Consider the following 72,089-nt stretch of genomic DNA (forward strand, 5'->3'; position numbering starts at 1 on the left):
GAGGCAGGTGGAGCAGTGCTCTGCCCTCCCAGCCTGCAGGACAGCAGCGCACTGGGCCCTCCCTCCTGGAGGCTGCTGCTCTGCCCACTTGCTTCCGCTGCTGCTGGCAGGGGTGCAGCAGGGAAGAAACAGGCTGCGCTGGCATCCAGGCTTCCAGCAAGCATCCTGGGCTGGCAGCCAGCACAGGAGGGCGTGGCTGCAGGGGGTCCCTGCCCAGAAGAGCTGTTGAAAATGAGAGGCACCTGGAGGAGTTTTTTGCCCCCACCCCCACCTTCCCACTGGAGTGCTAGGGCTAAGCACTTCTGCCACCACGCTTTGCCACTCCTCCTCCTGGTCCTCCTCTTCCTGCTCCTCCTCCTCCTGATTCTCTCTTCCACCTCCTTCTCCTCCTCCTCCTCCTAGTGCTCTTCTCCTGGTCCTCCTAGTCCTGCTCCTCCTCCTCCTAGTCCTCTCTTTCACATCCTCCTCTTCCTCCTCGTCCTGATCCTCCTTTTGATCCTCCTCCTGCTCCTTCTCCTGCTCCTCCTCCTCCTGTTCCTCCACCTCCTCCTCCTAGTCCTGTCTTCCTCCTGCTGCTCCTCCTCCTCATCTTGCTCCTCCTCCTAGTCCTCCTCCTCCTGTTCCTCCTCCCCTTCCTCCTAGTGCTACTCCTGCTCCTCCTCCTCCTAGTCCTCTCCCTCCTAGTCCTGCTCCTCCTCTACCTGCTCTGCCTACCTAGTCCTCTCCTCCTCCTCCTGGTCCTCTCTCCCTCCTCCTGTTCCTCCTCCTCCTCCTCCTATCCCTCTCGTCCTCCTCCTCCTCCTCCTCCTCCTCCTCCTTCTTCTCCTCTGCCTCCTCCTCCTCCTGGTCCTCTCTTCCTCCTCCTGCTCCAACCCCTCTACCTTCTCCTCCTCCTCGTCGTCGTCCTCCTCCTCCTAGTCCTCTCTTCCTCCTCCCGCTCCTCCTCCTCCTCCATCTCCGTCTTCAACTCCCCAGTGGTCCTGTCAACCCCTGAGCACAGTGAGGATCTGGGACTCTTTGCATCCACCCTGGAAGGGGCCCAGCGCTCTGCAGAGCCCAAGGCAGGAGGAGCCCAGCCCTGCCTGCTGAGGGTTAGAGGCAGTCAGATGCAGGCCAGGTCAAGGCACCTGAGCAAGGAGGCAGCGGCTGTTGAGGCAAGGCAAGGCAAGGGAACCCAGAGAGGAGCTTTCTACCTTCCACTTGGGCTTCCTCTCACAAGGGGACATTCTCAAGCCTGCCGCAGACATTCAGTGTCATGGCTCGGGGACCTCTACTTTAACAAACTTTTGTTTTCTTACCCCTGGTTTTATTTTGGTGCAGTTTGCTTTGGCTTTTTGCCCGTGGAGGGTATGTTGAGTGAAATAGACCAGACACTAAAGGAGTATGGCTTTGTCCCCAGGCAAGAAAATGCAGTAAGTCTCTGACATGGGAACATAGGAGACTTCCACAGGAGTACTGGAAAGGCTTACTCGGTCAGCTTACAAAGGAATCTGACCTGGGAACCTTTCCCTTGGCAGCCTACTTGTCCATTCAGGGACTCAGAGCATCCAAAAGCCCCAGAGAGCTAGGCAGTATAAATACCCTGCAGTGCAGTGAGGCTGGAGGCTAAAGAACACTGCCACAGGCTTGGCACCAGAGTCAGCCTGCAAACACCAGCAGCCTTAGGGTGGGTCAGTGCTACCCGGAAGCCAAGCAGCAGAGACAATGGGCCTGAAGGAGGAATTGGACTGGTGGGGAGGGGATCCTCTGCCTTGGTGGCCCTCAGTCCTCTCAGGCCCTGGAGAGCACCCCCCAGCTCCCTCCTGCCTCCTGGGCTGCCCTTTGACATGCTCATAGGGAGTTGGCCTGCTCTCCCCTCTGGGAGCCCTGCTCCTCCTCCCTCCTCCTCCTTTCCCTCCAGGGCTGGGACTGCCCTCCCTACCTTGTGGCTCCATCCCCAGCTCCCTCCTCTTAGCTTAGATTCCCTGCCTGACTGAGGCTGGTGGGGTGGCTAAAGTTCTACACCTGTTCTTTAGGAAAACTTTGATTCAGCTCCGCTCCCCCTCCCACACACCAACTCTGTACAAGGCTCTCTAAGCCAGGCTAGCCCCAGGAAAACTTTTCTGGACCTGTCCAGCAGTGCAAACACCCAGGCACCCTGTTTTCACACCACCAACACAGAGGCTGTACGTTCATACAGTTTTTTCAGTTCTACCTTTCTTTTTCTGGTTTTGTGTTTGTTTTTTTGTTTGTTTGTTTGTTTTGTTTTTTTGGGTTTTTTTTTTTTTTTGGTCTTTCTGAGAGGGGATTTTACTAGGTGGTCCAGGTTGGCCTTGAACTCACTTTGTGTCCCAGGCTGACTTTGAAATTTCAGCAAACCTCCTGCCTCAACCTCCCCAGTGCTGGGATAATAGGCGTGGGCTACCAACCTCCCTCCGCCCTGCATTTATTCTTAAAAATCAGACCCAGCATGGCAAAAGTCATTTCCCCTGTAAGCATTGTCCTTGTGTCCCACAACAACCTCAGAAATACCCTAAAAGTCCCCTAATACCTAGGGGAAGGTAGACCACAAAGACACTGGGTAACCCTTCAGGAATTACTTTAGCAAATACATACTCACGTTCAAGCACTCTCAAGGGAGGTGCTTCTGGTTATTTACTGAAAAATAGACTAGAGAAATCTCTAAACATTCATGAGCCTAAAGACTCGTTTCCAGTGCTGTGTATGCATAGCAGTAAATTTATGGATGCAGGAGGCGCTGTGACTGATGTGCGAAAGAATCAGGGCAATCTGTTGAAAGCAGCAGAAAACACACAACACATCTTTCAGGTAATTCAGAACATTCGAATCAGCAACACCTTTGTGGACCCAAAAACATTCAGACCAACTGGGATTCCCATAGGAACACAAGATTCCGTGATGATTCTTATTCCAAGACAATAAACTTTACCGAAACACTTGAGTACCGGGGACATGCACTACACACTCCGTACACTTCTATCACAGTGAGCCAGTGAAATGCTTCTAAGAGTACACCACATAGAACTGGAATTGATTTTCACACTGCATATGCGCTACAGGACGAATTAATTCTCAGCACAGACGCCCAAAGACTGTTAGAATATGTCCAAAATTAAAGGTATATATTGTCTGTCACAAAAACTCGATAAATCAATAACTGAAACGTTTCTGTTCTCGTAGCAGTAAGAAGAAAACAGAAAAGGAATACAGTTGTAGGGCAATGGCAGTATCTCTTCCAGACAGAATATGTGAATGGGTCAGGACGGAGGGTCACTGAGGATTAACCTAAACTGTCTGTTCAGTTAATTATGTGAGGTGTCCACACCACCTCCTCTCCAGGAAAGCAATGGTTAACGTGCTGCGGACGTGCACTGGTGAAAAAATACGGCATTAAACACTAACGCCAGATGTTTGTATGGAAATTCAGACAGATGGTGTCAGGAAGGAGAAGAAAGATTGAAACTCAACTTTTGATTTGATCAAAGATCTCCATCTCTCCGAAGCCCACTGGCAGGGTGTTCCACCTGAAAGACAAAAGACACAGTGAAGACTCACAAATGCAGCCTGGAGAGGGAAAGTTAGACTGAACTGAAAAGGAAATGAAGGTACTTGGAGGAGGAGGCAGCTGTCCTTAGCTCCAGAGGCCTGCATAGCTCCCACGCAGTTCTGAGGCCAGAGGCCCTCCTCCCATGAACAGCTTCATTTCAGGCCAGTTGTAGCAGTGGGTGTAGATCCCGTAAGGGATGTCCTGGATACTGGGGTAATAATTCATCCAGTGGTCATCCTGGTCGGCCCAGTGTTTGCTACAGGAGAGTCTGAGCTTCCTGCCTGTGGGCTCAAAAAGGGACTCTGGGCTGGTCGCAGACATCTCTTCCAGGAACCTGCGTTTGCGGATGTCAAAGAATATCAGGCAGCTGTGGCCCGTGCCCATGGTAATGATATGCTGATGGAAGCTCATGGAGCACACACCAATGCCATCCTCTATGTTGCACACGGGCCTGACCCCGATATTGGGGTGGCCTTTGCGCAGATCCAATAAGCAGACGTGTGACTGGGAGCCCACGGCATAAAGGGACAATTCCTCCGAGTAGCTGAGGCACGTGTTTTCTTGGTCAAAGGGCAGGCTAAAAGACTGCAGCCTGGTCAGGGTGCTCTGGGCTTTCCACAGGTGGAAGTAGCCATCCAGGGACACTGCTGCCAGCTCCTGTCTCTTACCACCGAAAGCCACGGCTTGCACCTTGGAGTTGCCATAGTGGATGCTGGATCCAGGGATGAGCTCTTTGTTCCTTGGACGGATATGGGCATATGGTGGGACCTTCGCTTCACTGCTGCAAGCCGTGCTGCCAGTCAGCCTGTCAGGATCCACTTCCCATACTGCCAAGGAGCCGTCCCAAGAGCCACTCACGACCGCGGCGTCACTGATCCACGCCATGGAGGTGATGGAGTCCCTGTGGCCACGGCGGTCGCCCACGCACACGGGGTCTAGCATGGGCAGCTGATAGACTGCGAGGCTGTTGGAATTTTCGCCCCCCGTGGCCAGTAGCGTCTTGGAGGGATTCAGCTCGATGGCGCGGATGCCAGAGGCAGGGTGTACCCGGTACCATCTGGGCCGCCTGTCCTGCAGCAGGGGGATGGGAGTGACGTGGTCGGAGTGCACATCCACCATGAAGAGGGTGTTGCACTTGGTGCCACACACCACTTGGCGGTCATTCAGCCACTGCGACGAGAACACCTTGTCCACTGCGCCCAGGTGCAGCCGGCGTTCGGTCAGCAGCTCTGGCAGTTGGGACGCTAACCTGCAGCCCATTTGGCCCCTGACGCCCTGGAGACTGGGGCGGCCCCGCATGCCCAGGGCGCGGTGCTGCAGATAGTGCACCAACGAGCGACTCCCCGCCTGCTCCTGCTCCTGGAGGCGCAAGGTGTGTGAGGACCTGCCCGAGGGGCCCGCCTGGGTCCAGCTCCGGGGGACCCCTCTCTCCGTCCTGAAACCTTCTTGCTGTGGCACCGTGACACTCCTGAAGCTCGAGTCTCTGCTGCCTCTGCCGAGGCTGGGTTGATCGCTGGCGCCAAGACAGGTGGCCATGGTGACTGTCCGCACACCTGGCGCACCAAGCAAGGGACAGTGGTGTCTCCTCCTCAGTCAGGAGAGCCGGGTCCCAAGGGCCAAGAGGCTGGGCAGCGGATGGTCCCTCTGCCAACGGCGTCCTGTGTACCTGGACGGCGAGCGAGCGAGCGAGGGTGGCAGCTGGGTGAGGAAGGTGCTGCTGGAGAAAGCGGAGTGTGGCGCCCGGCGGGTGAGGTAGGTAAGGGTGGTGATGCCACCTGCGGGTGGTCAAGACATAAGGAAGACCCAAGGACACTGAGGGAGGTGTCGCAGGGAGTGGGGAGGGAAGAAGTCCCTTAGGGCAGTTGTGGGAAGAACCAGCGCAGCAAGAGAGGAGGCTAGGGGCGGGCCGAGGGAAGGTTCTGGAAGCAGAGGCCAAGGAAGACAATCCTTTGGGGAGGGGCTAGGAAGAAAGTTAGTGATTGGGCAGAAGTCCATCAAGGGGGTGGAGACCACGGCAGGGCAGGGGGCGTGGCTGAATGTATTTGCCGGGGGTGAGGGGTGGGGGGTTGGGGGATGGGTGTGGGTCGAAAGTCCGTTTCATTGACTGCAGGAAGGAAGCCTGCGAATATGCCCTGGGTGCGAGAGTGGAGGGAGAGAGTGGGGTAGGGGCGGGGTGAGTGAGAGGAAGAAAGTCCATTGGGTCTGGGCCAGGAGGTAAGTCAGTGATTGGACAGAAGTCTGTGAGAGGGGTGTCACCATGGTTGTGCAGGAGGCTGGACCGAGTGTAGTGGAGGGAGAGGCGGGCGAGCGATAGAAAGTCAGGTGGGTTGGCTGCAAGAAAGAAGTCAACCAGAGACAGTGAATCAATAAACATGGCGGGTTGGAGGAGTGGCTTAGTGTAGGAGTGGGCGGGTCCAGCCAGGAAAAGCAAGCCCATTGAGCAGGGGTGGGCAGGAAATCACGGATTGGACAGAAGCCCGGGACAGGGGTGTGGATCACCGGGGGGGGAGGGGCGTGGGAGGGGCTCGGGGTTGGTGAGAACTCAGTGGGCGGGGTCAGAATTCGGAAGTCAGGGTGAGGACCTCAAAGCCTACCTGGCTAAGTGTAGGTGGGGTTGGAAGGGGTACAGTGGGAGCGAAAAGAAGTCCATTGGGTGGGCGGCAGGAAGGAGGTCCCTGATTGGCAGGAAGCGGGTGAAGGATTTAGAGCTCCTTGTGGGCAGAGCTGAATGTAGGTGGCAGTACTTTGGGAGGGAAAGGAGTTGTTCAGCTGCTGGAGAGAAACCAGTGGTTGGCAGAAAGTCAGTGATAACGTGTGGACCACACATGGGGCAGGTCTGAGTGTAGCTGGGGATCGGTAGGAGGGCCAGAAAGTGGGTGACATGGCTGCAGGAGGGAAGTCAATGATTGGCAGTGACGTGGAAGGCGTTGGGGATCCCGCTGAGTTTAGGTTAGGGATCGCGGGAGGTGGAGAGAACGTCCACTGGGTTGGGGGCAGCAAGGCAGTCAGTGAGGGGTGGCTCAGGAGGAGCGCAGCTTGGGGCTGGGTGTTGGTGGGCAGCAGTGAGAAGGGAAGAAGCCTGTTGGGTTGGCGACAGGAAGTCAGTGAAGGGGCAGAACTCAGTGACTGGTGTGCAGATACTGGGTGCAGAGGGTGGGTGGTGAATAGGTGGGAAGCTTGGGGGAGCCAGGCATGCAGGGTATTCTGGGTAGAGCACAGGTACCAGAAGTCTGCGGGAGACAGCGGTGACATGTAAAATGGGGAAAAGACCTAAAGGGTGTTGGGAGAAATGTGCTCTCTTGTCCAGACCCAAAGAATGGGTTTCAGGGGCAGGAGAAGCAGCAAAACAAGGCTGCTAATTCACTCCAGGCTGGGTGTTCCTACGACCCACAGGCACTTCCGGGGCCGTCACAGCGGGCAGCAATTTTACCTCCTGGCATGCGGGTCGCTTCCTCTTCTCCACATGGGCTGGGTGCTGGGTACTAGGTCGGGGCACAGTGTTCCCCAGCGATGCTCAGGTAAGCGGGGCCCCAGCCACCCGCCCTCTTATGTGAGTTTGGATCTCTTTTAGTTGCACCTACTCTTTAATTCTGCAACTTGTGGAGAAGCACAGTTGCTGTTTACAGATTCCATGGATAGGAGCTTGCAGCGCCGCAGTTTCCGCTGTTGCTCCTTAGCCCTAGCTAAGACAATATGCTTTTCTCCTCCCGCCCTCTGCTCATGCCCACATTCGGTGGTGGCCTCCTTTGTAGTTTCTCTCTTCCCATGGCCCTTTGCTTGGAGACCCACTTACTGCATAAACTTTTCCCTCTAACTTTCCACTCTGACTTACCGGTTTCATCTTGAACGTGCACCACTTTAACTTTCTATTTCTTACAGGTGGCAGCTGTTGGAAGAGATTCCTGGAAAGCTGTGTGTCAAGTCCTCCAATGCCCAACTTGGTGTTTCTCTCCCTTCGCCACAGCAGCCAACAAGCTGCTTCAACAAAATCCGGAACCTTAAATCCATACAGTCAAGGGAGCATCTCAAAGGAGCCTTGATCGTGCTGTCCCTGTAGGAACCACCACTGTGCACATAAAGTCACCCTGGGAGAACCGTGACTAGAACGAGACACTGAAAATGGCAGGGAGTAAGGCTAGTGGAAAGTGGCAGGGGGATCCCCCTTTCTGTGCGCCTCTTCCTGGGGTGCCTCTAGTACTGACAGTAGAGTGGGGGCTGGGAGCTCACTCCCTTCCAGCCACTTGAGTTTGGGGAACACCTCAGGGCCAGTCTTCCTGCCATTGCTCTGAAAGAGGCAGAAAACAACACAGCAGAGGACAAGGAAGTCCTTGAGGCTCCAGGCCAGAGCACCAGTCACCTTAGATCTCCTGGCCTGACCTTCAGTAACCTTCGCCCCCTCTACCCTTGTTAACGTTTGATGTGCATGGGCCACATCTCCTACATGTGATTTAATCACAGTGAACTTGAGGACACACATGCTTTTGGCGAGCCCCGACTCAGGATGGCTCAGCATCCTGCCTTCATCCCTATAGAACCTTGGGCCCCCATCTCTCATGTCCAGCTGTAGAGGCTTTGTTAAATGACCACTTCTTGTTTAAAAACTTTTTGTATTTTATTTTAAAGAGATTAAGACAAAAGAGGACAGAACAAAGCAGATCAGAACAGAACAGTGTAAGCAACACAGCACTTCATCACAAGACAACTGGATATTAACAGGAGCTCTCTTTCTTTGAAATAGTTGAGCATACCTTCACATACAGTAGTATCAAACATAACAAAATAGAATAAGACCATTCAAGAGAATGAAAGTATTACAGGGCATTGAGAACCAAATACCAGAAAATGAACAATGGCTACCATAATATCTCATTTTCCATAAATATTTGTTTATACTGTCACACATATTAAAATCCAATAAAACACAACAGGAGAGAACCAATGGAAACAGAAGAACAAAAGCATGGTAGGACTTCATAGCAAGGTGATAGTAAATCAGCAATGGCTGCCATAATGTCTTGTTTTCTTCAAGATACTTGTTCATACCATCACACGTAATAAAATCTAACCAAACAGAATAAAACCATTCCAACTAATGAATGAAAACACTGTAAGGCTTCAAAGCAATGTAATGGGGAATCGTGATATATCATAAAATCTTACGTACTCTTACCATTTCTTACACTATGGAGGCTATATGATATTTGTACATGTGAGTTTGATTTATTTTGCTTATGAGTGTGATCTCAAGTTGCGTCCATTTATTTATAAATATCTCAATGTGATCATTCTTTATAGATGAGTAGTACTCCATTGTATAAAAACACCACATCTTTTTTTATCCATTCCTCAGTTGATGGTCACTTAGGTTGTTTCCAAGATCTGACTATTACAAATTGTGCTGCTATAAACATGGGTGCACGTATATCGCTGTGGTATGATGTTTTCAGTTCTTCTGGGAATATGCCTAGAAGTGGAATAGCTGGGTCGAATGGGACTTCCAATCCCAGCTTTTTAAGGAATCTCCAGACTGACCTCCACAGTGGTTGCACCAGTCTGCACTCCCACCAACAGTGCAGGAGAGTTCCTTTTTCACCACAGCCTCTCCAGCATTTGTTGTTGGTGGTTTTCTTGATCCTGGCCATTCTTTCTGGAGTGAGATGGAATCTCAGTCTGTGGTTTTAATTTGCATTTCTCCAATGAACAATGATGCTAAACATTTTTTTCATATATTTGTTTGCCATTTGTATTTCTTCATCTGAGAACTCTGTGTTCATCTTGGATGCCCATTTTTGGACTGGGTCTTTGAATTTGGGGGCCTGAGTTTTTTAAATTCTGTATATGTAAATGACCACTTCTTGTGGGTTTCACCTGCTCAGAGTGCAGCGTCACAGCACAGGATGTAGTGGGTATGAAGATTCGTCCTAGCACAGCGGCTTGTTCATTAGCAGATGCGCCTGTTATTCCTGTATTGTCTGTACTCCAATTTGGCACTTTGCAAAACTTTCAAGTTCATCTGGTGACACAGGCATCTACCTCTCATCCATAGATGTGTGCTTGGGGATGTATGAATATTTAATAATGATTTGCATTATCATTAATTTGAAATATTATTGTCAGTGCTATTTATTTATATGGAAATATACCTTAATATGATCAGTTTAGGGTTGAACACGCTTATCCTATAGTGTAATGGGTGTACTAAATGTGTCCAGCTGAGAATTTTAAGTGGGGTTTACATTTTGGCTCGAGTTTATATTAGGAGCAACCGCACCACCACCACCATTCTAGGGCTTCTATTCCGATTAGGTCTTATTTTCAGGGAAACACAGTGAAAGCAGAATGACTGGGAGTTGCTCGGGCAGAGAAAGCTTTTCTGAAATGTGGCCCCTGGGCAGAGACCTGGCAAAGCAAGAGCAAGTTGTGTCACATTAGGGAGGACATTATGCATTATTCTAGGAAGAAGTGGCACAAGCCAGAGGGTCCTGGGGCGGGGGACTTCTGGGCACCTTGGCTTCCTGGGCTCATATAGCTGGGCTTCCACTCATAGTCCTGCTTTGCTGCCCCTGCCGTGTCCTGGCAGAGAGGTCCTGGTCACCGCACAGTGACCAGCACTGGACGTGCTAACTCTCTGCACGGCCAAGTCGCTCCTGTGTCCGCAGCTCAGATTTTGATATGGGACTCATGTGAGGAGCAGCCCCCAGCGGGTGAATGAGAAGGGGAAGTGGCTGCTCTGTCCCACTCCAATGAGCCCACACTGTGAAAGCGCACAGTGCTTGGCCCCACGCGTGGCCCTGATGGGCGGTAGAGTACCACAGCGATACAATGCATCAAAGCACTTAGAAGGCAACGCGCCACGTGAACACCACTGATGACTGCTAATTGCCTTAGACTGTTGCTGTCGAAAACTACTGGCTTACATAAATTCTAAAGAGCCTTGACTTTTCCAGTCTTGCATAGTCTAAGGAAGTCTGGAGGCTTCCTTATCACCTAAGGGGTGAAGAGCACAGGTGCGGTCCACAGCAGCACACTGAATTCCATGCATGTATGCTGCAGTTTGCACTAGACGTGACACCCTAGCCTTAGAGAGATGGTTCTACATTCATGTCTAATGCGAGTGGGCTCTGTGGCAGAGTGACGTCGCCAGTAACCAGGTCCACAGGCCAGCTGGAGTCTGCGCCATGGGGCACAGAAACAGCCCCACAGCAAACAGAAAGTGAGTGATTTCAGTGACCTCCTCTCAGTACTCCAGGATCCTATCATACAGGGAGCACGGGCCTGCTCCACTGGCAGGCAGGTTGGTCCCTTCTTGGTTCCATGGGAACCAAGCAAACAGCCATAGCACTTATAAAGCTTTGCCTTCCCCTTCTACTTCTGCACTTTTGCATTGCGTGGAAAAGCACATTCTGAATGATTTTCGAGTTGTAGTGTTTTCCCTGCTTTATTCAAATTCAAAGTTTATACTGTACCACTCAGTCACCTCAAGGTCAGCAACCTGGGAGCATTTTCTTTTCTGACATTTCTTCAGCCACGTGCAGAAAATCAGGTTCTGTTCTTTTCCCTTTGTAAAAAGGCTAGATGATTCTCCTGCTCAGTGCAGAGGGAACAGGAAAAGACCAGATTCCTACAAAGTGAGAGGAAAATGCTTAAGGAAATGCACCCATTTTCCTCTTGCATAAAAGAGGTTAAAAATTCTCTCCCTTCCAGTATCACACTAATCCGATTAGTGTCCACGCAACGGGGTCAAACAGAATCTCAGGAGATTAAAAAATCTATTGGGTGAAGTACTAGGTTGTTGAAACAGTCATGCTGTGACCTCTATTGTTATATTGTTATGTCCTGTTTTATCTCAATCTCCCCCTTATTGTTTTAAAAAATTATTTAGTCATTTCTTATGTTTGTCTTAATTAAAGAAAAAATTCAAAAAATTAGGATATATAAATAGTAACTCTTTTTGATTTCCTATTAACTTGTTTTGAATTCCTGTAGTACTCCCACGATCTTGTTTTGACTGATTAGATTCTGTTCCATTCTATATGATAGTATCAAGTTTGAAGACATAGGCAACTACTTTGAAGACAATAAGATTCACTAAGATACCCATTCTGGTTTGACTATTGTCTTCTTTGGAAGTCCTGTAATGTTTACAATGCCTAAGTTTTATTGGTCTTGTTCTCTACTGTTTTGTCCAACTTTATAATATCTAATGAGATAGACAATTCTTTTTAAGGAAACAAGGGACAACGTTGATAACCACTGTTGATAAACTTGTACTCTGTTCTATACCATGTGCTATGTCTATCCTTGGTATTGACTGACAGCTTTGTTTTGCCATATTTGACTGTATTCTTCCCCCCCCCCAAAAAAAAAGTAATAAGCACTAAGGAGTAATAAAATCCAAAATGTGTAAATTTTGTTGTAAAAAAGAGAGGGAAAAAAAAAGAGCTCTAACGGATATAACAGCAAGTGTGTTTAGGGGTGTTAAATAGCTGACTATATCAATGTTTTTGGATCATTGAACACAGCTGTTTGCAGTCTCCCTGTTTGAATGTCCACCTTGTATTCTTTGATACTGTGATTTGAGGAACTATTTTCAAGATGATAATATGTAATCTACTAACAGGTGATTTCTTACTGTTATGTATTTTTTTTTTTGTAGTTCTGTATTACGTGTACCCTTACACCGCTTTGGTTTGTTTTGTGTTTTTCTCTTTTTCCTCTTAAATAAAAAAAAAGTCTATTGGGAATGTGGAGATTAAGAGCCACCAAAAGACAGAGCATCGGAACTAGAAGGTAGTTCGGTGGTGAAGGTTTTTTCAAAGGTAATTCAACAGCATGAGACTATAAAAAATGGATGGAACAGCAGCTAGGCGACAAAATACAGACTGAGACTCATTGGCAATAACAAAATCTTAGACAACAGTACAAGTGGCATAAAAGTCTATTTACAGGTGGGACAGCACAACACTTTCCAAACACGAAGAATTTAACATGCAGGTAAATGAGGCAAATGGAAACCCAAATGTCATGATCAGAAAAAGGAACGCTCTATGGCACATCATTTGCAAATTCCCAGAAGTGTAACATAAAATGTTCCCTAACAGAATCATTAAAGCCTTAGAGAAAGCAATGAATCACCCATGGAGGAAAATCCCCTAGAATTACATCAGATTTGTCAGTACAAATTTTAAAGGCCATAATACCTTGAAGTGCTTCAAGCCCTGAAAGAAAAGCCCTAACTCAGAACGCAAAAGTAGCTTTCAAAATTGATGGGAAAATGAGGCATCTTCATAAAAAGGAGCTCAAAAAGCAATGCATGAAGGCCAAGTGACTTCTCTGAAAACTTCTCGAGTACGTCCTAGAAGTGGACAATGAAACAAACAATTCTAAAAGGACTCATAGAACAAAGACCTCAGCGGCTGAGCTGTTAACCAGATGGGGAACAACGTGACCCAGTAGGAGGGAAACACAGCCATCACCTTGCAGGAAAAACCTTATATGAATGGTCCAATTCCCCAATCCAAAGACACGCATAGGCAGATTGGGTCAAAATAATATGCTGTACACTGGAAATGAGCTTAATACAAAAAGCCATTCCTAGACTAAGAATCCCACGATGGAAAATGACTCCAGGCAACAAGAATCAGGGAACAAGGAGGAAGAGCTCTTTACTTTCAGACAAAGTAGACATCAAACCAAACATCAGAAGAGCGAAAGCTCACTATATATGGATGGGGGGAATAATTCAACAGGAAGTGATAGCAGCTATAAAGGTACATATGCAGATCTCAGCACACCCAAATGCATAAAGCTGCTGGGCAAAAAAGGCCAGGGAATCATCAGTACAGCGCTCTTGGGGGACATCGATATCTTGCCATCCCAAATGGGCAGATCGACCAGGCAAAATCAGCAAAGACGTTTCAGAGATGAACTGAATCTTCAAACACGTGGACCTACCAGGTCTCTACAGAGTGTTCCACCCAGCAACAGAAGACACACTGTCCTCAGCAGCACATGGAACTTTCTCCAAAACAGCACACACTGCCAGTTAACATGATTAAGGCAAAAGAGAGGTTATGGCTCCGGCACTGTTAGCAGACTCACATTCCACTCTCAGAGGCCTGAAGACTAAAACTATTAAGGCTCGCTATGCATCAGCAATGACTGGAACTCTTCAAGGTTTTAAAACACAATCTAAGGTTGACCTGAAAGGACCCCATCCTCGTTCTAAGTACTGATCCTGCAGTCTCCTTCTCCTGAGGTGCTTAGTGAAATGATGGATGTTTCTTTCTAACTGGCACTGCTTAGCTTTCTCCTCTATTAATACAAAGCCCCGGTGCTTTACCTCTAAGATTCCAAAGGGTTTCCCAAACTGTTCTGCCACTTCTTGGCAGTGAAAAGTGATTGCACCAGGCACTCTGGACTTCGTTGAATGGGATTTACCATCCTACGTCTCAACCTTAACTGCAAGCACAGTGTGATAGAAAAAGCCTAACGTCTTTCAAGTTCCTATGGATACTTGTCTCAAGTTGGTGAAAGTTTAGTTTTCATTACTGCTTTGCATTTCAAAGAGAGGTCTCTGGAGAGGTTTCCAGAAAATGGGAGGGCATGTCCTCTACCCGAATCGGCAGAAACAATGTTGTCAAGATGCCATATTTCCCAACCCGAGGTACAGCATCAAAGCCATCTCATTCCAATGACCGCCAGCACTGCTCAAAGAAATGGAGAAAACAATCCGGAAATACGGGGAACCCAGGAACCGGGAGTGACGGAGCAGAGCGCAACCGTGGTGGGCCCTAAGAGCAAGGAGGGAGGCATCACAGTCCCAGATCTCAAGTTGTACCTTGGAACCGCACAGGTAACACAGCTGATACTGGCACAAGAACAGGCACGAGGGTCAATGAAACGGAACACAGAACACAGGAAAAGCCTGGCCACATTCCGACAGCTCATCCTTGGCAAAGGGGCCGCACAATTATCTAGAGACCAGAGAGCCTCTGTGGAAAACAGTGCTGAGAAATTTAGCTATCCACATGCAGAGACCAGGACCTCTCAGCTCACACTAAAAGGAAATCAAAGTAGAACAAAGATCTAACATCACAACAGAACCACCTCGCCAGCGGGAAAATCAGGTAAGTGAAACTCTAGAAGTCAGAGGCATAGGCAAAGTCTGTCCACAAAGCACCCCAGCTGCACAAGATATAGCATACAAAATCAGCACATGGGATGGTAGCAAATTTAAAAGCTTCTGCACAGCAAGGAGAGCCTGTCAAACAGTGAAGAGACGGCTTGCAGAATGGGGACAATGATTTGTTAGCCATGCCTCAGAGTAATGATATGTAGAAAGATCTCAAAGAAATTCCCCCATCACGATCAAATATCCAGTCAGGAAATAGGCAGCTGAAATGAATAGATATTTTGCAGAAAAAGAAATGCCAGTGTAAATAACTACGTAAATAATGTTCTGTGTTGCTGGACGTTAGAGAAACGAAAATCAAAAGACACTGAGATTGCTTCTTACTCCACAGAGAATGGAAAATATCAAGACAACAACTAATAACCAATCATGGCAAAGCTGGGGGGGACCTCCTGGGATTTTGCTGGGAGTGGAAAGCAGTGCAGTCATTATGGAAATCAGCACGGATTCTGCCCTGAAATCCTAAGAGCAGGGATTCTACTTTATCCAGTGAGTCCGCTTTTGGTGTGTCCCCCAAAGAGCGAAAGAAATGCATTACCGCTGTATCCACGCGCACCAAAGTGTACAGCAGCACAATTTGTCACAAACGAGTCACAGAAGCGGCCTATAAGGTCGGCAGCAGATGAATGGATTTCAAGCTGTGCTGTGAGGGCCAAGATGCAGCTCAGTAGCATAGCACCTGCCTGACAAATGCAAGGTCCACAGCTTGATTCCCAGGGCGCGCGCGCACACACACACAGACACGCACAGACACACACACACACACACACACACACACACACGTATCATTTACTCACCATGGAATACCTCTCAGCTATAAAGAATGATAAACTTGAAACATGGTTGAGAAAACGTGTGCTCCTCGGGAGCGTGATGCTAAGTGGGATTAGTGAGAGGCTCAAGTTTCAAGACCTTATTGTTTCCCACATGGGAGAAAACCGAAGTATGCACAGTGAGAGACTGAAATAAAGAAAATGACTCAATTGTAGGATGATCCATGCAAAGCAAGACCAGAAGAGAGAGGGAAATGAATCACACACAGACGCCTAAATACTGCATAGGGTCTCTTCTGCGAGAAAAACAAAACATACACGGAAAGCAAAACACGTGACAGTCCGAGGGAAAGGAGGAGGTGGAAGTTTGGCAGAGGGAAGAGGATGAAGAGAAGGAGGGGGAGGGCAGAGGAGGAGGCAACAGGATGCAAACGCTTTAAGATGGGCTGTGAATGCGCAGTGACTCCACACAAGGCAGAGGTCATTAGGGGCTGCAGCAGGGTGCCCACATGACCTTCGCTCCGTGTAGAAACGGCCACGTATTGGTGGCTGCTTACATGCACACCGTGGAGGAAACTCAGGAAACTACTACACGCACTTTGCTGGCGACAGCTGCACTTCAGTCAAAATGGAGGCGAGCGAGAATCTCCTTCTTAGGCCGGATAAGCAGATGTCACACAGCTGTGCGCCACATGCTCCCTTTCTGATAAAGGGAAGCTCTTCTGGAAGCAGGCAGTCCCCAAACGGGCTTCTGCAGCTACCCAACCTCCGTTGAGGACCTCCCCGATGCATCTGGGCGGCTGCCGGAGGCTGACAGTGCCAGACAGGAAGTGGCATCTGAGAAAAGCAGGAAACGGGGATTGGAGGGGCACTTGATGGAGAATGACCACTGAGGGCCTGAACAGACTGCTCACCACGGCCATGGCCCGCCCTCCACTCAGTCATACTCTGGCCCTGAGCCTGTGCTCAGCTCCTTTACCGAGCAAGCAGCCCTCTCCCCATGCACTACGCTGCAATGAGCTGGGGATGCACCTTAGACCGTGTGCTCAGCGTGACAGCCACCGGCCACATAGGGCCACGGAGCCCTGGGGACATGTGGAGGCACACCCCAGATAGGACAAACCCTTGCTAGACCCGGAGCCTCGTGCCATCCAAAGTGGAAGCTCGGGACTCCTGGACGTGGAGCACAGGAGGGGTCAGTAGGTGGAGCGGAGGTGGGGTGAAGGTGTACAGTACACCCCGCACTGTGAGGCTGAGCACGGGGAACTGCAGCAACTCTGTGCAGGGTTTCATGTTCACTGCATGAGGAAACCGGGATGTTTGGAGTCAGTCTGCTTAAGCAGCACGTACTATGACGATGAACTGCAGCGTACTGGATTAAAAGGTGGCCACGTACACACTCTTCTCATCTAGGCAGCTCACACCTGAAGCGCACACTGCATTCCAGTGCACTCACCTCCCTGCCTTAGGTGTTCCTGGCTTCATTGCACAGCATGGGCAGCCCTGGTGTGGTGCAGGCCCTGTGAGCTATTCTGTCTGGCTGTTCCACTCCATATGGAGTTTCACTCCATATAAATTTCAGAATCATTTTGTTGATATCCACAAATTGACTTGAAGGATTTTGATTGGGATTGTGTGGAGTGTATGTATCAAGGTGGGAAGAAGTGACATCTTGATTGTATTGTATTGAGTCTTTCTACTTTGAGGAGTGTGTGTGTGTTGCATAATTTTGCTGTATAGTGGGAAGGAACATGTAACCTGCAATATTACAGTGTTGGAAACTGAGGCATGGAATGGCACTTTTATGGTTAAGTTTTTTGTTTTATTCTTGAGGCAACATCTTACTATGAATCCCAGGCTAGTCTAAAACTCATGACTCTCCTGTTAGCCTCTTGAGTGTTAGAATTACAGACATGCATCACCACTCCCTGTTTGAAATGGTGCTTTCAATGGAGGTACTGTTGAAAAAATATAGACAGCTCATGTGAAAAAGTAAGTGGAAAATAAGTATTAATAGCAAAGTTGCTTGTTTCAAAGTGAAATGTGGAAGAGAAACATGGAGGGATAGAGTTTCCAGAAAGTTAGGCCCTTATGAAAAACATAAACTAGAGATTGTGTATAATAGGCATGTGCCATTATGTTCAATACTGCTTTGTGGGCTTACATGGTGAACTTTGGATTTGGGGGCCCCACTGGGTTTGTCCTGGGGGAAGTTGGGATTTCCCTTATTTCAGGCTGACCTGTGCTGTCACATTTATTTGATTTGGTCACTTGGGATCACCATGATCGCCATTCTAGAGCACACAAAACCTGGAGGGTCTCTGTGAATCAAGTCAATCTTGACAATTTTGGGAAAGATAGAGAAGACACAGGAATCATATAGGTTTAAGAACGGTCTCTAGCTTGCCTTTGGGAGGGCAGAAGATTGATCTGCAGAAGCAAAAGGTGAGATCCTACCCACTTGAAATTATCAGAATTTGGGCCTAGATTGGGACCAGCTAAGGTATACACTGTTCATGTAGTAATGGTGTTGGAATCCTCAATCAAATCATAGATCCATGAGGTTCAGTCCATTCCTCCATGGTACCATCACAAATCCCAGCCCTGAGGAACAATCCTATGTGTACATGATGTGGAGGTGGTGGTCGGAACATTGATTCTATTTTGTATTACCTCATGAAAATTGCATAAATGTCAGGTTAATTGTCAGTCACTGTACTCCATGGTGTAGATATGTTCCCCCAATTTAAGTTTTGAAAGCTTGATCCTCCATACAGTGGAGTGGGAAGGTAGGAACTAATGAGAGCTGATTGGGCCATGAGGGTGGATTCTCAGGAGAAGCAGACATCTCTGAAAGCATCCCACATCTGAAGAGGAAGAAGCTGTCTTTGTTCTTTTCAGTTTCAGCATTTCATTTTTTCATGTTCTGTGAGAGTTCCTCAATGTTTACATTAAGGTCTCTAATCAAATATCATTGGCCCTTCTGTTGATTTATTTCATATTTTGGGCTTAAAATTGGCTTAAATTTTTTGAGACTTCCCATTATTTGTTTTTCAGGTCAGCCTCTAGTACTCCCCAGGTTTTGCACGTAGACCTGTTTCTGATCTGTGTCTTCATATGAAATTCTTCAGTACCATGACACTGGGTTCCATAAAAAGTGAGTCCATCTCTTGATCTCCTTCCCCTCTGTCTACTATGCACATATATTAATAAACTAAGAAAAGTGAGTCTAATGTATACAGTGTACTTTAACCACAATCACGTTCCCTATTACTCGCCTGTGAAACCTTTCCAAAAAAGATGTGAAACTAGGGAGGGGTGTGGAGAGAGAAGAGTAATGAAGGAAATGATGAGACCGTGTTATGCACCTGTACAAATTCAGTGAAATGAAGACCATTCATCTGTATAATTAGTGTGCTCTAATAAGAAAAAGTAGCCAGACGCAAAAGAGAAAACAAAGTAATTGCACCCCTCATGCTTGGCTTTCACAGGCACTCACTTGTCCTTCTGCTTGTCCACAATGGGGAGATGCAGCCAGAAGTCCCTCACCAGGTGCTGGCACCACCACTTGGGCTCCAAAACAGAAACTTGTACTCTTTAAGAATTACCCAGTCTTTGGTGTTTTGTTCTGGCAGCTGAAAATGAATAAAGACTCTGGATAAGGCCTTCAACTTGTTGGTCAGCTGTCTGGTTACAAAGGGTGCTGACTGTTCAGAGCTGTGTAGTTTTGTATCCAGATGCTTCATTCATTATCATAACAACTCTGTTCCACACCTTTCTGCCTTTCATTTCTAAGGTCAAGCATGGTTGGCTGCAACCAAGTAGGGTGGAGGGGCATATATCTAATGCGTTGGGCCACAGCATTGTACAATCTCTTCATTTCTCAAAGGAGAGAACAGAAGAAAAATGAATGCAACCTATTCCCACTCAGAGGAAGAAAGCCCTCTCTCTTGCCATTCATGACCCTCCTCCACACACCCAAGATGCACTGCTCTAACCCTTGTCTTACTTCTTCTGTGTTCTCCAGTGGGTAAACTGTTGTGCAGAGCATCACTTTAATTATGGTTGGGACCTTTGCACTGTCTGTGATTTGCCCACAGCCAGATGATATGCATGCCATGACACGTACTCCTACACTGACTTGATGAGAAACCTCCATGTTTCTCAACATTCTGTGAGGAGGGCATTTGCTTAGATTCCCAGGCTTGTGAAGGCCTGCAAAAGGCCACATCCCAACACCTCTGTCTTGTTTGCTTATTTCTGGGGCAAAATACTCAACACCCACAATTTAAAGGTGGAAAGGTTTATTTTTGGTCACAGTATGCAGAGGCTTTAGTTCCCAGTCAGCTGGCTCCAATGGAGAGTGTCATGGCAGAGGGGCATCACAAAGAACAAACGTCCATGGCAGAGTAGGCAGAAAGCAGCAGCAGCAGAGAGCCTACCTTCCTTCACTTCCCTGGAGATTCCTATCAGGCTGTAAGGTGCCACCCACACCCAATTTGAGCCTTTCATTCTTTAACCCAGAAATGTGATAAGACAATCAGTGGACTAACGGAGTATCATACACCCTTAATCTGGTATCACACATCCTAGATCCAGCCACCTCCCAACAGCCACACCTATGATCCCATGAGGCTTTGGGGGATGTCAGTATGCAAACCCTAATAACCTCTGAGCTTTGCTGAGGCCCAGCTGTATTAAGGGCAGTTCCTTGCTTATGGGAGACCCTTGTGCAGACTCTTGCTCTAGAGTGTAACCCTAGGCCAGGCCATGAGCCTGGTGGGTAAATTGTTCCCCTTTCTGTGGGCTGGGAGGTCACTGTTGCAACTCAGGGAAATAATCATGGTGTATGTTGTAACTTATATATATATTTTTAAAAAACCCTCATAAGTCTCCCCGGAAGCAAGAGAAAATTCAAAGGTAACTCTAAGAGCAGAACAGGATGTCTTCCTAATCTAAACTTGCTTGTTTGCAGGATAACTTGCTTGTTCACAGGATTTGCCTTCCCCAGAGGATGTTTGCCTAATCTAAACTTGCTTGTTAGCTCATCCCTTACCTGAACCTTGCTATTCCCGAGAAATATGACCACCATGTTCCTGTTCTGTAGTGCATCGCAAAACAACCCCCCCCAACATTGTGAGACCAGCAGCTGTTTGCAGTTTTACAGGATAAAAACCCTGCCCTTTAGCTGTGAGGTGTGCAGTCTTCCATATTGGCTACTGGAGGCTGTGTTGCCAGGCCTGTGCTTTGATAAATAAATTTTTCTTCCCAAATTATTTTCTCTGGCTCCTTCATACCTCTGGAAACAGACCACCACATTTGGGGGCTCATCCAGGGTGGAATAACAGCCCACCGACTCAACTCCTGAGGACTGATTCGCTAAGAGTAAGTACTAAAGGTTCCCCTTTGATTTAAAGTGGTACCACAAAGTCTTAATTTTGTTTAAGAGGGGACACCCTCATCCTTGGGAGGTTGGATTCTTGTTGGAATCCTAGATTGTTTGTTTTGGAGTCTCTTGACTCATTTGGATCTTGGACCCCAGCAGGGCTGCCCTCCAATTTGATATTGGAATTTGAAGGGAAGCCTCCAGCCTAAATTCATTTATTTTGCCACAGAAAGGTTGTTTTAATTTTTACCAGTACTGGTAGTTTTGTTTTTGTTTTGTGTCTTTGTGTACTCCTGTCTTGTCTCGTGTTTTTTTGTTCTAACTTTTCCCTTCCAGGACACTGGGGTCTCAGAGGTCACGTGTTCCCTTGGACCAACTGCCATCCGTTTGGTGGCTTTGAGGATGCCTACAGTTTTCCTTTAAATCCCAGGTGACCCTCGGACCAGACAAAGAAAATACTAGGTTTTGCGATTCTCTCCATATTGTTCTATCTCTTCTTGTATTCACTAAACTTTTCTCTTGATTTCCTCCTCTCACAGAGAACCACAGCAAGCAACAATGGGTCAGTCCAGTGTGAAAACTGCTCCCACGCCCCTTTGTCTTGTCTTGGATCACTTGAAAGAATTTAAGAGGTGAGCTGAGGGTTACAGGGAGGCTGTTTTCAAAGGAAGATTAATGGTTTTTGCTTCTCAGGAGTGGCCAATAGGGACAAATGGCATCTGGCCCCCGACCGGATCCTTTGACATGAGTACTGCCCAGGCTGTCCACTGGTATGTGTTTGGGCCCCCTTCTCACCCAGACAAAATTGTTTACATTCAGATTTGGAGAGATCTCATCTATGATTCTCCACCATGGATTCATTGTTTCCTGTGGGCAAAGGTGGTAGCAACATTGAAAACGAAACCAAAATCACCTGCACCCGACTCCCAACCCTCCAGCAGAGGACCCTCTGGAAGACATCCTCCTCCCTCCCCCACATCTCCCCCTAGAGACCCCTCACCTGGCCTCCCAGTCCGATCTGGACCCAAAGCAGACCATGGCCAAATTTGCCTGACTCCACCATGGTGGCATCAGCACTCTGCCCCCTCAGAAGGTTCCCGACCCCTGGAAACCAGGGGACTCGATTTTTGTCTATACTCCTTTTGCCACTTCTGACCTGTGTAATTGGAAGGGCCAAAAACCCCCATTCTCCAAGGATCCCAAAAACCTTATTAGTCTAATTCAATCTATTATTTCCACCCATTGTCCCACCTGGGACGACTGTCAGCAGATTTTAAGAGTCCTCTTCACCTCTGAAGAGGGAACTCGCATCTGCTCTCTAGGGCGAAAAGGTGTCTTGGACCCGGACGGGACCCCCCACAGCTGATCCAGAATGACTAGATCGCTCATTTCCTTTATCCCGACACGACTGGAACCCCAACACTTCTGGAGGTAGGGAGGCTCTGACCCAATATCGCCAAATGTTTCTAGCGGCACTCTGCAGAGCAGCTAAGAAGCCCACAAATCTGTCCAAGGTGTCAGAGATAAGACAATTGGCTGATGAGTCCCCTCCTGCATTCCTGGGAGTGACTCCTAGAGGCCTATAGACTCTATACTCCAGTTGATCCGGTCGCACGTGAGAATGCAAGAGCTATTAACATTGCCTTTGTATCTCAGTCAGCCCCAGATATTAGAAAGAAATTACAGAAACTGGAGGGATTTGAGGGGATGCCCCTAAGTCAATTAATAGAGATAGCACATAGGGTATTTGACAATAGAGAGAGCTGGCAAGAGGAAACAGTAAGAAAGTCACAAAGGTATAGAACTGTTGTGCGAAAAAGAAGCTAAGCAGAAACAAAAAGAAAAGACAGATGAGAAAGACAAAAAGCAGCCCCCACTCAAAAAGAACCAATGCACCTATTGTAAAGAAATAGGACACTGGTGAAAGGACTGCCCCAAGTTAAAGGCAAGAATGGAAAGGGATGCTAAGACTTTGTTGAGCCAATAATGAGGGTGTCAGGGCTCAGATGCCCCACCCCTTAGCCCCGGATAACCTTCCAAGTGGGGGGAAAACCAGTAAATTTGCTGGTGCACATGGGTGCAACTTATTCTGTTCTAACTCAACTGTTGGGAACTCTGACTGACAACAAAGTAAACATGGTCAGTGTCACTGGAGGGCGAAAATCATACCCAAAGGTGGTAGTCCAGTTAACTCACCCTGGGCAAAAGACCACTGTGCATGAATTTCTATGGGTTCCAGAATGCCCCAATCCACTGCTAGGAAGAGACCTTCTTCATAAGTTAAAAGTCCAATTGAGTTTTCAGGTGGAGACCCCACAACTGATTCTGGGAACAACACCTGGGGAACAAATCAAGGTACTTGCCTTCCACCTTAAGGGGAAAATCATCTCCTTCTGGGAGATGATCCCACTCCAGAGACTGATAGAGATCTCCTGCAGGCTTGGCAAGCAGAGATACCAGGAGTCTGGGCTGAAAATAACCCCCTGGTCTGGTGATAAATCAAGTTCCTCTGGTAATAGAGTTGTTGCCCCAGGTGTCTGCCATCTGCCTTAGATAATATCCAATAAGTTTACAGGCCCGTCAAGGAATTGCAAAACATATCACTAGATTAAAAGATAATAAGATTCTTGTACCTTGCATCTCTCCCTGGAATACACCATTGCTCCCAGTCCAGAAGCCAGGGACCCAAGATTACCGGCCAGTGCAAGACCTCCAGGAAGTCAACAGGCAAGTGGTTACTCTGCATCCTACTGTTCCTAATCCCTACACCCTGATGAGCCTTTTGAGCCCAGAGTACATCTGGTACTTAGTCTTGAACCTAAAAGATGCTTTCTTCACCCTCCCGGTGGCTCTGGTAAGTCAACCCATTTTTACTTTTGAATGGACTGATCCAGGGACTGGAGTAACTGAACAGTTGACTTGGATGCGTTTACCACAAGGTTTTAAAAAAATGCTCCCACTTTATTTGATGAGGCCTTAGCTAGGGACCTGATGGGGTATCGAGAAGATCACCCAGAGGTCATACTTTTACAATATGTTGATGACCTGTTAGTGGCTGCTAAAACCTTTGAGGATTCCAAGGAAGCAACCAAGGCCCTGTTAATGACTTTAAATGATTTGGGCTACAAGGTTTCAGCAAAAAAGGCACAGATATGTCAGCAGACAGTGACTTACCTGGGATATCAATTACAAGGCAGAAAAAGGACCCTTTCAAATAAAAGGGTTCACTCCATCCTACAGATACCAGCACCAAAAAACAAAAATCAAGTCCGTGAGTTTCTTGCTGCAGTTGGATATTGTAGGCTCTGGATATTATACTTTATACTGGGCTGAGATAGCCCAGCCACTAGATGACTCTTTAAAAGGGCAAACGCAGGGCCCACTGGAATTGACAGACATGCAAGAGACAGCCTTCCAACAATTGAGGCAGACCCTAGCAGATGCCCCTGTACTAGGACTCCCTAACATAAACAAGCCATTTTTCTTGTATGTGGATGAGCTGAGAGGGACTGCAAAGGGGGTAATAACCCAGGAACTCGGGCCCTGGCAGAGACCAATAGCTTATCTCTCTAAGAGGGTGGACACATTTGCTGCTGGTTGGCCACCGGGGCCCTCCAGATCAATGGCTATTGAATTCAAGGATAATGCATTACCATGCACTGCTTTTAGATCCTGACTGTTGTTTTCAAGTCCTCCGCAGCCCTGAATCCAGCCCACTGCTGCCCGATGGGGATCCATCAGCCCCATAACATGAATGCTCCACCTTGATTGACAGCTACAAGAGCCTTCGATCCGACCTGACCCACAAACCTCTAGAAGGGGTACAATCATTCTTCTCAGACGGTAGCAGCTACCTGTACCAAAGTAAATGAGTTGTAGGGGTGGCTGTGACCTCCAAGACCCAGATTTTGTGGGCACAGAGGCTGGACTCTGCCACTTCTGCTCAGCAAGCTGAACTCATTGCTTTGACAGAAGCCTTGAAACTGGCTGAAGGTAAGCGGATTAACATCTACACCGATAGCAGATATGCTTTTGCTACCGCTCATGTACATGGGGCAGTTTATCAGGAGAGAGGACTATTGACCTCAGCAAGAGATAAAATAAAAATGTCCCCCAAATATTAGACCTGATGGCAGCAATTTGGTTACCTAAGAAAGAGGCCATCATACATTGCAAGGCCCACCAAAAAGGAGATGATCACATTACCAGGGGAAACAATTTGGCTGATATGGCAGCCAAAGAAACTGCCTTAATATCAGTGGGGTCTGAAGAAGGGGATACAGAGGAAACCACTCCTACCCTCTTGATGATGCCTCCAACGTTATCAGAACCTGTGTATACACAAAAGGACCTGCACTTGGCCGCCCAACTCCAAGCAAAGCCCGACATTCCAGGAGGCTGGTATCAGTTACCAGATAAGAGAATCTCGCTGCCTGAAGTCCTTGGACAGGAGCTCATTCAGCAAGCTCATCAGTCCACTCATTTGGGAGGACCAAAACTAGCAAAGCTCTTTCGGGACTGATTCTTTATACCCCAGCTGTCCAAACTGACAGCGGCTGCCAGTTCAAGATGTCCTCAATGTCAAATAGTTAACCCAAACTGACAGCTCCACATGGAAACTACTCGTTTTCAGGGAACTTCCCCAGGAGTCCACTGGGAAATAGACTTTACTGAAATGAAGAAGCCAGGTCTCCAGGGACACAAATACCTGCTAGTGATGGTCGATACCTTCACTGGGTGGGTAGAGGCCCACCAGGTCAGAATCAGCTCTCACAGTGGTTAAAAAGTTGTTATATGTTATTGTTCCTTGTTTTGGCTTACCCTTATCCATGGGGTCTGACAATGGCCCGGCTTTCATAGCCCAGATAACTCAAAAACTAACCCAGGCTTTACAGATTGATTGGAAACTTCATTGCACGTACCGGCCTCAAAGCTCAGGGCAAGCAGAGAAGATGAATCAGACATTAAAAAATATGATTACAAAGCTGTCTCTAGAAACCGGTGATAATTGGGTAAGTCTCCTTCCTTTTGCCCTCCTGCGGACTCGATGTACTCCTTATGTTTCTGGTGTATTCCCTTCTGAAGCAATGTATGGGAGGCCCCCTCCTCTCATTCCAAAACTCTCTGAGGAAAAATTGGTGGAATTGACTAACCAAGATCTCATTAAGTCCCTGCAGGCTCTTCAGCCCATCTTGACCTCTATACATCCGTTATTCAGGCTGAAGCATCCTCCAGTAGACTGTCACTCTGAGTCCAGCCCACTGGTGGAACCCAGTACTCTGGTCCTAGTCAAGCTTCACCAAGGAGACACCCTTGAACCTCACTGGGACGGACCCTACACCATGGTCCTCAGCTCTCGAACTACAGTGAAGGGGGCTGGAAAAATGCCTTGGATCCACCACTCTCATGTGAAGGTTCTGAACACCCAAGGAGACCAACCTTCCCAGGACCAGTGGACTGTGCAGCAGACTAGTAACCCCTTAAAGTTAAAATTGACTAAGCATAGTTAAATTGTATCAGGCATGTGCTGCTTTAGCTTCCTTGCTTTTGTCCCTTCTATCCCACTACTGGGGACATTAATGGCGCTGTAACTGACCTCACACAGCAGGTTTGGACCTCCTGTAAGCAAAGAACAACTATCCTGTTGCCTGACATAGTGGTTTTACCTGGAGATGAGCCTGTCCCCATTGCTAGCCTGGATTATTCCTTTATTGGTAGGTCTGGAAATATCAGAAGCCCTGGGTATGGGGGCAGTAGAAGTGGGAGTCTCTGTTCAAGTTTCCAACCAGATCATTAAAGATGTACATGCATTATCTAGTACCATTCAGGACATTCAGTATAAGATAGATTCATTATCTGAAGTGGTCCTTCAAAGTAGAAGAGAGCTAGACCTCCTGATGGCAGAACAAAGAGTGATCTGTGTGGCATTGCAAGAATGATGCTGCTTTTATGTAAACAAGTCTGGCATTGTTCAAGATAAAATCAGGAGATTGCAGGAAGACCTGGTAAAAAGAAGAAGAGAGCTTTTTGAAAACCCCCTGTGGAGTGTCTGGAATGGAATCCTGCCTTATCTTCTACCCTTGCTTGGACTATTGCTAGGATTGCTTGGTTTTACTAGGCCCCTGTATAGTCAATAGCTAACTACCTTTATGAGGCAGCAAGTACAAGATGTGAGGCTGATGGTGCTACGCCACCAAGGTTATGAAATGTTACCAGTTCACCATCAAGATTAGTTCTCAAGTCTTCCCCAAAGATTTGGAGAAGAAGACATAAAATCAGTGGGGAATGTTGTAACCTATATATATATAAAAAAAACCCTAAGTCTCCCCAGAGGCAAGAGAAAGTTCTAAGGTAACTCTAAGAGCAGAACAAGATGTCTTCCTAATCTAAACTTGCTTGTTTGCAGGGTAACTTGCTTGTTCGCAGGATGTGCCTTCCCCAGAGGATTGTTTGCCTAATCAAACTTGCTTGTTAGACCAACCCTTACCTGAATCTTGCTCTTCTTGAGGAATGTGACTGCTGTATTCCTGTTCTGTAGTGCGCCACAAAACACCCCCCTGACATTGTGAGACCAGTAGCTATTTACAGTTTTACAGGATAAAAACCCTGCCCTTTAGCTGTTAGGTGTGCAGTCTTCCATATTGGCTACTGGAGGCTGTGTCGTCAGGCCTGTGCTTTAATAAATAATTTTTTTCTTTCCAAATTATTTTCACTGGCTCCTTCATACCTCGGGAAACAGACCACCACAGTTTATTCAACATTAAAGAGTCTCACAGTGTAGCCAGGTAATTTTCACTACATTTGGAAAGACTTAGCTTATGTTGGTGGCGATTAAATGTTTGGAGAAAGCTTCTGTTCTAAATTCATAATTGTTGTACTATAGATATCACCCTAGTAACCATGTAACTCCCTTTGCAAACACAGCTGTTTTCAGCAGCCAGCCACCCTAGAACACTGAACACATTTTTACAAATTAACTATAAATTAACTGAAGCACTGCCATACTGTTCTGTATGCGTCATCACCCTAATAAACTGTTTGCTGTGTCAACTTTTGTACCCTTTGCAGAGATAAAAGATGATGTGTCAACCTTTGTTCCCTTTGTGAGAGACAAATGAAAGGGCTAACCACTGACTATGAAACATCTCTGACCTCAAGCAAAGGCCTTCCTCATTCCTGCCAGCTTATGAACTTTGCGGTTTATGTGGTTAATGATCTTTAAAAATCTGTCAAATTTAACCCAGTTACATAGCTTTGCAAACTCCATCTGCACTGTCACTGGTGCCAGCTTAAATAAAAGTGTTCTTTTTCTTTTTAAAAGATGTCTTGCCCCTTCTTTGACAATATCTTGGGGCTTGTTTTGGGGGTAACAAAATAATATGGAAGGAAATACCCATTCAGAGAAATCATCGCTGAAAGGGTAAAAATTAAAACTGTAGGTAGAACTTGTCCTTGTTTTAGGACTTGACCTGGAAAGCATAAGAAGCATGAGAAATATAAGGCCTGATGATTGAATCATGTTTGCGAGATTACAGAGTAGAGGTAGGGAGGGCCGTGGCTGTGTCACTATAACTGACATGAGATCTTAGACTTACAAGAGACTCATGTTTAACTAAACAACTGAGGGCAGGGAGAACCAAAAATAGTTACAGTGCAAAAATTAACTAATGCAATGTAAGGGACCAGGAACCAAATGGAACAACAAAACATGACCTAGCCTGAAAAATGTGGCTGTGGGGCCTTGGTGAGATGGAGACAGGAGATAGGAGACGAGATGACCACTCAGAATGTTTAGAGTCAGGGGAATCAGGGTTAGGAGGCCCTGCTTAGCTTGAGTGACGTGGAACCAGGATGGCAGTCCAGCGACCATGACCACCATTGAAGACCAGGTAGGGGCGTCTCTGTTGAGAGACCTGAGGAATAAAGGCTGGACTACTATCTGACTGAATACGCTGAGGTAAACCAATCCTTGGGATGATTTCCTGTAACAGAAGTTTAGCAACTAGTCTAATAATCAGCAGTCTCCCCAGTTATGGGAAAGGCTTTTATGTATCCTGAAAAAGTAAAAACAAAGGAGAGAAGATATTTGAGAGATTTGTGGCAGGGAATGTACCTGAAATCTACCTGTCAGTCCTGACCAGGGGTGTGTCTGTGAAACTAATGAATAGGAAAGAAGGGGGTGCCATGTGTCCCTGAGGAGAGGTTCTACTATAGAGACGACAGGGGTGAGTTGTTGAGACCTCAGAGTGTCTGGGTCAGTCTATAAACACAAAGGAATCTTGACAATCAGGGTGTAGGAGGAATGGTTTTAAAGGCATTTTTAAGATGTATGACTGTAAAGTTAGTGGTGGAGGGAAGGATATGAGAGAGCATGGTATAAGTCTTTGGCACCACTGGGTGGAATGGGGTAACAGCGTTATTGATTACTCTAAGGTCTTGCAAGAGAGGATAAGAGGCATCGGGCTTGAGTACCAGGAGAATGAGAGTATTGTAGGGTGAATGGGTAGCTTTAAGAAAACCATTGTCTAAAAGGTGCTTGATTATGGGTGTAAGTCCCTGTAAATGTTTGGGAGCTATGGGATATTTTTGGGGAATGCAAGGAAAAAGTGAAGATGAATTAAAATAGGCATGGGATGGGTAGCTCCGGTGGGATTGGAGGTATCCTCAACTATGGGATCAACCAGAGAAGAATGGAAAGCAGGGTATATATTTGTGGTGCACCATGAGGGTGTCTGGAGTATGAGAGCTGTGGGGAGGGAGAAGGTAAAGGAGAAGTTAGGCTTTTGAAGAAACCCCTACCCAAAAGGGATGTGGGACATTTTGGAATTACTAGGAAGGTACGTGTGAAGAAGAGAGTCTGGAACCTGCATGGAATAGGCTCTGTCTGCAGAGGCTGCATAGGTTGGCCGTCAACACCCACTAGAGAGACTGAGGACTTAGCACAACAGCCTGAAAAGTCAGGAAGAACCCCATACATGGCCTCTATGACCACAAGTACAGAGAATGTCTTACCTGAGACCTCCAGTGAGAATTGAGGCTCTAAGAAGGATAGATTAATGGGGGACTGTTGGCCCAAGCCCCATCAGTCTTCAACAGCAAGTCCAAGTAGATCAGTCAGTGATGAATACAGTCGTGACGAGATCTCCTGTGTGGGCAAGAGTTAGAGGATGGCTTACCTGCTCTTTGGTGGCTAGGACAGTCACTCTTCCAATAGCTCTTGAAATTGCAATAGGGGCAAGTCCCCAGGGGAACGCTGGGGTTGGGGCACCCTCTTGCCCAATGTCCTTCTTTGTTGCACTTGAAGCATGGTCCATGAGGGGCTCGGGCAGCTCCACCTTGTTTTCATTTTCCTGTTTTGGGAGCCCCAAGTGTCATTGCTAAAAGATCAGACTGTTATTTTTTCTTTTGATTTTTATCTCTATTGTTGAAAACATGAAAAGCCACATTCAGAAGGTCTCCCTGTGGGATTTCAGGGCCAAGGTCAGCCTTCTGTCTTGGGATCTGGCCCATAGTGGAAGGTGTCTGTCTCCTCCACAGTCACAAGACATCTGGTTCTCTGTGCTGGCTATTTTGAGGCCCTAGCCCTATCTGACTGCCTGTAACAGTTTTAACTGACTTAGCTGCCTGTGGCAATTTTTCTCCGAAGAAGTAACCCAAACTGCCATGAGGGATAATAGTTGGAGACCGATCTGGCTTCTTCGGGGTAATGAGGATTGAAGCTGTTGAACAGCAGTCAGGGATACTCTGCAGAACTTTTAACTAGTGGCCCTCAGTAGACAGCAGAGATTTTCATCTTGTGTAGGTGTACAGTTTAAGTCTAAAGGAGACAAAGGCAAAGAATCTATTAAGTACACAGGAGTCAAATACTAGAATCAACAGGGTATTTATGAGTATAATTTTAGGAATGGCTTCCCATAAGGAGGATAAGGAATTTTAGAAACTGACATGTCGTTCATTTGTCATACACACATTTAGGTTTTGCAATTTTGTAAATACCTCCTGTGCTGTTAGAGTGTCTAATGCCATCTGATTTTTGGAGGATGGGGTGCTTTATTAATCTTATCTTTTTATTTAGGAGAGAGATCAGCTGTGGTGTCATTTAAGGCCAGTTTAGTATAGCTAATTTTGGCCCTAATATGCATCACATAACCTTTTTCTGGAAAAGGCCTGGTGGATTCCAGTAAAAGGAACCTAAAAAGAATTTAATATATTTGCTATGGTGCCTTGGGGCTTGGAACCTTTTCGGCAAGAATAAACTTTAATCAAAGCATGCATAATCAAATTATAAAACATGTATAATCAAAGCATGAGCAGTAGGGCTGACAGTTAAATTTAGAAACTGCTTTTGGGTTATAGCAATTGTAACTCATTGGCTCTTAGGTCCTTTTGTTGATGGACATTACATAAAATTTTGTTTAAAATTATCATCTGACTGATAACCTCATGATGATTTGATTTGAATCTCTTGGCTGGAGCACAAGAAAAGGCAGATGTCTGGATCTGAAAGCAAATATTTATCATCATAAACAATCCCAATTTTATACTTGAAGGCATGAATATGCCATCAGATGAGCAACAATGAAGTGACTTAGCTATATGAACTTTAGTTGGGGTGTCTCCCATAAGGCTATGGAGATTACTGGGGCCTCCGATTAATGAACGAGAGCTGCTTAAAGTTACCAGGTGGCCACTCTCTTATTCCTCAGTTGAAGTCCCATCCAGTGTCTCCTCACCCCACGGGATTTTGTTTAACCAGTTTTAGCACCATTTTGGCCAGCTGGAAACCTAGCTGGAAGCATGCTTTTTAAATCTGTAACCCAAATAAACCTTGATTAATGGTCTTAAAATACAAAAGAAAAAGGAAAAAAGATTGTTGAGCTCAAATAAAAAGGAACAGCTGTTACAGAACAGACAAATGGACAAACATGGACGGACACTCTGTACAGTATAAACAGACTGGACAAACAGACAACAGATATACAGGCTGACAGGCATCTTACATACTATTTAGAGTGCACTCAAATATATTTGGCCAGTTTGAACTGTAATAAATGAAAAGTGTGAACCTTTTTGTAGATCAATTAATAGAGATGTTTGAAATAAGAATAGCAGAAAAGGAACCTAATTTATGGTGACTGTGAGATCAGTCAGAAAGGGAAAAAGGAACATGACCATGAACTAATCCCTCGGGGCAGCCAGTTCCTGAAGCAGGAATAGGGACTGAGCCTGAGAAGGCTGTGGAGTAAGGGAGCATAGATGGCAGCTGAGCAGCCAACTGCCCAGCAGGCATCTGTGTCTGTGGGCAATTACTGAGTGACTATTAAACGGCTGCTCCTCACCATGTGACAGGGAAATACAAGATGACGACTGATTACCAGGAGACCCACAACTAGATGGCTGCTGCTGGCCCCGTGATGAGGGACCACAAGATGGCTGTGCACCATCATCTAAGGGTCTGGTGAGGAGGGAGAGAGACTTCCTGGTGGAACAGAGCAAGCCAGCAGTACTTGGGCCATCATAGAATACAGAGTGAGAGAAGGACACATCCTCAAACTGAAAACGTCCTTAAAATGAAGGGTTTCTGCCAACTTGCTGCCACTGTGACAAAAGCATAAATAAAAGATCAGCTTTTTGATATTTATAAGCCTTCTTGAGGCCAAGAGCACAAAGGTTATGAACCAGGCACCCCAGAAGTGTGTTTTTGGGGGACAGGAAATGGTCCCCATGGCTGAATTAAAGGTGAGCTGAGAGAAAAACTTTGCCTCAAGACATAAGAGGTTTAGCTTTCCCCAAGAAATGCGGAAGCTGTCCTGGATCACACCTATCAAAGGAAGTTGTCCCCTGTTTTGAAAGTGTGACATGCAAAGTCCCAATACCCGTTCTCCTCTCCTCCTCTGTCACTGAAGATTCTGGGCTGGCATCCCTGAGAACAAAAATAACAGCTTTGCTTCAAGCCACATGGTCTAAGGAGCATGAAAGCTGGTACCCCTGTTCAGGGAAGACAAGGGTAGGTTTTCTGAGGCAAGTATGGGAATTTTAGGATGGGAAACAGAAAACCCCAGGCAGCAGCTCACCTGTGATGAGTGAAGAAGGTTGCTGTTGCATGCGGATTAGCGGCGGCAAGTAAACAGTCCTGGAGGAAAAAATAGATGGTTCATAGGCAGGGTAGCTTGATCTGGGAGTGGCCCCCGAGAGCTAAATGCACTCTGCCATTGGGGTCTCAATGCACCATGATGTTAGATTATTCTGGTACAATAGAGAAGCACAAGTACAAAAACTAACAGGTTTATTGAGTTGAGGATGTGGCAAGGAACACACAATCTATCACGGCTGAGCTGTCTCCTTCGACCAGATACAGAGAGGGAGACAGTTAAATGACCTCTGATTGAAGTGGCACATGGGGTGGATATTGATGATGTGTGAGGCACCGAATGGAATTCTCTGTACGTGCAAACAGGAAGGGGAGGTGCAATTAGGGCTGAAGGAGAAGCACGAAGTGCTAGGCATTCCAGTTTTGGCCTTCCGCCACATTGGACCACAGCCAGAACTGGACCGTAATTTATTCTAGGGCCAAACTCTTTCAATAGCCATTTTTCACTAACAGGTAGCTTTCAAATCCATAAATTGAGAAGCAAGGCATTAAACAAAGTACAAATTGTACTGAACACAGAGGGTCCCCAAGTTAAAAATGGCTCAACTTAACAATTTTCAACTTTAGTCCAGTAACTATATGCATTTAGTAGAAACCATATTTCAAAATACAGATTTGGGTCCTTTCCTAAGTTGCAGAATGTGATTTGATCTTCTCTCCTGGAGCTGGGAAGCAGCAGCAGACTGTGAAACCCCGGTGGCCACAGGCCTCAGCGTGGTGGGGTGACAGGATTAGAGGATATGAGGGACTGACACTGCACAGTCCACTGTTGCTAAGCTAGGATGCTCTGTATGTTAATTGTAGCAGATGTGTTTTTTTAACGTAGGATGTTTTCAAGTTACTTGTGTTATGATGAGTTTATCAGAACATAGTCTTATCATAAATCAAAGGACACTGGTATTTCTCTGTATGCCTTGTTGCCTTTCTCTGACCTACACATTCAGCCACAGACAGCTTGCAAGGTCATCTAGAGAAGACTGGTCTTTAACCAGTGTCTTGAGTTTAGTTGACGTACTGTCACAAACAGACGTCACACCTTCTCTGGATTCCTTGTGCCCCACCATGTTAAGAGACACACCCCAATTCCAAGTCAGCCAGAATTCTGTTAACTGAGAACTCATTAATACAATTCCCAGAACTGTTGACCTGTGACCAAGCCTTCACTTTAGAGTGCTCTGTAAAATGCAAGGGCACCGTAAGCTCTATCCAAGGTTGTGCTCCTTTTGTGTAGCTCACAAACCACTCACGAGGGGAGTAAACATTGATCCAAGCTGCCAGTTTCCCCTTTAGGTTCTCGTTGCATTCTTCAGCCATAAGAAGATTCCCAACATCTAAATCTCTATATATACTTCCTGAGCCCCCTCCTCCCAGAGAGACATTTGCCTCTCCAACACTGCTGTTTCTGCTCTGATTATCTGATATTTAGCATTGACACAGTAGGTGTGCATGGCAAGTTGTGGCTATCATGGAAGAATCAGCTTCATCCTGTATGACCTTCTCGTGGCTACTGCTACAAAGTTACTCCATCACAGACCTGGAGACCAGAAAGCCAAAGTCAGTATCACTGGGAAAATCAAGATATCAGCAAGGCACCATGTCCTCTGGAGGCTTTAAGGAAAAATTCATTCTTGTATCTTGCAACTTCTGGTGGTTTCCAGCATTTCTTCATTTGTGGCTGCATCATTACAATCACCAAGGCCAGTAGGCTCAGATCTCTCTCTGTTCCTTTATATCATTACAGAAAAACCAGTATCACTCCAAATGGAAGACTTTGCACCAAGGAATCTAGAAGGCAACTGTTTATGATGCTAGAGGGCTGATGGGACTCTCATCTCCAAATCAGCAACACTGAGACAGTTTTGGGTTCAGTTTAAATACAGTTATAAAGCAGGAGGTACAAGGCATTACATGACTGTTTACAGGGAATTAATTAAGTCATACATTGTCAGGTAAACTAACTCTAAATATATTTGCATAAAAGCGATTGTCTATCACAATGTACGAACATCTTGGGAACAAGGGGGTTAGTTCATGTGGAGCTGGCGGAGTAGAAAGTGTCTTGGACTGGGTTACTTTGCCCCAACCAAAGTCTTTGAAGCCAGTTAGAAGCCACCTATCTTCTTAGTCAGGGAAACATAAGCTGAGAATAGTCACATTGGCCCAGCGCATTATTAGAAGAAAAGCAGCTGGACCCAGGCAGTCAAGGCTGACTGAAGGTAGCATAAACTGGTACAGTAACTCAGAAACCAGTTTGGCGTTATCTGCAAACATGGAAATGGTGCAGAGATTCAAAACAGCTAAATCTTAGAAGCAGACTACATGTCCATCCCCAGAGGAGGGGATAAGGAATATGTGGTATGTACATACAATGGAGCACTCCTCTGCTAAGAAGATGAACTGGAGTCACTTGAGTTACAAAACAGACGCACCTTGAGACTATCATGTTAACCAAAACAAGTCAGGCATACAATTTTAAATATCACAGTGTTTCTCCTATATTGGAAACCCAAATTAGAAATAAAAAGCAAAATAAAAGACAATAGGAAGTAGGGAAGTAAATGTTCCTCAGATGGCAAGCAGACGGACAGATGGAGGGAGAGTAGGGAAAGGGAATGAAGTAAGAATTAAGATAGGCTATGTGCACGTACCGACCCCACCCAAGGAATGCACACAGTGTGTGCAGAAACACATGCTGCAGACCGAGAATGCAAGGGTTAGCTTGCTGACCTCAATGCTCCGAAGACAAGACAAGCCCGGAAACATGGGCTCACTCCAGTCCTTAGGTAAGATGCAGCTGCAGGCATTGGCTCCTGGCATAGATGTCAGCCCGAGAGATAGGACAGCTGTCTTAACTGCAACATCGACAGCTTGGAGAATTGGGTTTAAACTTCCCAAGGTCCTCCTTAGTTTCTGCCTTTACCTCAGTGTGCTATTCTTTGTGTAGAGTCCCAATAAGTATGAGTGCTCTGGAGAACTCCTGGTCTTAATCTCAGGAGAGCTCGGACCTTCCCAGATTTCCCCAAACCATAGCGCATTGTCACTTTTTGTTTAAGCCTTTGCCATAACTGTTTTGGGAGGTTGGGGGCCTGCCTGATCGGTCTCTGACAAACATGTGCTCATGAAAACCGTAAAATACAACTTCCATTTGAGCCAGCTATGCTGCTTCTGGATGTCTTCCCCAAAACATAAAAGACATCCCGCAGGGATCTCCACATACCCATTTTCATGACAGCAAGACTCACCACAGCTAACTCTTGGAAGAGTCCTGCAGATCCATCACTAGATGAATGGAGAAAGAACTACGAATACTACTCAGCCATAAAGGATAAAGTTGAGTCATTTATTAGGAAATTGGATGCATTTTGAGACCAGGGTGCTAAGCAAAATAAATCAGACACAGAAGGTCAAATATTGGATTTTTCCTTTAAAGGAGACACCCAAATATAAATACTTCAAAGAGCAAAAATAAAGACAGAATGCAGAAAGCAGGGAGCTGGACTTTGTGGCGATGGGAGGATAAGGAGAGATGGGAAGGAAGGAAGAGGAAGAGGAAGTAAAAATGATCCATTTGTGATATGTCAGTGTTCCAAATCCCCGGGATGAATGTAACTATTGTGCATTGCAAAAGATGTTCATGAAAAAGACACTAAAAACAAACCACTCAAGATGGTCTTCAACCCAGCAATGCCACAGCTACATCCACAGCCTAGCAAAATGCTCCAAGGGTAATTCCTGTGGTGTGGCCTAAAAAGGGAAAATAAGGAGCATACCTAGCAATGAGGAAAGTGGTGAATACATTTTGGTTCACAGACACACAATAGAGTACTCCACAGAATGGGAGATCTATTAACCCAATTTGCATATATCAAACGGCAGTTTTTCTCATAAAGACTGATTGAATGGATGAATGTGAAGAATACGACACCATTTATGTAAAGACGTAAACCGGCAAACCCAGTACTGCCAGTCCCTAAGGATGTGTTCATTCTGCAGTAAAGCTCGGCATGCTGCAATGCACACAGTGATCCCCTCCAGCAGGGCAAGGCTGGGACCTAACAAGGACCACAGTACAGGAGAGGGCTGACCTCAGAGGCGGGATTGTAGGGATCTTAGGCCTCCAACCAGGCCCTGAATTAAAGCATCGGTGGCACTTTTCTTTATAGCATCTTTGTGTGCTAAACATTGTGGAGTGCGTACTTTATTGAGTTACCAGGAGCTCTGGAGAAAGGAAAAAGTCCTAGGCCCCATTCAAACTCAGTGGATCAGACCTGTGAGAGGTGCGGCCCACGAATGTGTCCTCTGAATGACCCTACATGACTCACTGCTGGCCCAAGCCAGGGCAAGGCCAAGCTTTGGAGGCTGCCCCCATCAGCCTCTAGGACACTTTCCAGCTGAGAAGCGAGGTTTGTCCATGCGCGTTGCCTGTGTGTGCTAGCTACCGTACACGGCACTGGGCACACAAAGGCACAGGAAACATTTCCACAGACACTCAGCTCCAAAGGTAACCAACAACAGAAAGGAGAAAAAGAACAGTACTCCGTAGCATGTATATTTTGCGGTGGAATAATGCACAACTACTCAAATAATGCAGGTGAGTAATATCATAGGGTGACACCCAGGCACACCGCCGAGTGGACGTGTGCAGTGAAGGAACAGGTCTCCTCCGGTGACATAAGTGCTCAGTAACTTGGCAAACTGAACACATTTACATCTTCACCTCGGCCCGGGTGTCCCCAGTTGTCCTTTCTGATGCCCACAGGTGGGACACTCACACGCCCCTTTCTGGAGAAACTCCAGAGGTGGCTTTCCACTTTGGGCATCTTCCCTTGCCATCTTACAATTCTCCCAGTGATTCACTTAGTTTTCTTGCAGAACTCTATTAGGAGAGGGAAAAAAAAGTTTTCATTGATTAAAAAGTGAGAAAACCATTACATGCTTTATAAAAGTTCCTATGTTCTAAAAATAATTCCAGGAAGTTTAGAATGTTAGTTATATTAAGGCAAATAAACAATATAAGAGCCTTGAGGCAAAAAACACCTTAGATCATTATGCAAGACACACGTCCTTCATTTCAAAATCATAGCATATAAGTTCACATTAAAACGCCTAAGAAAGAGCCCAGCACTTAGCCAAGGCCTGTGAGGCATGACCCACTGGCCTACTCTTGCCTCCAGTTCCTTTAGCTGCAAGCCACTCGCCCTTAATCCCAGCTCCCTTCATCCTACCATCCAGTCAGACCTGGGAAAAGTCACTGGGGTCCCAGTTTCGTGGTCCCGGACAAGTGGCTGATGACCACAGAGTGGATGGAAGCCACGGGCCTGTTCCATCCCACGCTGCTACCCCACATGGCTTCCCAGAGCCGGTGGCATGGTGAGCCCCACCGTGAGTGGCCAGAAGGGCCCCATGGAGGTGAGGACGTCCTGGCTCAGCAAGCAAGAGCAAGAATGGGGATGGTTGGGGTACCCTGCCTGAGGGGCAATTACTCCTTCGTCATCCTGCTGCCTCCACAGCACACAGCAATACAGAAGCCGGTGCTCAGAGGCCTGGGAGAGGCAGGCCCAGGGGATTGGGCGCCAAACCCAGGAAGCAGCTATCTCCAGGGTACTAGGGTTATGGCAGGCAGAGAGGAGAAGGCTCGGGCCATTCATGGCACTGGCCACCTCCCAAATGTTGGCCAGCGGAGGCTCCAGGGCAGCCAGGCAAGCGGGCCAGCCTGCAGCACACTTGCTGACTGCTAAGGTCCCAGGCCAGCTGGCTCCTAGCAGGGCCAGGCAGCACCCAGCCAGATGGGGGCCCCTCAGTGGGCGTCTTGCCTATGGGAGCCACCAGGGTGCCCAGGTGCAGCGTCTCCCCTGGGAATCACCTGTACTAGGTGCGCCTCACCCAGGCTGTCCACTGGACTGGCCCCATCCTGGGTGTGGATGGGCAGAAGCAGTGCAGGGGAAGGAGCCCCACAGGTCTCCCTGCCTGGCCAGAGCACATCCCCAGTTGCTGCAGATCTGATCACTCTGGCGCCCCCTGTCCACGGCGTCAAGGCAGGGGCAGCAGCCCTAGCCCAGCCAGGTGACCTGGGAGCATCAATGGCCTGGTGGTCTCTAGGCACCTCTCGAGGGTCCGTGCTCTGCTTCCCGCGCGCTCCTCACTCGGAGTCTCAAGCACAGAGAGCAGTCACCCACGTGCCCTGCCAGGACAGCTGGGGACTGAGAGGAAGCCATGGCCACCGCAGCTGTGCTCCAGGAAGGAGCTTGCCTTTCCCAAAACAAGCTGTCCCACCCCAGACCTGGGAAGAGCAGAGGGATCAGAAGGACCAAGGGGCACTGTGTCCATGGAGACACCTAGCCCTCTGCTCCCCTGGGCCTGGACTGGGGCAACCTATGGGGGCAGGATAGGGTGGGGGCTGTGTGGGTGGGACTTTTGGGGCAGGGCTGTTTGGGGCTGGGTGGGGCGGGACTTGTAGGGTGGGGCTATGTGGGGTGGGGCTTTTGGGGGCGATGGCTGTTTGGAGCTGGATGTGTGGGATGGGGGCTGTGTGGGATGGAGGCCATGTGGGGAGGGCTGTGGGCTCCAGGGAGCCTATGCTAGGAGGTGCAGCTGTGACCTAGCTCCAGAAGGCAGCTTTGGAGGAAGTGTGTGTGTGTGTGTGTGTGTGTGTGTGTGTGTGTGTAATTTGGGTTGGGGTGGACAGTAACCTCTTTGCATTCCCAGGATGTGCTCCTCCTGGAGCCAACCCCTGTGCCTTCCTCCTGCCCTTCAGCCCCACCCCTCTGGCCTCTTCTGTTCAGGAAACCTGGCCCTGCCAATAGCTGGTTGAGGCCCTGTGCCTGCAGCTGAAATCGCTGGCCATGGTGCTGACCATGCTTTGGCCTTGGTGCCCTGAGGACTGGGATGAAAGTGAACTCCAGGACTCTCTGGAGTTGGCCCTGCAGCCTGTGGGCCACTTTACTGTGCTGGGAAAAGTGTTCCAAGGAGAGGAGGGTCATGCCACTGTGGCCCTGGTCAGGCTCGACAGGAACTCAGCTATGCTATGGTCTCCAGGGAAATCCCAGGCACCAAAGGCTCCTTGAACATGGACTTTGTGCCCTAGAGGTCGGGTGAGGAGTTTCTAGGTCCAGAGTTCCACTTGCTAGAGCAACAGGGGCAGATGGCCAGTGTGGCCGGTGCTCTGCATATGAATCAGCCAGGGCTGTGCTGGCTCTGATCCGTGAGTCAGGTGATCCACTTTGCCTGAGAAGGTGAGGGATAGTGCCTGGGTGTTTGTTCCCGGAGGGAGCTGCCAGCCCTGGAGAAGGGTCCTTGGAGGCCTGGTTAGACCACACCACTGATGTGCTGCCTGTGTGGCAGGAAGTCTCGGAAAGGGAGAGCAAGAGGAAGCTGATGGAAGGCTTGAGTGGGGTTCCCCAGCGGCTGTTGCACAGGCTCCTGGCCGAGAATCCCCCAGGACTACCCGGCAGCCCTGATCTGGGTGTTTGGAGACAAAGGGCCCAGGCCACGCCATCTGACCCAAGTGTTTCACTGCTCAGCAGCAGTCAGGTGAGCATCTCTCAGCCTCCGTGTTGCGCCTGGAAGTCATGCTGCAGACAAAGCCATCCCTGAAGGGCCCTGGCCCTGGCCTCTGCAGATTGTTATGCTCTGTGCATAACCATGTACCTGGAGCACTGACCACATTGTTATAAATTTGTTATAAATTAACTGACTGCATCATCATGCTGTTCTGTATGTGTTGTCCCCCAAGTTACCTGTTTGCTATGTCAACCTTTGTTCCCCTTGTAAGAGACAAATGGCGCTGTGTCAACCATCATTGTTCCCTTTATGAGAGACAAATGTTCCTGAAATTGGCAGACCAAGGGCTATGAACTGGCTAACCACCCACTGTGAAATGCCTCTGACCTCAAGCAAAGGGGCACAAAGGCCCACTTTGTTTCTGTTTCTCATCACTATGTACCTAATGATCAATGAGCTAATCATAAATGCACTATGAAAATCAGTCAAAATTCTAACTCAGTTGCACAGCTTTGCAAATTCCATCTGCACTGTGTCACTGGGCCAGCTAAAATAAAAGCACTTCTTTTAAAAAAGACATCATTTTGTCCCATTTATCATCTCAGGGGTCTTGCCCCGTATTTCATCATGGGGCCTTGTTTTTTTTTGGGGGGGGGGTTACAACACAGATCACATGCAACACAGGCAGGTACTCACCAGGACCTACATGGCTGAGCCTCTGCATGCAGCTCTGAGGAGGCTGGCAGTGGTCAACAGGCTTTGGACATTTACAGAGATTCTGAAGCTCCCTGGGGAGCCTGAGCCATGGAAGCCCAGTCTAGTCTGGAGCAGGAGAGCCCTGGTGAAGCACACAGATAGCGCCCAAGCTGAATGTGAAGCCAGGGGTAAGGCGGAGGAAGAGAAGGTGGAAGAGGGAGAAGAGAGGGAAGAGCAGGAATGCAGCTGGTGACAGGCACCAGGCTGGTATGGGCTTTGGTGGCTCTCCCTTCCCATCAACCGTCATTGCCCAAGGTCCTCCCACAAGTGCCAGAGCTCAGCTCCTTTAGGCCCCTTGAAGCCCCCTGGGGTCTCACCTGTCCTAGACCATGCAGGTGGGCATTCCGCTCCTGGCTCCCAGCACTGGGCTATTCAGACACTGCTGCCACCAGCACTTCACATGCCTGTCTGTCTGGCCTGCACGTGGTGACATAGCCTCCAGTGTGTACCCCAAGAAGCTGCTCAGCAAGGACGCAGGCTGTGCCTTTTGCAGCCATGACCAGCAGGGCTGTAGATGGCATCCAGGAGAGGCCAGCTCCCCTGCCACCCCCAACAAACAGACACCAGTCCCCTCAGGGATATGGGGGAGAGTGGGGCTCTGGCCTCAGAGCAGCCCCATAGGTCATGACACCGGGGCCTTTCTCAGAAAGAGGGTGCAGCCTGTGCATCTGGGCACCTGAGGAACTAGGTAGAGTCCCCTTGGCCACGCATCTTCATCCCTTGCTTCTGCACGGACACAGCCTCCAGCTGCACCTGTCTTTCTCTTGAGGATCCTCCCAGGGCAAGGGGCTGGACATGGGACAAGGACACAGGGCACCTGGAGAGGAACCTTGTGAGCCTGGTGAAGGGGCTGGGGTGGCACGGCTTGTAGGATTCAGGGGCCAGGGCTCACAGAGAAGCCAGAGGATGAGCTCGGGGAGGGGGGAAGGGGTGGAGTTGGGAGTGGGGACCAGGTCCCCATAGAGCAGCAAGGTCCTCTGTTCATATGGCGGAGGAGCAGGACCATGAGCCTGTGGCATGCAGGGTCCAGGCAGGGGTCCTGGGAGCCTCTCTGTGTGGGGCAGAGCCAGGGAGGGGGTGCGTGCAGGGCGGGGAAGTTCCTTCCCACAGCCATTCCTGCAAGTGGACCTCATGGGTGCGAACTCGGGTGGGTGTAGGATGGGAAGGGAATTTTCACTGAGCCGTCCAAGTGATGAGAGCAGCTGCCATCCCTGACCAGGACTCCTTCTGGAGGGCACCCGTATATTTTGGGTGCCCCCCTTTGCTGGGTACAACCCCAAGTACAACACACACACACACGTGAGGGAGGGGTGCAGAGCTTTTATTGTGAGCACAGCCTCTCTGTGCACGGACTGAGGAGGAGGGTTCCCCACTAGGGTGTGGGCGCAGACTTAGGAGGGGTGCAGAGCAGCTCCTCGCTGGCCCTGGATCTCTTCTTCCTCTCTCTCCTGATCTTCCTGTCAAACAGCTCTTTCTCTCGAGGGTGCACCAGGGGCCCACGCAGAAACTTTTCCTGTGCGCCGTGGTAGTCCAGCCCCTCCAGGGTGGCGATGGAGCAGATCACAGCCTCTGGTAGCAGCACCTCCATCACCAGCCTCACCTTGTCCACTGCACGCAGAGCCAGCATGGGCTCCTCAGTGCGCTCACAGAGGCGCTGTAGGTGTCGGGCCACGAGGAGCAGCTGGTCGTCGTCCTCCAGGTAGGTCTCCACGCAGACGAGGTACCTGCGCTCTTGCAAGAAGGCCTCCAGCCAGCGAGATGGCTTCCTGCCCTGCACGATGTCCAGCAAGTGGCAGTCGGTGCCCTTGGTCTTCACGATGAAATCCACTATCTTCTGGTTGGTGCGGTCCCTCACGGCCCGGGTGCGGTCGGGCAGCAGCCTCTTGCGGGGCACCTTCAAACCCAGAGCCTGGTTGGGATGTGGCGAGTCCTCTTCCTCCTGCTGCTCCTCCTCAGAGTCCTCTAGGTCGCTGTAGTGGACCTCAGGGAAGCACAGGGGCAGCAGACCTGGTCCCCCTCGCAGAGCCCTGCGGAGGGGGTAGCTGGCATCGGCCGCGTAGTACTCCAGGAAGGAGCCCCGGAAAGACCCTCGCGCCAGGCCTTCTCTGTAGTGGGCCACCAGGGAGAGGCACCAGGCGAGGCTGGGCCCGAAGGCCCTGCTGGCTCTGCGCACCAGCTTTGCTTTCTCCTCACAGTCCAGGGGCTTCAGCCTGCCAAGAGGCACCCGGATGCCGCTGCGCTCCCCGCACAGGTTGGCCTCGATCAAGAGCACCCTGGCCATCTGCCGGCTGAGGCTGACACTGGTGACCACTGCCGGCCAAAAGGGGTGCTCCGCGCATTTGTACCACACCACGGAGCCTCTGGCGATGGTAGCGGGGGCGCAGGTAGAGCCCAGGCTGGTGGCCTGCCCCTGGGGTGTGGGGCTGGCTCTTTGGTGCTGGTGCTGGAGCTGGGGCTGAGGCTGGGTGACAGCCTGTGAGGGCCTTGTGGACCCAGGAGCTGGCGGGCCTTCCTCCTGGCCTGCTGCCTGGAGCTTCCTTTTCCTCTGCAGGACTCGCAGCGAGCCTTGCAGCGCTGGGTCAGGGGATGTGGAGGACGCAGTCACCCCTTCCCACCCTAGTTTTGGGGAGGCTCCCAGGCCAGGGTCCTGCATACTGCACGGGAAGGTGTGGCCAGGGGAGGAAGCTGCAGCCTGGGGCCCTGGGCTGGTGTTCTGGGCCTCTGTGCTCAGCCCTCTGGCTGTAGGGGGCATGACTCCTGCAGGCCGGGATGGAGCACACTGCACCCCGAGTGTGCATTGGCCTCGCTTGATGTCTAGGCGACACAGGGATACGATGGCCATCATGTCCAGCTTTCCCAGGCCCTGGTGCTGAGCCCCAATTCCAAAAGCTGCCAGGGCCTGTGGGCTCGCACTCGTGATGCTACTGCTGGTGCTGCTGGCTCGCCTCCCAGGGGGAGCAGGTGCCATGGCCTTGTGACCCTGGCCTGTCTCCCTGCTCAGGGGAGCCTCCTTCCCCCAAGGCACTGGCAAGGACCCTGAGTGTCCCCTTCTCCTACGCTGGGCCCGGGAGTCCCCTTTGTGGCTCGCTTGCTTTCGAGGAGGATGTGGGCTGGCTCGCCCTCCAGAAACCCTCTGAGGTCCCTTGGAGGTGGGGACCTCTTGTGCATGGCGGTGCCCTCTTTCCCCCCATGGTGGGATTTCCTCCAGGATCTCCAGGGACTTCCTAAGGACTCTCCTTTCCCCTGTTTCCTTGACCAGGGGGCCTGGGGCCTTCCACTCTGCCCCTTCCTGGGGGACCATGGCTTTCATGTCCAAATCACTCAAAGATTTGCATCGGTGCTGTGGAACTCCTTGGATCTCTCGCTGTTGCCTCCACCACAGCACGGCCTCCAACCTCCGTTTCCAGGAGATCCTGGATCTAAGGAAGAAAGTGCCAAGGACTTCAGTACACGGGAGTCACCTGATGACACAGAACGCAGGGAGAGGACTGCTAGGTGCACTGACCCCTCGCCTGGACCTGCTGGTGCATGCCAGGAAACATGCGAGAGACGCTTCATGTCCCCCCAGCCCGGAGTCCAGACACACATGTTTGTCTCCTGAGGACAGAAGACAGCCTTAGGTTACTAGGAAATTGTGCCATGAGTAAAGGGACGTCCTTAATTAAGGGAGCAGGGGACAGAGTTGTGACACTGAGGGGTCGAAGCAGAAACACTTTGGGATCTCAGCTATACACACGCAGGTGACAGCTCCGCACATAACAGGTGTGTCTTCAGGACAAGATGGGGCTGGGGACACAATGGCTAACGGTGTCTTCCACCAGCCCTTCATGAAGAGACACCAGTGTCTCTCACACCCAGAAGGACGGGACCCCTCCACGCCTGACACAGACCGCACGTGTGAGCACACACACATACACACACACACACACACACACACAAGGACGGTAGCCACCTACTTGTCCCGATATGATACTGCTACAGTTACTCTTTGCCTCACGTCTGTCACTATCTCTGGGAAGTGTGCCTGCCTCGCGAAGGCAGGAGTGGTTTGTTGTGGTCGTCACAGCGACCGGAATGTCGGTGCTGCCCGCGTTCTCCGGGAACGAGCAAGCTCGGATGCACACTGACAGGCGTGTGCTGCTCTCCTCCTCCGTCAGCTGCACAGTGCCCACCCCAGTGAGGGACAGGGAGGGAAGGACGGGACGCTCCGCTGCCCCATCCCCTGGAATGGGATTGTGGGGGTGGGTGTCGGGGATGCAATGTAAGAGGACAGCACACTCTGCTCTCCCCTGTGAGGCAGATGCAGCTCGCGGGTCCCACAAAATCCACTTTCCCTCCCAGGCAGGACACGGGCAGTCGGCTGCATTTGTGTGTATGTCATCCAGGCGCCCTTGGCATGTAAAGGAGCCCGCAGGCTGGACATGGCAGCTGTACCCCAGAGGAAGGCACTGTTACAGCTCGTGTGGGGGCAGCACCAGAGGACCCGGGTGTACATGGAGACCTGGGCGTGACAACTGGGTCCTGAGCGCCCATTGGTGGCTGTGAAGGGGGAGGATTCCGGCAGGTGCTCGTGCCCTGGACCTGGCTCAGCAGGGAGGGGAGCAGGAACCCCCACAGATGTGAGGTCTGCTGGGCAGGCAATGCTGAGGCCCTGGGTCCCTGCAGAGCCAGATCCCAGGAAGGCCTCCTCTGGCTGGGACCCAGCAGTCACTTCCCTCCCCTCTTCCCAAAGGAGCCTTTTCCGGAGCCCCTCCTGGGAGACCTGGAATTCCCTGCTCAACAGTAAGTGCATATGCATGGGCCCAGCAAAAAGGCTCCTGGAGCAGGAGGAGGTTTGGTGGAAAAAGGCTTCCAGGAAGAGGTGGCAGGTGACCCATTACGTGAAGCACAGGCCATGTCCCAAAGGGAGAAGAACTCGGTGGGCTTTTCATGGCAGAAGAACCTGGGTTCGGAAAGCTGATAGTCGAGGGGGCTCTTCAGCAAGGGAGATGCAGGCGTGGTCCCTGGAGATGTGCATGCTTCCACTGCCAGTGGTAAAGTGGCAAAGTTTCTGGACAAATAGGGTTTGCCAGTGGAGGAAGAGATCTTGCTCTCTGAGGCACTGTCTTCTTAAGGGTGTAGTGGAGCGGTCTTAGGTTTGTATGTCACCAGGGGACTTGGGACTGCAGAGTTTCAATGGGTAGAAATGGAACCTCAGGGGCAGAGGGCACGGCCTGACTGCACTGCATGCTCTCTTGGAAAACAGGCTGCGAGCCTTGTGAGGCAAAGCACAGGTTTTCAGAGACATCTGGGTCCTTTAAAGACCCAGTTCACACCATGGGGCACCAGCCAGGGAAGGCCCCCACTCCTCTTCCCATTAGGACCGAGCACTCTAATGATGCCCGACTTTGCTTTCCGCACTGAGCTTCCATAACCTGCATGGGAGCTCTTCATCTGCAACCAGCTGCAGCCATGCCAGAGATGCCCCAATGGGAGAGGAGCGCTGGGTCACCCTAAGTCTTGCACTGAGCACACAATAAGAAGCACAACGGTTTCTCTGCACCTGCGTAATGTGATGGGCACTTGCATATGTGGTCGTAGACCAGTCTTCCTTCTGCATCTAGTGTATTCTACTCCAGGTGGCTGTGGGCCTAGGCTCCTCGTGCCTCTGCTGTATTCCGTCCATGTGGCTGTGGGCCAGGGTTCCTCATGCACCTGCCATATTCTAATCCACTGTGGTTGTGGGCAGGGCTCTTCCTGCATCTGTTGTATTCTACTCCATGTGGCTGTGGGCCTGGCCTCCTCGTGGATTAGCTGTATTCTATTCCATGTGACTTTGGACCAAGGCTTATCATGCATCTGCTCTATTCTACTCCATGTGGCTGTTGTCCCGGGCTCCTCATGCACCTGCTGTATAGTGTGCCATGTGGCTGTGGGCCTGGGCTCCTCCTGCATCTTCTGTATTCTCTTCAATGTACCTGTGGGCCAGGGCTCCTTCTGCATGTGCTGTATTCTACTCCATGTGGCTGTGGTTCCAGGCTCCGCGTGCATCTGCTCTATTCTACTCCATGTGGCTACGGGCCTGGACTTCTTGTGGATTAGCTGTATTCTACTCCATGTGACTGTTCACCAAGGCTCATCCTGCATCTGCTGTATTCCACTCCATGTGGCTGTGGGCCAGGGCTCCTCATGCATCTGCTCTATTCTACTCCATGTGGCTGTGGCCAGCCCTCCTTGTGCATCTGCTGTATTCTACTCCATTTGACAGTGTGCACTGGCTCCTCTTGTATCTGCTGTTTTCTCCCTCATGTGGCTGTAGACCAGGCCTCCTTGTCATTCTGCTGTGTTCTACTCCATGTGGCTGTGGTCCAGTGTTCCTAGTGCATCTTCTGTGTTATACTCCATGTGGCTGTGGGCCCGGGTTCCTCGTGCATCTGCTGTGTTCTACTCCATGTGGCTGTGGTCCAGTGTTCCTAGTGTATCTGCTGTGTTATACTCCATGCGGCTGTGGCCAGTGCTCCTCATACATGTGCTGTATTGTATTACATGTAGCTGTGGCCCCGGTCTCCTTCTGCATCTGCTGTATTGTACTCCATGTGGCTATGGGCTAGGGCTCATCCTGCATCTGATGTATTCTGCTCCATGTGGCTCTTGGATTGTGCTCCTCATGCATCTTCTGTACTCTACTCCATGTGGCTGTTGGCCAGGGATCCTCGTTCATCTCTTACTCTACTCCATGTGGCTGTGGCCAGCCCTCCTTGTGCATCTGCTGTATTCTACTCCATTTGACAGTGTGCACTGGCTCCTCTTGCATCTGCTGTTTTCTCCCTCATGTGGCTGTAGACCAGGCCTCCTTGTCATTCTGCTGTGTTCTACTCCATGTGGCTGTGGTCCAGTGTTCCTAGTGCATCTGCTGTGTTATACTCCATGCGGCTGTGGGCCCGGGTTCCTCATGCATCTGCTGTGTTATACTCCATGTGGCTGTGGCCAGTGCTCCTTGTACATGTGCTGTATTGTATTACATGTAGCTGTGGCCCCGGTCTCCTTCTGCATCTGCTGTATTGTACTCCATGTGGCTATGGGCTAGGGCTCATCCTGCATCTGATGTATTCTGCTCCATGTGGCTTTTGGATTGTGCATCTTCTGTACTCTACTCCATGTGGCTGTTGGCCAGGGATCCTCGTTCATCTCTTACTCTACTCCATGTGGCTGTGGAAAAGGGATCCTCGTGCATCTGCTGTATTCTACCCCATGTGCCTTAGGGCCCGGGCTCCCTGTGCACCCGCTGTGTTCTACTCCATGTGGCTGTGGGCTCAGGCTCCTGGCGCATCTGCTGTACTCTACTCCATGTGGTGCTGGACCAGGGCTCCTCGGATGTCTGCTCTATTCTCCTTCATGTGGCTGTGGGCCAGGGCTCCTCATCCATCTGCTGTATTCTACTCCATTTGGCTGTGGTCAGGGCTCTTCGTGTATCTGCTGTATTGTACACCATGTGGCTGTGGGCCTGGTCTCCTCGTGCACCTGCTGTACTATATTCCGTGTGGCTGTGGGCCCAGGCTCCTCATGAATCTGCTGTATTCTCCTACATGTGGCTGTGGCGGAGTAGAAAGTGTCTTGGACTGGGTTACTTTGCCCCAACCAAAGTCTTTGAAGCCAGTTAGAAGCAACCTATCTTCTTAGTTAGGGAAACATAAGCTGAGAATAGTCACATTGGCCCAGCGCATTATTAGAAGAAAAGCAGCTGGACCCAGGCAGTCGAGGCTGACTGAAGGTAGCAGGGCAGCTATGTGACAGGCAGCAAGAGCACAGTCACAGGCCTCTAACTGATCTCAAGCTTTTACCAGGAAATATCTGTAAGTTTGCTGTTTTATAACTGTGCCTTGACTAATCCTATCATTGTGCCCCAATGTTCACCCCTGTTTTGTTTATAGAGGAGCGTCTTCTTCAGTTCCCTCAGTACTACGGAGCTGGTAAAGAGAGGTAACTTGCAAAAGAGTGAGCTAGAGGTGTATAGTTTTAAAGTATTCAGACAGGAAGCATGTCAGAATGTGGATAACATAGGCCTAGAAAAACTGCCAGGAGGGACACGTACAGGGTCTTGTTGAGCTGCATAAACAGAGGTCAGGTGCCAGAAAAGCAAGGGCATGGAGATTCATTTTGGTGCCAGCAAACACTTGATGTAACCCATCAGCACAACAAAGTTTCAGGGGGAGTGGACTGCCAGAGAGCCTGAGGGGATGGTCAACATATCTGTACAGTCAGCAGAAGCTTTGAGGCCCTTAATGAAACCTAAAAAGTAGGAAGTGTTTCCCCAAACCACTGTTGGGTGAGGCTGGAACCAGGGATCAGGAGAACCAGTTGAGCTCTGTTTAGAATTATTTGGGGTAAGATCTAAAGCTCGATAGAAAAGGACTGAGAGAACAACACAGAGGCAACAGTTTTTGGTTAGGTCTGGGTTTACAGCTGGGATGATCCAGTGGGTGCCAGTAAGCAGATGCAGGAGTACAGCAGTCAGGGGGCCCCGTATAATCTGTAATGGCTGCAGGGGTCAATGGAAACAGCGGGGGTCTTGGAGAAGGAATCTTCATGTGATACAGGGGTTCCAAGGGGATTTAGACCTTTATAAGTCTTAAAGAAAGAAGTAGGCCCTGCACACTGACCTGGATTCTTATTCAGAGCTCTGATGTCCAGTCTCTAACAGAAAGATCTGGAATCACATACTTTTAAGGGTTTCAAATTCCTCTCCTGCAGGTTAAACTAGAATGAAGCACAGTGACAAGAACATCTTTGGTTTCTCCCCAGTCTATAACAATGCCATTTGGACAGAATCCAGATGCAAAGGAGACAGGCAATGTTTTATTTTTAACCTATCGCCATTCTGGGCACACAGCTCATTATTGGAATGATATTCTCACACCCAATTGTCTAAGATACTTTTTACACATAGCTAAAACAAAATACCTGGCACCCAAAGTTAGGGAAGGAAAGGTTTATTTCTTGCAGTTCTTGAAGGTTTCAGTCCATACTCAGTTGACTCCAAGCAGCAGGGTGGCATGGCAGACTGCCATTTGTGGCTGCTGCAAACAGCAAGGGGCAAACTGAGAAGAGAAAGAGAGAGAGAGAGAGAGAGAGAGAGAGAGAGAGAGAGAGAGAGACCTTCTTCCCGCCATTACATTTTATCCTGGCTCCACCCTAGGTGGGTGTAGCACTCACACCACCAATTCCAGCGCTAGACATTCAACCAATCACAAATGTACAATTGCATGAGGCTTGGGGGCCACTGACATAAATCATGACACCAATCTAATCCTCCATAACCTGAGGAATAAAGGAGGTTTCTGAAGTCTGGAAAGCTAGCCTGTATTAGGCATGCATCAAAATACAGATCTACTTTAGGTTGTAAGGAGTCCCATCTGCTCTGGTTAAGTATTGTTACAGGACTTAAAATTTTAATTTTAACCTGGAATCTTCAGTGTTTCAAATTTTATATATATCTAGGAGGTTAAAATAGATCATCTATAGGACCATCATTTTTACTTTGTTTGTAGACAGGTGAAGGTAATCATCCCAAGAATTATGCTTATATAACAGAGGAAAAAGACAGGTGTTCTATGGGGCTCCTAGCCTGCCAGAGTTGTGAACCACGTAATGCTAACAAACACTGAGGTCAACAGGGGATATGGAACCAGAAACCAAGCAGAAGAAGAATACATTGGATCTATAACTTAGCAAAACAAATTTAGATACCTGGTTCAGTAGTTACACCGATGTAGGAGTGAAGGTGATTTTGTGGGGGAAGTTTCCAATCCTCTGAGGATACAGCTCAGGGTCCTGTAATAAGCACTAAAATTAGTGAGAAAGGGGGAATCAAAACCCAATCAGGGTAACAGAACATCAGTCAATCAGGACAGGTACTCCAGAGGGCAATGGCTATTCAATGTTCAACTATGCATTGACCTGTCAGCTCCCGAGGCAACAGGAGCAAGGCTTTGAGTGTGTTGTCTCTGCAGAGTGGTCTTCAAGAGTTTTGTCCCATCTGGACAGGCCTTCCAACAGTCGTCAGGATGAGCCCGGTTGCTCCTGAAGCAGCGAATCCAGGGCTGGATCTCTGTAATTTCTGAACTGCCCTATCTGTCATTTTGAGCTGCCCAAGTCGGCAGCAGAGCATCAGCCCCCTAAAGCTGGCCCAGCTGTCTGTGTACACATGTAGTGGGTCTTCTTATGTACCACCAGCAAATACTTTGTCTTTAACACTGCCCTCTTTGTCTCCAAACCAGAATACTTCTGTACTGGGCTGGACAGCATCTGCCGTCTGTTGTGGGAGTGGGTCATAGCTACAGCCATCAAGATATCCAGCTTCAGCTAGAGACCTCTCTTCCCCTTTTGTGTAGGGACTAGAGCCCAAGTCCAGCAGTCCTATTTGCCAGGTGGGTTCTTGGATTGTGTACATCATGGGTCTCACAAATGTTGCCAGTTCAGCTGCCAACAGGCTAGCTGAGAGGGAGGCCTGCTCTTGTAGGTATGTACGTCAAAATGTGCGAGCGGGGGCCTGTGCCATTTAATTCTTGGGATGGGCTGTTGCCAGCCATATTCCTATTCCTGCTGAGTCAAAGTCAGAGTGGCTAGACTGCCAGGGACCAAAGCTCTGAATCCCAGCCAAGGCAGCACTCTCTGGACTGCAGTCTAGTCAGTACCCCATCCCCTTTAAAGGAAGCAGAAAAACCCCTGCCGCCCTTTTATTACAAAGCCACTAATGCCATTCTGGGGTCCCCACCGTTATGACCTCATCTAACCCTAATCACTTCTCAGGGTTCCACCTCCAAAGTCCTCCAACATAGGACCTTGGAACAATATTTTCAGTACCTAAATTTTAGGGAGATGCATTCAAATATGGTAGGAAAATGGCTAACGAGAAAAGGCTAGTTAATGCCTGGAGTTGTGAAACACACCTTTTCCATACATTCGTGGTTTTCTGTTACAAGGATAAATTCTTGCCACAGAAATCTACTTCTCCTAGTCAGAGAAAGAGTGGGAGTAACTGACTCATTTCAAACAAATAGGAACAAATTTCATTCTTATCAAATCAAATGTTTCCAAATAAACTTTGCATATGTTGTATGAGAAAAAGCCTCATTATAAAACACAAAGGATAAGAATTCTCTTCACAAGGTACATGAATATACAGTGGATTTCCACACTGAGACTTAATAATAACCTGTAAGTAAAACTTTCCTGAGTGCCCAATCTCAAAAATGATATGTACTATTTAAACCATCAGCAATTTAGTGTGAACATATGCTAATTAGACATCTTTATGCTAAGGAAAGGTGTCATAAAGCAGTAGAGCATATTTGATTGAGTGACTGTAAATTTCTCTCAAATGACACATTCACATGTCGATGTCACACAATTGGTATTTGCCTTAGTCATTTTTCTGGATGAGATAAAGCAGTCTAAACTATTGTGGTGTGCAAACACACAATTCTGTAAGATTTCCTGTGAGTATACCTAAAATAGACTGTGTCTCTTTTCCTTGTTTCCTTTAGGAGTAAGTATAACATTGCATGCTCCTGGATTCTAACCTCAGATATACTGAGACCAAACCCAAATAAAGTTATTGTTAAGGATTCCCTGGTAGTACTGGAGAAAAAATTATGCATTTTTGTCAAATGTTGAAAGCATCTTCCAGACAGGTTTGGAAATGCTGCTGTCACTGCAATTTCTAAGCCCCATCTGATTTGTTCAGCTCATTTTCTGGATGGTTCCTATACTGAGAATGAGCTTTCTTCCTTCAAAGTGTAGTAAACAAAAGAGGCATAAATGACATTTTTCAAAGAACACCATTGTCCACCTGCCTCTAGGAAATAAAAGAAAATATTAAGCATTTATTTATATAATATTCATGTAAAAATTATCCATATTTCAACAAATAAATGTTATAATGGTTAAATCAATCCTTAATTTTTATTTTAAATGTATTGTACATACACTTTACGTCATCGTTTTGTTTACAAGATAGTCAGTTCATTTCTAAATTCTCTTTGTCGACCAACGAAACAGCTCTCAGTACTCTTTTCTCTAAAACACAAGGACACATGATTAGAGCCCAAAATTTCTCACTTATATCACCACTGTGAGCAGCTTCATTTTCAAAAGCATCCAGATTAAATTCCAGTGACAGTTATTATGTACTTTTCCACACAAAAATATGGTATACACTACATGAAGATAAAAAAAATATCTGCTAAAGAAACAGAAATGTTCCATTTGACTCCAGTAACACCATAACAGGGAGTACAACTCACTGTTACCACAGCACAGGTAACTGATGAAGGCAAGAGTGAGCAAATAAAGAAAGTGTGTAAGTTTCATATGAAATGCCACAGTCTTGAAATCCATTGTGGAACCTCCAAAATATGAGGCACTCAAACATGTATTAATGATTCATAGGCAACATAACTTGACTTCTCCAGAGCAAGTAGACTCATCCATAGTGTCACCCCACTCAGTCATGTGAAATAAAGTTTGGGACTTGAATCTCTGATATTTACTCAGCAAATAGTGAGTTAGTACCTACCATATAAATGTCAGTGCGAGGGACCCCCTGCAATTGGCTATGTCGGGACAGCTGGAATCCTCATGTAGGGTTAGATTAGGGAGCTGGGACCCTTTTAAGAGAGAAAGGAAGGACCTTTGGCATCCCAGCAAACAGCCCAGCTGACTACCTGTGGTTCTGAAACATGCTTCAGAGTTGTTGTCCCAAGCCCACAGTCTGTGGTTTTGACATCTGCCTGTGTACCAGCGACCCTGTTTCTCCTAGCGCAGGTTGCCATGTCTAACCAAATTCCTTTATCAGCCCACAAGACCAAACTCCCAGAAACAAACTCAAAAGACAATCAAGTTTTGCCCCTCAAGGCAGTGGAGATGGGACTCCTACCCCATAAAACAGGACCACCACCCCAGATTCAGCCATGACTCAGCCCCCCCTTCTCCTCTGAACCCTTTCTTGCAACACCTGCAATAGTTTTTCTTCACACTGGTCTACTCTGGCTCTGCTTCTTTCTTAGTTGGAAAGAGAGAAGAGCCCAGTGAGGGTGAGTCCAGGGACCTCTAGCCTCGCAGACCTACCAGATTTCACAAAAATTGGGGGCTTGCCCAAGGACAGGAGACCACCAAGACCACCGGACATGGTCAGGATCCCCAACATAAATGGGAGTGGGTGTGAGAGGGCACTCTGTCCTCTTCTTGGCCCACTTTCCAGAGTCACCCCACCACTACGGCCTAGCAGAGTGGGCATCTTCTGGCTGAGCCCATTTGGGGAACTAGGGGATCCCAGTATGCAGGAGGATTGAGTGAAATCTCTGGCCAGTGAGGAGACTCAGACTTTACCCTTGTATGGCTTAATGGTGGATCCACTTAAGTGGCCCAGTTAGACTGAGAGTCTGTGACTGGGAGGAGAAGAAAGAAAGGACACCCAAAAAATCCCAGAGGTCTCTCTGCCCATAGCTTTAGGCAACGCTTCCTTTAGATTGTTTCTAATTTTTTTGTTTTCAAGTATGGAGACGTATTAGGGCAAGTTTTCCCAGAATGAATCGCAGAAAGCTAAATAATAGCAACATTATGACCTTGAGTAGTTACATTTAGCACTAGAATTTAAAAGAAATCCTGTTTCAAACCTGTACAATAATCAATCAAGCTTTTCATAAGATTATTTAGAGATAAGTGTTTTACACACTTCTGTGTGCACATGTGTATATTAATTACCCTAAAATTAAAAAATAGCCATTAATAAAATAGGCTTTCTGGGCCATTCCAATTAGCTTGAAAGAGAGACATTTTAACATGAATTTGAACTAATTATGTAAAACATTCTGTGTTCAACAAAGTAGACCAAGGTACAAAAGGGAATGCACACTATTTCGCTGAATCTTAGGGTACACGTGGATGGATCAGAGGTCTGTATCTCTGAGAACAATTTGGGAGGTGAGCATGTGACAGCAGATAATGTTCAGTTCCCCAATTCTTGGCTCTTGGCATACTTTTTTTATTCTGTTCTACAGCTGGGCCCCTGTTATAATTGTATGTTGCCATGTAAATTGTTTTTCAATAGTATTAAATCAAGTGTATCATGAAATGCTCAAAAATAGTGGAGGAGTGGAGTTCACATCCTAACCCATTACTACTCCATTATAAACAGATGGCAGGACATGAGCTATGACTGAACTGTTAAGGAAGTATCACACAGTGTTTTCTGCAGTCCAGGCCCCTGCCAACCCTACACTAAACTTCCCTCATTTTCATGAATGCCCAGTCACAACTTCTCTGCCTTTGGAGGACTCTCTCTTCATTGCTCACCCTCAATAGCCTGCCATGACCCAGCAACCTCTTGAACGGGACATGTTTCCCCCTCCATTTCTCTGTCCTTACTTTATCAGCCCCAGCTTAAATTATATGGTTTGCTATCTGATCTCCATCCCTCCATAGACAGTCTGCACCCTCCTTGCTGGGCTAAACCCCAATCCTGGAAAAGTCAACTTTCCATCACTCAGCCACCGAGATGTAATTGGACTTTATTAAACTCCTTAAGCCCATGCTGTGAACTGAACTATATTTGGATGTAGTCCGCTGCTACTCAGTGGAATGGCCCACTCAGGAAAACACTACCACGCCCTCATATTCACCATAAAGGCAGTGCCTGTTCCGCTTCCAAACTCTGAACTGAGGGCCTTGTTATCCTGGGAAAGATGCAGAAGCAGTTCAGATAGGGTGTCTTGCACCCCTTCATCATGGCATGTACCCACCTCTGCCCACCTGGGTCCCATCCCTATCCTTCTCTAGAGTGTTTATGTATAAACCTCACCACTTCACACTGCAAAGGAATACCATGAGAAAGTTTTAAATTAAGTTCAACTCCAACTGCTAGTTCTCCTTGTTCCTTGGTTTCCTTCAGGTTTAGATCTCACACCTGATCCAGGATCACAAGCTGCTGAGAATGTTCTTCATAATGCTTCCTCCTATAAAATAAAGCAGTGACTGCAAGAAAGTTCCATAAAAGAAGAGAACAAGACAACATTTTCAAAGCAAAGTTGACCTGCAGTGATGTATACTATCAGTGGGAGGGGAAAGGAGAAGCTAACATCTTCTCAGGGGAAAGGCGAAACTGAGATGGGAGGTTCAGTGTTTCTCCAGGCGTGTATGTCCCTTCCTGGCCAGTGGGGAGGTTATCACACATGCCTCGCTGTAACCGACATAGGAGAAACTGTCATGTTGTAAATATTCCATAAAAATACTCTTTATGGACAAGAAGATGCCTTTTTCTCAGTGAGAGAGTTAATGAGTATAACAAATCCACCTGCCATCAAGACTTTCCAAACAGAAATACTTCATTTTACCCACTTTGTCACAGTAGGGATTTTATAGAAAAAATGGAGAGCCACATGCCCTAAAGCTATGTATAAATAACTTCATAAGATTTACCTTCTTCTATATCACTAAAGGCAGTGACCTATGATAAGATTAATAGTTTGATATATGTAATGCACCAAACATATTTACACAGTGGACATGGAGATCTTCATGTAAACTCCAAACTCAAATTCAATTTTAATTTGAAAGTGTACAAAAAGGTCATTGTTCTTGAAGTCTAGGGAATGCAACTCAGTCCACTTTATGATACACAGATAAAGGGCAAATTATGCCCTAGAGAAACAAATATCAAGCCAAATATATTTCTACAATAGAACTTCCAACAACTATGAGGTGCCAGGTGTTTCTCTAGTGGTGTGTACCCACTGATATTAATAAATAGTACAAAGGTTTAGGCTCCCAAATCTCATGCACCGAAACTTTGTTCATGCTAGGAGCTCATGGAATGGACAATTTTCGATTGGAAGTTTCACATAAGCACTGATATTTATTTTGAATCTTTTTCCCTCTGCATGAAGAACTTTCTTAATGTTCCCCTGTGTTGAAAAGATGTCCAGATTAACATCTGTGCTCAAATTAAAAAGAGTAATTTTGGTTCACCAGTTATTAGAAACATGCTTAGTTCTAACAGGCATTTTTGAACAATGTAAGATTATTTCCTTCATTTCATTCAATGAAAAGGTATACCACAATTTGAAATTTTTTGTATTTGCATTTTATTTTTTCCACTTTAACCAAAGACATAGTTAAGGTAGAAAATGCCTATGTTCCAAAGTCTTGCCAGGCAAGCACTTCTGCTGCTGAACTATATCCCAGGCCTTTATTTCTTTATCAGAAAACATTTCTAAAAGCTAAATTTTAAGAACTGTACAAGGTGTCATACCCCAAAAATGAGGCCCGAATATGTTGTTCAAAAAGGGGCAAGATGTCTTTTAAAAAGAAAAAGAGTGCTTCTATTTAAGTTGGCACCAGGGACACAGTACAGATGGAGTTTGCAAAGCTATGTAACTGGGTTAGAATTTTGACAGATTTTTATAGCCCATTAACCACATAAACTGCAAAATACATAAGCTGGCAGGAATGGGGAAGGCCTTTGTTCCCCTTTCCTTGAGGTCAGAGACGTTTCACAGTTGTTGGTTACCCCTTTTTTTTCTTAATTCACAGCCCTTGGTCTGCTAATTCCAGGAACATTTGTTTCTCACAAAGGGAACAAAGGTTGACACCGCAAACAGGTTACTAAGGTGATGATGCATACAGAACAGTATGGCAATGCCATAATGTATAACAAAATGGTCGGTGCTCCAGGGTGGCTGGTTACTACGATGATAAGCATAGCACAATACCAGGTTTCTTCCAACTCAAGGACATATTTAGAGGGATTGTGCTTGGTCCCTGTTACATAAAACTGAAAATTAGTCCAGTTACAAAATATTCCACAGGCACAAAGAGAATCACACAGTAAAACAAAAAAATTGTACTTTAACTTAGTCAATGAGATGTCTAAATAATTTCAACTACAAGACAGAAACATGAGTAATTTTACAAAATCAATAAATTTAATCACGAGTGATCTCTAAACACTAAGTATAGACAGAAAACTCTAAATTGAATCTATTAAGAATTTAACCCTTAATACGAGAACTAATATCTGACAGGACAATTTATTTTGTATTTTAAAGAGGGTAAAACAAAACATAAGAAAACGGAACAAAGCAGATCAGAAGAAAACAATGTAAATGATACAGACTTCAAAGCAAGACAACAGGAGATCTACAGTGGCTACCATAACATACCTTGTTTTCCTCTAAATAATTGTCTATATCTTCACACACAATTAATTGATACAAAACAAAATAGTGTAAAACTGATCAAAATAGGGTAATGAAGGCATTACAGGCCTTTAAAACCAGACAATAGGAAAATCAACAATGGCTGCCATATTGTCTCTTGTTCCCTTCAAACTAGTTGTCCATACTGTGATGTATGTTGAAATTACACAATACAGGACAGACTAAAATCACTCTGAACAAAGAGTAAAAGCATTACTGGATTTCATAGCATGATGATAAGAAATCAGCAATGCATATCATATCTCTTGTTCTTCAAAGTAGCTGTTCATTTCATCACACATAATGCAATCCATTCTCATAAACTTTAGAAGAAGTTCTAGACATGTACACCTATCCTTTCTGCATTAGAGGGAAAAACAAAAAAATTACTAGGAAAACAAGAAACAAAAAGATATAACAACAGCAAAGAGTCCAAAACAATGATGATATAGGCCTTCAAAACAAGGTGGTAGGAGCGTTAACTAAGGTTGTTATTTTACATAATGATCTTCAAGAGTTCCTCGGGTCACCATACAATAATATACACAGTTGTTCCAATCCTATGAATGCTATTTTGTTTCAAGAACTAATAGAATTTGTAGCACCATCATCTTAACTGTCCTAAGTATATTTATACAAATTTAGTTATTTTTTCTTTTCCCTTCCTTTTTCACCCTTCTTTTCCCTGAGATATTTTTCCCCTTTGAGCAGAATCTTATCTGTTCACTGTATTTATTGAGGACTATGTATCTTATGTACTCTTATCATTTCTTACAGTAGGGAGACTAGATGGTATTTACACATGTGAGTTTGATTTATTTCACTTATGATTATGGTCTTGAGTTGCATCCACTTACTTATAAATATCTCAGTGTGATCATTCTTTATAGCTGAGTAGTACTCCATTGTATAAAAATACCACAACCTTTTTATCCATTCCTCAGTTGATGGGCATTTAGGTTGTTTCCAAGATCTGACTATTACAAATTTTGCTGCTATAAACATGGATGCACATATATCACTGTGACATGATGTTTTCAGTTCTTCTGGGAATATGCCTAGAAGTGGAATAGTTGGGGCAAATGGGACTTCCAATCCCAGATTTTTGAGAAATTTCCAGACTGACCTCCACAGTGGTTGCACCAGTCTACACTCCCACCAACAGTGCAGGAGAGTTTCTTTCTCCCCACATCCTCTCCAGCATTTGTTATTGGTGGTTTTCTTGATCCTGGCCATTCTTTCTGGAGTGAGATAGAATCTCAGTGTTGTTTTAATTTGCATTTCTCTAATAAACAATGATGCTGAACATTTTTTCATGTATTTACTTGCCCTTTGTATCTCTTCACCTGAGAACAGTGTATTCATCTCAGATGCCCATTTTTGGATTGGATCTTTGAATTTCAGGGGCCTCATTTTTTAAATTCTTTATATGTTCTAGAAAGAAGTCCTTTGCCTAACGGAGAGTTCACTAAGATGTTTTCAAAATTCATGGGTTTCCTTTTACTATGTTGGAGATTTCTTTCAACATGTAAACACTTTTTAATAAGACAAGATCCCAGTGTTTATTCTGGAAAGTATTTCCCATGCTGTTTGATTCCTATTAATGAATTCTCTACCTACCCCTATGTCTTCAAGATTTCTACCTATTTTGTCTTCCAGCAGATTTAGTGTTTCTGTTTTAATATTTAGATCTTTGATCCATTTTGACTTTAACTTAGTACACGGTGATAGGTATGGATCTAATTTTAGTTTTCAGCATATGGAGAGCCAGTTTTTCCAGCACCATTTATTAAAGAGGCTGTCTTTCTTCCAGTGAACGTGTTTGGCACCTTTGTCAAAGATAAGATGGCAGAGTGTGTTTGTAGTTGTATCATCTAATCTATTCCATTGATCTTCAGGTCTGTTTTTATTCCAGTAGCATGCTGATTTTATTACAGTAGCACTGTGGTATAACTTCAAGTCAGGGATTGTGGTGCCTCCTGCCTTGCCTTTGTTGCTCAGATCTTTTCTGGTTCCAGATGAATTTTAGGTGTGATTTCTTTAGATCTGTGAAGTATGTTAGTGGTATTTTGATTGGCATTGCATTAAATCTATATAACAATTTTGGGAGAGTGGCCATTTTCACAATGTTTGTTCTTCCTATCCATGAACAAGAAATCTCTTTCCATTTTCTGAGATCCTCTTCAATTTCTTTTTTCAGGGTACTATTATTTTCCCTGAATACATCTTTTACTTCTTTTGTTAGGTTGATTCCTACGTATTTCATTTTGTTGGATTGTAAAGGGTGTCGCTTATCCTATTTCTCTCTCAGTGGTTTTATTGTTTGTGCATAAGAATGCTTGATTTTTGTGTATTGACTTTGTATTCAGCTACATTATTGAATTTATTTATTATAACTAGATGTCTTTCAAATGGAGTTTTGGGGGTCTTCTATGTAGAGTATCATGTCATCTGCAAATAACTATAATTTAACTTCTTTTTTAATTTTATTTAAGGAGAAAAAGAAAAAAACAGAAAAAGGGTACAAGTTATACAGAATTTCAGAAAGAATAAACAGTAGGAAATCACTAGTTAATAGATTACATATTGTTATCTTAGAAATAGATGCTCAAGTTACAAAATTAAAGCATATAAAGTGGACTTTCAAACAGTGAGACTGCAAACAGTTTTGTTCAATGATCCAACAAAACTCAGTAATATGGTTATCTATCTTATACACTTAAATATATATGCAGTTATATTCTTTAGAGCACTTTCTTTTCCTATCTTTTGTACAATGACAATTACACATTTTGGGTTTTATTACTCCTACAGTTCTTATTACTTTTTTTGAAGAGAGTAAAACCAAATGTGACATAACAGAACAGGGTCAGTCAAATCAAAAGGATGCACATAATAGATAATGTAAAAACAAAATACAAGGTGATCAACAATGGTTACCATAATGCCTCTTGCTATCTTAAAAAGAATTGCCTATCATCAGTTATAATAAACTTGAGCAAAAGAGTAAACAATAAAACCAAAACATTGGAGACATTACAGGACTTTAAAAGAAGGTAATAGTCAACCGGAATGGGCGTCATAATGAATCTTATTGTCTTCACAGTTGTTACCTATACTTTCGAACTTGGTACTATCAAGCAAAGCAGAATAGAGGAAAATCAGTCAAAACAAGACGGTGAGGGCAATACAGGGTTTCAAATCAAGTTAATAGGAAATCAAAGTGGGTTACTATAATGTATCCTGCTATTTTTTATTTATTTTCCCTTAATTAAAAAGATGAAAATAAAAAAGTAAATAATTAAAAAAAGAGATTGAGATAAAAGAGGGCATAACAACAAAACAGTGCAGGTCAAAGCATAACCACTTAAGCAAAATAGTGTTTTACCACAAGATATCCTGACATAAAAGTAGTTACCATAGTGTCTCTTTCTTTGAAATCTTTGAGTATAACTTCATATACTGTAGCACCAAACATATCAAGACAATGTAAAACCATTCAAGAGAATGACAGTATTTCAGGGTATTTAGAACCAACTATCAGAAAATGAACAGTGGTTTCTGTATAATCTCCTTGTCTATAAAAGTTTTTGCTTACATTATCACATATAATAAAATCCCATAAGATACAACCTTTTAAGACCGATGGAGACAGAAGAATACATGTTTGATGGGACTTCAAAACAAGATGATACTAAATCAGCACTAGCTATTATGATGTCTTGTTTTCTCCAAAATAGGTATTCCTACCATCCAACCTTCTCTGCCTCATTTCTGTTGAGCTCTTTTTCTGTCATTTGTTGTCAGTTTGTCTTCTTCATTTCACTTTCTGCTTCATTCATTGTGGCCTCTCTGCCACTATTTCTGGAATCTTAGTATTTTCCTCTTTTAGAATATCCTGCAGTATTCTCTGTAGAGTTGAATTGGTGGTTGCAAATTCCCCTAGTTCCTCTTTATCATGGAAGCACCTTGTTTTTCCATCAATTTCTAGGGACAGTTGTGCAGCATATATCAATCTTGGCTGGAGGTTATTATCTTTCAAAGCTTGAATTATTTCACCCCATGCTCTTCATGATTTGATGGTTTGTGCTGATCCGGCCTGTGGATCAGTCCATGGGTCTTGCCTGGAGAGAGAACAGGCATGGGGGGGGAGGGCAAGAGGAGAGAGAAATGGAGACAAGGTGGGATTCCATTCAAGTCTCGTTTATTCAGGAAGTGTACATGGCTTATATAAAGTCTAAGAGAATGTGGCTTCATAGGATAGGTCAGTTTAGATCTCCTCATGTGATGTGGACTTATCAGATTAGTAGGAAGCCATGCGTAGGCAACTAGGTAAGCGGAAGCGAAAGTATGTGAGCAGGAGAGAATTATGGGTAATGGGCAGACATGAGGATCATGGGAAATGTAGGCGGATGCATCAGAGGCCCACAGGAGGGCGAGATAAGGTGGCAGCAGTGAGATATGCCGCTCCCTACATCTCCTCCCTTTTTATTTATTATATCAAGAGTATGGCAGGCCTTGTGAGGATGTTGCCTGGCTTGGGTCATGGACTCTATTTGTGACCCCAACCAGGCCTTTCCCATCATGGGCCTGCAGGACAGCAGCTGGTCCTGTGCCTGTCTTAGGCGGCTTGGTGGTGTGACACAAATGTCCAAGTTGCCCGTCTCTGGCTGCCTCTCCAGTGCCTCAAGGCAGTAGGGCCACATCATTATGTGGACCATTGGTGGAATTTCTTTCCCAATAAGTTTGTTGTTCTGCCATCTCCAATTGATGGTAATGTACCTGAATGGACTTTGCCATAAACGCGTCAATCCTGTTATTAAGGAATGTCATGATTCTCTGAAAAATACAAGGGCCTACAGTAAGGAGTGCCAATAAAGCATCCAGGGGTCCCAAGAGGGGGGCAATGTAAGGGAAAAGACCCCCCACAAGGAAGAGAAGGTCATTTCTCCAAGGCGCTCCTTTTCTCTCTCTTTGAGGCACTCTCTTAGTTTAGTCATGGACTCTCTGATGACTCCTGAGTGGTCAGTATAAAAACAGCATTCTTCTTTGATAGCAGCACATAAGCCACCCTCCTTCATAAATAGGTCTAGTCCTCTTCTGTTTTGTAGGACTACCTCAGATAAAGACGTCAGAGATGCTTGCAAAGCCATTACAGATGTTTCTATTTCTTTTAAATCTTAATCTACTGCTGCCTGTAATTGAGCTAGATGTTGATTTCCCAACACAAAAGCTGTAGTCCCTGTTCCTATTCCTGTTGCAACTCCTAACCCTAGTAATACAGCTAAGGTGAGCGTCGCAGGTTCTCTCTTGTACATGTAGCCAGTCTGCAGTGCCTGGAGGTAGTAGTCTCCTGGGTGGAATGTTATGCGAGGAAGAACCTGTACAAGAACACAAAAATCTGCAGACTTGTTAAAAACAGTGGTTGCTATACAGGGTGAGAGGCCAAAATTGCAGGCCCAAGATTTTCCTGGGGGAGGGATGAGGTAATTGTTTGGCTTGAACTCTGAATGAAGCTGGGCACAGAGTCATGCTGCCAGTGCTGGTGGATGGCTGGAGTCCCCAAGACAAGTCCCTCTACCTGAGACATCAGGGAGAGTCAGCTTGTGGTGATTGCCCCAGTCACAGGCAAATGAGCTAGAAGAACTGTTAAAGGTTAAATTGAGGGCCTTTCCTTCATAATATGGGGGAGGAGCAGCCAAGCATAACCAACAGGATTGCATGAGATCAGGTTGGGTGTGATTTAAGGCAGTGTATGCCCCTTCAATCAAATTGAACAGGTTAGAATGTGAATATTGAGGGGCAGACATGTGATCTACCTGGTGTGAAGGGGCTTGAGAAATGCTTACGATTGGCTGACTTACGGTGGTTTTTTTGGACAGCAATAATGGGATTTGGGCCTATGGGTGTGGATGAAATTTGTAGAGGAGCCTTTTTTATGAGAATAAGGCTGCCCCTGTCTGAGCCAGATTCATGATATCGCATTCCCCAGGTGCACCCTGTCACCTAGCCAGTTTCATCAGGGGTGGTGATGATTATATCTATCATATCGCAAATTCAGCCTGTTCTGCTATTCCACCAAGAGGGAAAATGGGTGGAGCGCCACAGTAGGTGGCAGCCTGATGGCCCCCACTTTACTTTAAGATGTTTATCAGGTATGTAGGGGTCCCATCCTGTGGCAGCTGTTTCACAGCCCCAGTAGGAACAATAATAATGTCCTGGGGAATTACAATATGATCTGCCTCCTACTGCGGCAGGACAAAAATATACTGGCAATGTACTTTGGCGTAGATTAATGGGCACAAGGGCACAGGACTGGACCTTAAAATTTGGACTTCCTGATCCTACCCAGGTTGTAACCTCCGTTTGATCATCCCAACGAATGATTGACCACTTCCAAGGTTGATGGAGATTATCAGTCATTGCGCAGAGGTGTAGTCATGTTAGAAGTCCAACAGTGATCCACACGGAAGCCAGCATTGCCTGTAAGAGAACACAAAGGGTTTGGGCCTCAGGAGATGGCATCACTCCTGGGCATAATTTGGATTTTTAGATGAAGGGCTATTTGCTTTACAAGTCGCTCGGGTAGCCATCGGGCTCCCTTTTCCTGTTTGGAGTAAACACACACTGAACCTCAGCCCCAGATGAGGATAGGGTCAGGGCCATTCCAGGTGTTGGTTATTGGGTCCCACCATAACATAGAGGCAAATTGTGTTTGTGTCTTCATGTGCCAGAAGCAAGATGCTGCGGAGCAGCCTGAGGCGTCCAGAGATAAAAAAAAATTTAAAATAAAGAGAGCGTGTGAAAGAATATTTTTAGGAGACCCTTGGGTTGGGTACCAGGTTCCTCCTTTTATTTTTATCTATGGTAGATTTGAGGGAGTGATGTGCACATTCAACAATACCTTGTCCTTGAGGATTGTAAGGTATACCTGTAGTGTGTAGAATACCAAGGCACTTGCAAAATCGGGCAAAGGAGGTACTGGTATAGCCTGGGCCATTGTCTGTTTTGAGCTGTTGGGGACATCCCAGGATGGAGAGGGCTGACAGCATGTGGGCTATAACATGTTTAGTAGCCTCTCCTGTCTGAAGGGTGACAAAAATGAAACCGCTGTATGTATTAACAATTACATGTATATATTTTAAGTTGCCAAATTCATTGAAATGTGTAACATCCATTTGCCATAGGGCGTTAGGGATTAAACCTTTTGGATTGACTCCCAGGTGTTGAACAGGCAAATGAACAGCACAAGAGGGGCAATTTTTTACAATTTGTCTGGCTTGTTCCCGAGTGATGCTGTGGAGGAGGTGAAGGGTTTGGGCATTAAGGTGGTGTAACTGATGAGTCTGTTGGGCCTCGGATACCTTAGAGTCTTCTGTGGGCTCAGAATGGGTCATGAAGACTTGTGCCCATGTGGCAATATCAGCCAAATAATTTCCCTGAGCAAGGGGACCCGGGAGGCCAGAATGAGCTGGCAAGTGGCCAATGAAAAACTTATGACTGCGAAGCTGAATCATGTCCTGCAATTGCCTAAATAGGTTTGCAGCAGGGGAGACATGACTTATGGTGGCAACAGTTTCTAATAATGGAACAGATTGAGTGAGATAGGCACTATCAGTAAACAAATTGAAGGGTTGATCAGGGTACGCAGTAAAAACTGCAAGAATAGCCTGTAGTTCTGCCAACTGCGTGGATGATGTATCTGTCTGGAGGGTAAAAACACTGTGCTACGTAAGCAGCCCTGCCAGAGGAGGAACCATCAGTGAATAAGACTGGGGCATCACGAAGAGGTTGTGGAGCTATAATCTTGGGGAATACGAACAAGTGACGGTTAGCAAAATCAATCAACTTATTTGGAGGGTAATGATTATCAATGGTCCCTAAGAAGGAGGCTATAGCAATAGGCCATGCCTCAGTGGTCTGGAGCAGCCAGTCCACCTGATCTTTGGTGAAGGGTTGAATAATGACATCTGGTTCTTTTCCGAAATAACATTTTCCTAGCTTTCTGCCTTGAATTATCAGGTCAGAGACCGCTCGGTAGTAAGGCAATAGTACTCTCTTTGGGGAGACTGGCAGATGAAGCCACATAAGGGGAGCTTGCTGCCAAAAAACTGCTGTGGGAGAGAGTTTTGTGTTAAAAATGATAAATTGTAGTGGCTTGTTATAATCTATGAAGGAGACAGTTTGTTGGGCGATAGCCTCTTCCACTGTATGGAGTGTTTTTCTAGCATTGAATGTGAGCTCTCGGGGGGAAGTTGGGTCAGTGTCTCCTCAGGGGATCTCATAGAGAGGTTGTAGATCATATCTGGTCAATTTTAAATAGGGTAAAAGCCTATTTCTAATATCACTGATTCTAATATCACCTAGAATCTTTTGAAAATCATCAAGTGTCTTAAGGCCATCAAGCCTTAGTTGAGGCTTTGGAAAAAACACCTGAGTGCCTTGTAACTGAAAACCTAAATATGTATATGGGTCAGTAAGCTGGACCTTGTCAGGGGGTATTTGAAGCCCAGCCTTTTGTAAGGCAGCTTGTAGTGCCTGGTAACACTGTAAAGTCTGGTCTTGACTCTCTCCCGCCAAGAGAATGTCATCCACATAATTGGAAATATATATATTTGGCCAATGATCTCTAACTGGCTGTATTGCGGCAGCGACAAAGGACTGGCATAGCATGGGGGAGTTAGCCATCCCTTGTGGTAAGAATCACCATTGAAATCTTTGCATAGGGGCTCTAAAATTAATTGATGGGAGACTGAAGGCAAAACGCTTTTGGTCATTTGGATGTAAGGGAATAGAAAAAAAGCAATCTTTATGATCTATGACAATTTTGAAAAATCTCAGGGGAATGGCACTGGGTGAAGGGAGGCCTGGCTATAATGGTCCCATTATAACCATGGTTTTGTTTATTGCCCTGAGGTCCTGTAACAATCTCCATTTTCCTGACCTCTTTTTAATTACAAAAATGGGCGTATTCCAGGGAGAATCACTTGGTACAATGTGGCCTGCATTTAACTGGTCCTGCACCAGCTGTTAAGCAGCTGCAAGCTTTTCAGATGTAAGGGGCCACTGATCGACCCAAACAGGGGCATCTGATAACCATGTAATTTCTTTGGCATGGGTTGCAGGAATGTCAATGACCCCTATTGAAAATGGCCTAAGCCTACTCTTGAAAGGTTTGGGGTTGGAGAAATAGGGACTTTAATACCTGAACTCTGTTTACCTAGGTCTTGATTAGGAAGGAATCCCTGAGCAAGCATTTGTTTGGTGACTATAATATTAGGGCTGCCCATCATCATTCCCATTTGGGTCAGCAAATCTCTGCCCCACATATTAAGGGGTAGCCCTTTCACAATATAGGGCTGTATGTGCCCTTGATTGTTTTCTTTATCTTTCCAGGTAAGTAGATTGGCACTACACTGTGGATTGTTAGATTATCCAATCCCTTGCAGATGAGTCATAGTGGTCTCTAGGGGCCATGTAGGAGGCCAGTCCTCTTTTCTAACGAGTGTCACATCAGCACCTTTATCTATGAGCCCTGAGAAACTTTTCCCATTGAGCAATAAAGCCATAGGAGGTTTATCTTTGGAAATAAATTGAGCCCAATATATATCTGAAGACCCAAGGGAAGAATTCCCCCTATAGGAAGCCACAGCTGCATTAGCAGTTTGAACTAAAGGAAATAGCACCAATTGAGCAATACATTGTCCTTGACTAATGGAAACCAGGCCAGAAACAGAGGATGCCAGAACAGTAATTTCTCCAGTATAGTCATTATCTATGATTCCTGGAACAACTTGTAACCCTTTTAAGATTGTGCTGCTGCATCCAAGAACTAAGCCACAGGCATCCTTGGGAAGGGGGCCAAAAATCCCAGTAGAGGTGGCTTGTACCCCCATGTCAGGAGCTAATACTGTGTTGGAGGCGGAACAGAGGTCCAGTCCTGCACTTCCTGGTGTGGCTCGGAGGAGTTCTGAAATGGATTGTTTCGTGCTGGATTGTTTTGCTGCTGTGGGACAAACCCTATAGCCCCGCGGTCTGCCTCAAGTTGGGGGTCTGGGGCTGACCCCAAATCCCGTTTCCCTGCTGGGGGAGGGGATTTCCATCTGCATCTGTCTTTGACCTGCATTCATTAGCCCAATGATATCCCCTTCTGCATTTTGGGCATAAGCTTAGAGGTTTTGGCCTTGAGTTATTGTGTTGAGACTTTGGGGCTGTTGGGCAGTCTCTGGCAAAATGGCCCATATGATCACATTTAAAACATTTGCCTTTATTTGTTTTTCCTCCTTGCTTGTACGCAAGGAGGGTCTCTTTTACAGCTGCAGCTGTACTTGAGCTTGATATATGGGCAGGGCCCAAGCGAATATAACCTAAGAGATCTTCTCTTTTTCTATATGGTTTGATTGTGTCCTGGCAGGCAGAATTTGCATTTTCATAAGCCAATTGTTTAACTAGGTCAGGGTAATCCTCAGAGGTGCCAAAAAGACACTCAGTTGCCTGTAAGAGGTGATCAATGAAATCACAGATGGGCTCCTTGGGTTTTTGTTTAATTTTAGTAGGAGAGGAAGAAACTCCACCAGAAGGGAGTTTTTTCCATGCTTTAGTTGCCGCCAAGGTAATCTGAGCAAAAAGGCCTGCCTCATATCGCATTTGGGCTTGTTGTGTTGCATATTGGCCTGTTCCTGTTAGCATGGGAAGGGTGTAATGATTTCTCCTGTTAGCATTGTCTTTAGCTAAAAGTTCACATTGGTCTTGGTATTCTGCTTTCCAGAGCAGATAATTGCCCCTGGAGAGTGTAGCTTTAGTTAGATCTCTCCAATCATTAGGTGTAATCAAACCTTGGGTTAAGGAGTCTAAAACCACAAGGGTGAAGGCTGCCGTGGGGCCATATTGGGATACTGCTGTTTTTAATTCTTTCAGGGCAGTTACAGGGAACAATGTATGGGCCCTGCTAGCCTGTGGCCCTGGAGGGTCTGTTTCTGTATAACTATCATGTAGGTCAGAGTCATTTTCTTCCTCGCTATCATCAATTTCTATTTCCCACCTCTGTAGATGTGGTGGCTGTCTATCTCTCCTAGTTGTTGTAGTAGCCCATGTTTTGTCCCTTCTGCTTTCCTGACTTAGGGACCGATCCTCAAGTCTAGTTCATACCTTTTGTCTCCCTCTTTCCCTAACTGCTTTGTTCCTGCCATTTTGTGGACCAACGCCATCTTGGGCAGGTTGAGTTGCCTCCCCACCATTTTGTGGGCTAACACCAGCTGTGGCAGCCTGGGTGATCTCTGTTACTGGAAACATTAAATGAGGCACCATTTTTAAGGCATCCATTTTTGGAGGGTGAGTTGTTTCTGTTACTGGAAACATCATTGCTGGTGCATCTGAGAAGGGATGGGAGCCTTCATCTAATGACTGGAGTTGTAAAATTAGCCTCTGTTTCTCCTGTTTCAATTGGAGCTGCTGTTGCAAATAATGAATCTCTGTTTCTAAATCAAGGAGATCAGGAGGTGGACCAGGCAGCTTTTGGAAGCCATGCTGGGTGTTATCTGGTTTTCTTGTCAGTATTTTAGTCATTAATTTGGGATCGATGGATAACGCAGGGGCTGCAAAAGGGGGTTTCTCACCCTGATATTGCACAGCCTCTTCCACCAATTGCAACCAATCAACCCCTTGGAGCTTATAAAGGTCAGGGTATATAGGCCCATATAACAGAGGGGGTGTGGTGGTGCCAAGCTCTAAGGAGCGCTGGAAGCCACTTGGAATAGCAGAACCATTTTGAGTATCTTTATGTGCTCTAGAAAGGGGAAGTGATGGCAAGTCGCAATTTGGGGAGTCTACAGAGGGGGAGACGCTGCTATCTCGAAGGGGCTCTGGAATATCAAGAACCACAGAGCCAGGAGGGCTGGGTGCTTTAGATAAGTCCAGTGGGTGTGGGGTACAACTGCGGGAGGCAGATAATGCAGCCTCACCCTGAGCAAGCGTCTCTGCAATCTGGGGATCTGCGTGACATTGTGTCAGCAGCTCAGAAATTAAAGTCCAATATGCAAAAGAAGTTACCAGAACCTTTTCTGGACCAAAAACTCTGTAATAGTCTTTGAGAGCATCTCCTACTCTTTGCCATCTTTTTGAGTCAATGGTACCCTCTAGTGGAAACCATGGGCACACTGAATGCACAAACTGAACGTACTGTAATAAATCTTTTGTTTTAACCTTGATCCCTCTGATCTTGAGTGCCTCCCTGAGGCTATTCACAAACAATTCGTGCTCACTAAGTGCTTGCCCCATGCCAGTAGAAAGATAAGATCCGTTCACCTACCGTGATTCAGGCGAGACATAAGGCAGCCATCTGCACAGATCACAGGGACAAAGTCCTTGAATCAGTCACGCTGCGCAGCGATTTACTCCCGTGAACAGTCCCAGGTTGATACCTCTCGTGCCAGGTCCCACGTTGGGCGCCACTTGATCCGGCCTGCAGATCAGTCCATGGGTCTTGACTGGAAAGAGAACAGGCATGGGGGGAGGGCAAGAGGAGAGAGAGATGGAGACAAGGCAGGATTCCATTCAAGTCTCGTTTATTCAGGAAGTGTACATGGCTTATATAAAGTCCAAGGGAATGTGACTTCATAGGATAGGTCAGTTTAGATCTCCTCATGTGACGTGGACTTATCAGATTAGTAGGAAGCCATGCGTAGGCAACTAGGTTAAGCAGAAGTGAAAGTATGCAAGCAGGAGAGAATTATGGGTAATGGGCAGAATGTGGATCATGGGAAATGTAGGCGGATGCATCAGAGGCCCACACAAGGGTGGGATAAGGTGGCAGCAGTGAGATATGCCGCTCCCTACATCGTGCCGAGAAGTCTGCTGTAATTCTAATGGGTATTCCCTTGTAAGTGATCCGTTTCTTGTCTCTGACGGCTTTTAATATTCTGTTCTTATATTGGATTTCTGGAATTTTGATTATTATATGCCTGGGTGTAGCTCTGTTTGGGTTGTAGGTGGCTGGGGTCCTGTACGCCTCATACATCTGAGTATCTTTACCATTTCCTAAATTAGGGAAATTCTCTTGGATTATTTCTGTGAATAGCTTTTGTAGTCCATTTGTTTGTGTCCCTAATTCTTCTTTTATGTTCTTAATTCTTAAGTTATAGATTCCCTTATCATCTTCTAGCCTTTGTATTATTGCTGTTTGTTTTCTTGTTATTTTTAAGAAGTTTTTCATTTCCTGCTCCCACATTACAAATCTGCCCTCCGGTTCAGATAACCTATCCTTAGTTTCTTTCAGGCTATTATGCCAGCTTTCAATAGAGTTTTTAGTTTCCTGGTAATCTCTTTGAACCTGCTTCATGTATTCTATGTTTTCTCTATTTTCTCCATCAAACAATTCTCCCCTTTTTTTCTGTTCTTCCATTCCACCATCTGTTTTTTCTTGGGTGGTGCTTAGCATTTCTCTAACTATTCTACTTATATCTTGCTTTATTTCGTTAAATACTTCTCTTTTGAACTCGTTTATGAGGCTCCAGAGATATCGCTTTATGTCTATTGGTGCCATGTCTGATA

General features: G+C 46.7%; 2 protein-coding genes across 2 annotated transcripts; one reads left to right on the forward strand and one right to left on the reverse strand.

Annotated features, from left to right (window-relative positions):
• Nucleotides 1-3,631: 3,631 nt before the first annotated feature.
• LOC134475342 (DDB1- and CUL4-associated factor 12-like protein 2) lies at nt 3,632-5,083 on the reverse strand. Its single transcript, XM_063245615.1, has one exon. It carries the CDS (start codon nt 5,081-5,083, stop codon nt 3,632-3,634), a length of 1,452 nt encoding a protein of 483 aa, XP_063101685.1.
• Nucleotides 5,082-41,742, forward strand: LOC100715938 (PNMA family member 6A). Its single transcript, XM_063245616.1, is given in 8 exon segments — nt 5,082-5,299; nt 38,409-38,460; nt 39,879-40,056; nt 40,059-40,325; nt 40,328-40,484; nt 40,486-40,540; nt 40,542-40,672; nt 41,643-41,742. Coding segments are annotated over 8 exon segments (1,158 nt in total).
• The last annotated feature ends 30,347 nt before the right edge of the window (nt 41,743-72,089 follow it).

Source organism: Cavia porcellus, unplaced genomic scaffold (genome assembly GCF_034190915.1).
Source record: "Cavia porcellus strain 051 isolate PalLab524CR breed Dunkin Hartley unplaced genomic scaffold, mCavPor4.1 scaffold_3, whole genome shotgun sequence".
Taxonomy (NCBI): domain Eukaryota; kingdom Metazoa; phylum Chordata; class Mammalia; order Rodentia; family Caviidae; genus Cavia; species Cavia porcellus.

Coding starts and splice junctions, on each gene's coding strand:
- LOC134475342 (XM_063245615.1), bottom strand. CDS start 5,083: ATGGCCACCTGTCTTGGCGCCAGCGATCAACCCAGCCTCGGCAGAGGC.